Source organism: Xenopus laevis, chromosome 2S (assembly GCF_017654675.1).
Source record: "Xenopus laevis strain J_2021 chromosome 2S, Xenopus_laevis_v10.1, whole genome shotgun sequence".
Taxonomy (NCBI): domain Eukaryota; kingdom Metazoa; phylum Chordata; class Amphibia; order Anura; family Pipidae; genus Xenopus; species Xenopus laevis.
Window position 1 is genome coordinate 97,295,203 of NC_054374.1, and position 72,089 is coordinate 97,367,291.

Consider the following 72,089-nt stretch of genomic DNA (forward strand, 5'->3'; position numbering starts at 1 on the left):
GATGGCTGATTCTGTTAATGCCTTTAAGAATTGCTTGGATGATTTCTTGGATAAGCATAATATCAAATCCTATTGTCATACTAAAATCTACAATTAATATAGATATTTTTATATATAGTTTATGTGAGTGTATAGAGGGGTCAGTGTGAATGTGTATATGTATGGGCGGGCGTTGGGTTTCATTCGAGTGGGTTAAACTTGATGGACTTTGGTCTTTTTTCAACCCAATTTAACTATGTAACTATGTTACTGCAGCCTCTTTAAACCAGACACCGATTTCTTTGCAACAAGGTACCTGCCTTTATTCTTTATTATACATACTGTAATTAACACAGTATGTAATATGATAGATGCTGGTGCTACAAGTACAGGATACTTTTGGATTGCTTGTATAAATACATTTTTGTTTAGACATTATTAGGTCACAGTTATGAAGTACCTCTTGTTCTGTTTTTTGGCTGAAGTGCTTTTTAGAGAGCACATTGAGAATTAAACAAGCAAACCAGAAAATTGTTATACACTGAACACAAATCATGTGCTCCGTGTGTAATGAGAGAAATGATTTCACTAATTAACAACATGACAGAATCATGTGTTTCCTCTAAGAAATCACATGCAGCAGACGGACAAGATAAAAAGGAGGTGAAACAACAGCATATCTTGAGTGCATGCACTGTATACTAGAAAAGCAATATTTCCTATAGCTTTGTGGCACAAAAGCAGCCATTTTAAAAAAATAAATAAACAGAAAACACATAAAAGTTAAATGTTATTTCACACAGTGGTTTAAGGTATGCAGCTATCTTTTTTTGTGGTAAAAAATATCCTCCAAGATCACAACGTGTCACCTATGACCTACACAATATCTCCTAACGAGCAAACAATGCCACCTACTGGAACCAACAATTTCATAAATCAGAAATGCTTATCGAATTTACACTTTGGAAAAGTTGCCATTAACCAGCAAATGTCCCATTTTCTATAAACTGGGGCCAGGCAAACAATTTCCTTGTTAGGGCTCTTAAATACAGACATTTTTTTAATGTGTTTAACATGCATTTGAGATGCAGGTTTGACAGCACCGAAACGCATTCACTAATTGATTCCATTCCATTCTGCCTAGTTGTAGTTATGTGCATTTTACTCCTTTTGTGTTTCATTATGTTGATAGGATACAGCATACTGCATTTTCTAGGGCTTGAGGAACATTCAGACACCAGTAAAATTGAACGGACATAAATGCACTTAGCTGCAAATAAACACAGTATATGCATTTTTTCGTGTACAGTATGTGTTTTAAAAGCAAAAAAAATACTCTCGTGTAAGAGTCCTTATGTTTAATCTAGAAACATACCCCAGTAATGTGACTGGGGTATGTTTCTAGATTAAACATAAGGGCTCTTACTAGGGATGCACCGAATCCAATATTTTGGATTCGGCCGAACCCCCAAATCCTTCATGAAAGATTCGGCCGAATACCGAACCGATTCCTAATTTGCATATGCAAATTAGGGATGGAAAGGGGAAAACATTTTTTACTTCCTTGTTTTCTCTAAAGCTAATTACATCATAATGGATATTATACATAAGTAATGATGCAATACCAACTGGAGTATAAAGAAACATCAAAAGGTTGCCAAAATAAATAAATAAAAATTGGCTGCAGTCAGACAACAGCTCCCAGCATTCGCATACATTTACAGGCTACCTGGTTGAGATCAACTACAAACAAGAGTGTTAAAGGACATGTAAAGCCTTCATTTTCCTACCATGTATATAAGTTGATTACATTTCCCCCACCCAAATGGCATTATTTGTACTGCATACATCCCCTCCATTTGTCAGCATCATTTAATTTCCCTAAAACAAATAGCAGCTTTCACACGGGGGCCATTTTGCCTCTGACACTTCATCAGTGCATTTATATCTGCAAACAGCACACATGTGATGTAAATGTCATGCAATTTAAGAATGCAGTCATAAACTGACAGTGTTAACTATGATGACAAGTCCTGCTTGAAATGAGCACTGTAATGGTTACTCTGAGCTCTGGAGAGAGGGTTAGGATTTAAAAATAGAAGCAGACAGCTAGAGCAGAGTTTCTATGGGAACAAGCAATGCCATCTCTTCATTGGCTGCTAGGCTGGAGGGTGTGTTTATTAATCTGAGTTGAGAAGAACTGAGCATGCTCATGAGCCAACAGCCAAAGGAAAATTCTGAGGGAGGGGGCAGAGTGGGTTAGAGGAGGAGAAGAAATCCTACTTGATTAAGGCAGCAGCCTTACTATTAATCTTAGAACAACCAGAGTGGCAAGTGATTACAGATTTCAAAGAGGCTCTTCAGTCATTACATTTTTGCGTGGGGGGGGGTTACATGTCCTTTAGGATTAGAGCATCCCTAGAATACATAAAACCAATAAAAACATGCTGAAATGATACAGCAGTCCTCCAGATGGACAACCCTACTATAAACTGTAGGACAGCAAGACAAATGTAATAATAGGGATTCAATAGAAGTCCCAGCAGTGTGTTAGGAGTGATAATAAAACATCCAGGCAGGGTACTTAGCTCCTGATGCTGTGAATGTGAGAGGAGCTCATACACATTGCGGTGTAAAGGATAGTAAAATAAATTACATGTCTGTACAGCAAAATGCTATGAGGAATATTCTCTCTGGACTGTAGCTTTACAAACATGTGTACGCATAATAGTCAGCACAACGGAGAGATTGGGTTAGTACAACATAATTTAGGATGCAGCAAGCCTATTTACTATACACAACTCCCGCGAGCCGGTATAAAGTGCACCTAAGTATTACAACTTGTACAGTGTATTTTCAGAGCTTAAGATACATATAACCCCAATGTTTCCTTCATGTTAGAAGCTATAGGCAGCGTAGCCAAAGCTGTCATTTCATCCCCGCCCGCACCACCCGCTCTGTTTACCTGCGACCCAGTCTCTCCAGGTTCTCTGCTAGTTCCTAGTGGCGCTTCGCCCTTCCGTGACGCCACTCGCACGTGACGTATAACGTCATTGTCACATGTCCTATAGGAAGGCTTGAAGCAGAGCGCCTGCTCAGTGACTCAAGTCATATTGTGCAACTCTGTGATCTCTTCAAACTTTGGGCGATAGTTCACCAATAGACGGGACTTCAGAGCGGCTGTATATGTACATGTCTCATCTGTCTAATTGTGTTCCTCACAATATTGTGGAGGTGTTGGGGGTAGTTAGAGCATTAAGAGGGTAGGGTTGCTAAGAGCTGTGTGTACAGTCAGCAGCACAGGTGGAGGAGGATTTCGTTTTTGTTTGTGAAGTCTAATGTTGATTCAACAGTTTATTCACCAGTTAGTTCCCACTGACTGAGAAACACCTGATTCAGTCCCAGATATAAGCACCCGTGGATCACACAGTGGATTTTTGTTTAAAAATGCCATACAATCTTATCTGTCCCATACATGGTCTGATTTAAAGGGGAAGGAAACCTCGTCGGCGCTAACCCCCCTCCCCCCCTCCCGTGTATTGCCCCCCCTCCCTCCTCCCACCTGGCCTACCCCTCCCGCTGGGCAAATGCCCCTAACTTGTTACTTACCCTTCTGCGCAGGTCCAGTCCAGGGAGTTCACAGGCGACATCTTCTTCCACGCGATCTTCTTCCTCCTTTGACCAGCGTTTTGGCGCATGCGCAGTAGGAGCATTTCGCCGGTACGGATCTACTGCGCATGCGCCAAAAGTCACGCACATGCGCAGTAGATCATGCGCAGTAGATCGTACCGGCGAAACGATCCTACTGCGCATGCGCCGGTCAAAGCAGGAAGAAGATCGCGTGGAAGAAGATGTCGCCTGTGAACTCCCTGGACTGGACCTGCGCAGAAGGGTAAGTAACAAGTTAGGGGCATTTGCCCAGCGGGAGGGGTAGGCCAGGGGGGAGGAGGGAGGGGGGGCAATACACGGGAGGGGGGGTGGGGGGTTAGCGCCGAGGAGGTTTCCTTCCCCTTTAAGAGCTACTAACTCAGGGGTGTCCGAACTTTTGGCTTCCCTGGGCCACATTGGAAGAAGAAAAATGTTCTGGGGCCCCACTTGAAATACAAACAAAACACTAACGCTAACTTTTGATTTATTTTATTGTAAAAGAAAAGAGGGTATCATAAACCTAGTGGGATGTTTGACATTGTGTTTGAGAAACGAATGTATCCATATCTGGTTGAATGGAAGTAGTTGCAATTCTCAGTGAATTCTCAAGGTGCTCATCAGATAATTTGGTTCTAATTTTACTCCAGGTGTGTTCATTCTTGCTCACAAATGTAGTTGCTGCATATATCCCTAGCATAGCGGGTGATGCCGCTGAAGAATGCTTCAGTCTGCAATGCAGTAGTTTCAGGGTCCGCCACTGCAGAGGGCTAGGGAGTGATCTAATTTAATAAGCTGCAGTAAGTGCAATAAACAATATTTGGGTTGTACTATGCGGCCCTTGAAAGAACAGATTATAGAACATATAAATCTGATTAGTAATATTAAATATTACAACAAAACCAATGTCACTAGACACTTTATGGAATGTTATAATAGGGACTTGAGATATTTTTCAGTGCAAGTGATCGAACAGGTATTAGAGGAGGATATATTCTAACCATGCTAAATAAACAAGAAATATATTGGATATTTTACTTACAGACACGGTTACCGTTAGGGCTGAATTTCATATTTGATGTGACTTGTTTTGTATAAAGTAATCTGTATCTGATATACATGGTATTCACAGTATTTTTTATATTGTTTTAACCTTACCCCTGAACATGGATGATTAGAATCAGAAAGGTGAAGTGATTTTATATTCGAGTGGGCTGGTCTGCAATACCTTAATGTGGTGTTGTTGCAGTAATGACCAGGCCCAATTACGATTGGTTTTAATTTATGGAGGGTTTATTTGAAAATGTATATATATATATATATATATATATATATATATATATATATATATATATATATATATATATATATATATAGAGACATGTTTTGTCTTTTAAGATTGCCTTTGGCCAAGTGCTGGGTAAGCATGAACCATGTTAGGCTCCATGTGGGATAATTAATACTGTTTATTTTAATATGATACAATAAATATACTTTTTTAACAGCATGAATTTTTGATTCATACAGGGGAATGTAATAAAAGTCGCAAAGAGCAAAATAATTCGCACCAATAAGACTAAAAATCCACAACTCGCAATGTAATATTGTTCCTTAAACTGTTATTGTATTGCGAATTTTAATTGCGCATTGCGAATTTTAATTGCGCATTGCGAATTTTAATTGCGCACTCATAAGAAGTGCTTGAAGGTGTCGTAATCTTCTGGAGCAAACATAACGACTTTTTCAGTAAGAAGTTTTATTACATTGACTGCGCATTGGCGCAAACTATAAAATTCGCAAACGGTCTTTCACTGTCGGAAGTGGTCGCTAAACAGTTTCCGGGCTCGCAAAAGCTATATTAAATTCGCACAAAGCAAAATTTGTTCGCGCAAAGGCATAACTTTTCGCATTGCGAATAGTTTTTCCGTTAGCGATTTTTATTACATTCCCCCGATAATGTGTTACCTCTGTTTGGTCACTAGAGGACTCTGTCATGCTTAATTTTGTATCTTATATTTAATATAGATTCTGTAGCCAACACACTTTTTACGTCTAAGTAAAAGTAAGTAGCCTAACTGATCTGCTAGCTGACACAGAGGAAGGGGGGATACATTAAAGGCAAATATTCTGCAGTTTAAGCTGTGAAACAAATAAAGACAGCACTCCAGTTAGAAGGAATGGCATATTTATTTGGTAGGCAGCTAAGGATACAAGGCCTTTAACCCCTTAAAGGGATACTGTCATGGGGAAAAAAATTTTTTCAAAATGAATCAGTTAATAGTGCTGCTCCAGCATAATTCTGCACTGAAATCCATTTCTCAAAAGAGCAAACAGATTTTTTTATATTCTATTTTGAAATCTGGCATGGGGCTAGACATATTGTCAATTTCCCAGCTGCCCCAAGTCATGTGACTTGTGCTCTGATAAACTTCAATCACTCTTTACTGCTGTACTGCAAGTTGGAGTGATATCACCCCCCTCCCTTTCCCCCCCAGCAGCCAAACAAAAGAACAATGGGAAGGTAACCAGATAGAAGCTCCCTAACACAAGATAACAGCTGCCTGGTAAATCTAAGAACAGCACTTAATAGTAAAAACCACTGAGACACATTCGGTTTGAGAAGGAAAAACAGCAGCCTGCCAGAAAGCATTTCTCTCCTAAAGTGCAGACACAAGTCACATGACTGGGGGCAGCTGGGAAATTGACAAAATGTCTAGCCCCATATCAGATTTCAAAATTGAATATAAAAAAATCTGTTTGCTCTTTTGAGAAATGGATTTCAGTGCAGAATTCTGCTGGAGTAGCACTATTAACTGATGCGTTTTGAAAAAAACATGTTTTCCGATGACAGGATCCCTTTAAGAAAACAGACACAAATATCCAACCACAATTGTTCCATTAAACTATTCAGGTAGGTGTTAGCTAAAACTTTTTTTCACTTTGACCTTTGATAAATCTACCCTAAGGGGCAGATTTATCAAAGGTCAAGGTGAATTTTTGAATTAAAAAAATTATAATTTTGAGCTATTTTCTGTGTACTTTGACTAGGGAATAGTCAAATTTGATCAGAATTTGAAAAAAATTTGAATATTGAATGTACTATCTCTTTAAAAATTAGACTTCGACCATTCGCCATTTGCACCTTTCCTTCTCCTTTAAATATAAAATATACAGCATTATATTTAGGATCTTATTTACAACAATCAATATAATTATTGCCCTTCAACAGTAGATGAAATTAGCAATCTTCTGTTTTTTTGTAACCTGCTAATTTGACACCATAATTCTCACAATCTATTTGTCATTTTTCCCTGAATTTACCTGTATTTAATCTTTTTCATCTTTATTTAAGTATTGATTATTCCCAGACTTGATCCCAAGTTTTTTTTATTTACTTTTTCATTCTAAGGCTAAGGACAGACAGGCAGATTCGGGGAGATTTAGTTGCCTGGCGACTAATCGCCTCTTCTGTGGGGCGACAATCTCCCTGAACTGCCTTCCGCCTGCTTGAATGAGAAAACGAAAGCACAATGCACTCCCGGCGCTTCGGCAACTTCGGGTGATTTCGGAAATTGTAGCGCTGGCGTTTTCTCATTCAAGTAGGCGGAAGGCAGGAAGAAGGCAGTTCAGGGAGATTGTCTCCCTGCAGAAGAGGCAATTAGTCACTATACCCAAATGCTTGTGCCCCTACCCTAGGTTTGTTTACAACTACCTAATCTATTCCAATTCTGATTCAATTTTTTACTAATCCTTTTAGGTCTCTCCACAGTTTCTGATACAGTTACCGTATATACTCGAGTATAAGCTGACCCGAGTATAAGCCGAGGTACCTAATTTTACCTACAAAAACTGGGAAAACTTATTGACTCTAGTATAAGCCTAGACACAACTACAGCCCTGTCTCCCAGCAGCGCACATTCTGCCAAAGCGACCCCCCCAGCGATCAACCGGACTTCTTTGCAAAGTTGATGGTTACAGAGAATTGCCAAACGGATTACTGTGTGCATTGTCCCACTGTCCCACTACCATGTGCAGAGGGCGCTGTGTGATATTGCCATCACTTTTAATCGTTCGTATAACCAACAGAGGGCGCTGTGTGATATTGCCATCACTGTTATTCTTTCATATAACCAACAGAGGGCGCTGTGTGATATTGCCATCACTGTTATTCTTTTTTATATAACCAACAGAGGGCGCTGTGTGATATTGCAGTCACTGTTATTCTTTCATATAACCAACAGAGGGCGCACTGTTATTCTTTCATATAACCAACAGAGGGTGCTGTGTGATATTGCAGTCACTGTTATTCTTTAATATAACCAACAGAGGGCGCTGTGTGATGTTGCAGTCACTGTTAATCTTTCATATAACCAACAGAGGGCGCACTGTTATTCTTTCATACAACCAACAGATGGCGCTGTGTGATTTTGCAGTCACTGTTATTCTTTCATATAACCAACAGAGGGCGCACTGTTATTCTTTCATATAACCAACAGAGGGTGCTGTGTGATATTGCAGTCACTGTTATTCTTTCATATAACCAACAGATGGCGCTGTGTGATATTGCAGTCACTGTTATTCTTTCATATAACCAACAGAGGGCATTGTGGGATATTGCAGTCTCTCCCCAAGTGAACTGTTGGTATAGGAATGATTAAAAGTGACTGCAATCTCAGCTACTCTGGTCGGGTACCGCTGACCCGAGTATAAGCCGAGGTAGACTTTTTCAGCACATTTTGGATGCTGAAAAACTCGGGTTATACTCGGGTATATACGGTAATCACCTATTGCTCCTGCTCTCTTGTCATTCATAATCATTCATTTATAGTAACTTTTTCAGGTTCCACCTCCCCTTCTCTCTTTTGGCATGCAATTAGTGAGAAGGGAGTAGCGCCCAGCAATGTGGGACAGTTAAGGTGTTTCTTATATAGCAGGAAGCTATGAGAGGAAGATAAAGAATAAAGAAAAGTTTGGAGTTCTATGAATCAGAGCGTAAATACTGTAAATAAAGAAAGCTTTTGGTTAATTTGTTGGACCTTTATATATTTGGTTCATTTTTACACACTTATCTCACTATTCTTTGCAAATCCTTGAAGATCAAATTATTCACACATTTATTCTCTATAATACTACAAGTAGCAATATTGTGTTCAAATAACAAATTATAGAATGTTGTGGAATTTTTAGCAATGAAATTGTAAGGGGCCCGAAGGCGCAGTAATAGTGTAGACCAAAGAGGAGACCAAACCAAGTTCGAGGTACAAGAGGGTTTATCAAAAGAATCGTCAAGGTACAGGCAAATAGATCAGACCAGGCAGCAGACAACAGGAATCGTAATAACAGGCAAGAGTCGGTACACAAGAATCAAAAGCAGTATATCACACCCAGGAACAGACGAACAGGAACCTATAGTTGGGCAAGGACTGGAAGGGGAGAGAGGTTTAAGTAGTCTCTGAGTTTGGCGCCAAAGTTGACGCACTGGCGTCAGACGCTGACGCGCTTGCGTCAGACGCAGACGCCAGCGTCCCCACGCTGACGTCCTGACGCCGGCGCCCATTCTGACGCCGGCGTCCATTCCGTCGCCGGCGGCCAATCCGGGAGCAGGAAGACGATGACACCATGGAGCTGCGCCCATCAGGAACCATGCGGTGAGGCAGGGGGTCGCCATCTTGGACGCCATCTTTGGAAGGTGAGTTAGAATCCATTACAGTACCCCCCTCCTTAGGGGGGGCCTCAGGACCACCGAGACTAGGAGAAGAAGGGAAAAGTCTATGGAACTTACGGACCAAGGCTGGCGCATGGACGTCCGAGTTCCTCACCCAGGAGCACTCCTCCGGACCGAACCCTTTCCACTCAATGAGATACTGAAGAGTACCCCTGGAAAAACGGGAGTCCAAAATCCTCTTGACTTCGAATTCCTGGTGACCATCAACCAGGACAGGAGCTGGGGAAGAAGAAGAAGGACAAGACACAGCAGGCTTAAGTAACGAGACATGAAAGACATTTGGAATCCGCATCTCCGGAGGAAGTTGAAGGCGGACCGCCACAGGGTTGATGACTTCGACGACAGGATAAGGGCCGATGAACTTAGGACCAAGTTTGGGAGTGGGAATTTTCAGACGAATATTACGAGTAGAAAGAAAAACTTTGTCACCAGGAGAATATGGAGGGGCAGGAACTCTTCTCTTATCGGCAAACCTCTTCTGAGCCAGGGAACTCTTCTCCAAATTAGTGGCAGTGGCCTCCCAGATAGCCAACATGTGAGCAGCTTGGTCGTTGGCCGCAGGAACGTTGGTAAGAAGAAGATCTTGAGGAAAGGCCAACGGATTCCGACCATAAACACAGAAGAAGGGAGACTTTAGGGAAGAGGAATGCAGCGCATTATTGTGAGCGAACTCAGCCCAAGGAAGAAGATCCGACCAATCGTCCTGGCACAGAGACACATGACAGCGCAGAAACTGCTCCAAAGCCTGGTTGACCCGTTCAGCAGCACCATTGGATTGTGGGTGGTAAGCAGAGGAAAATTGGAGAGAAATATTAAGGGCCTTGCATAGCGACCTCCAGAACTTGGATATAAATTGAGAACCCCGATCAGAAACAATCTCAGCAGGAAAACCATGGAGGCGAAAAATATGTTTAATAAAAAGTTCAGAAAGTTCAGAGGCAGAAGGCAATTTCCGAAGTGGAGTAAAATGGGCCATCATACTAAATCTGTCGATCACCACCCAGATCACAGTGTGGCCGGAGGATAAGGGCAGATCGACAATGAAATCCATTGCCACATGAGTCCAAGGGCGAGAAGGGATGGGCAACGGCAGGAGAAGAATGACTAGCTTTAGAGACAGCACAGGTAGCACAGGAAGAAATAAAATCTTTCACGTCCTTTCTCATCGATGGCCACCACACCAAGCGTGACAGGAGTTCAGTGGTCTTCTCAATCCCCGGGTGACCAGCTTGTTTGGAATTGTGAGTTTGAGATAGGATGGCCTGGCGACACTCAGGTGGAACAAAAGCAACCCCCAAGGGAATGTTATCAGGAGCAGAGGCCTGGGCAGAAAGAAGTTCAGAAGCCAAGGAGGGAAACAAGGCAGCAACAATCTTGGAAGGAGGCACTATAGGTTCGGGATCTTCAGAATAAGAAATCTCGGGAACAAAACTCCTGGACAGCGCATCAGCCTTTCTATTTCTTGAGCCAGGACGAAAGGTGATGATAAAATTAAAACGGGAGAAAAATAAAGACCATCTGGCTTGACGAGGATTTAAACGTTTCAGGGACTGGATAAATTCAAGGTTCTTGTGGTCTGTAAAGATGGTCACAGGAATAGAAGATCCCTCAAGTAGATGCCTCCACTCCTCCAGGGCCAATTTGACCGCGAGCAGTTCACGATTCCCAACGTCATAATTCTGCTCGGGAGAAGAGAATTTTTTGGAGAAGAATGCACATGGATGTAACTTCCCATCCGAAGAAGACCTTTGAGATAAAACGGCTCCAGCTCCCACATCAGAGGCGTCCACTTCAAGGAAAAAGGGCAGAAGGGGTTCGGGGTGTCTCAGAATTGGAGCAGAAGAAAAGGCCTCTTTCAATGTTTCAAAGGCTTCCACAGCTAGAGGGGGCCAGTGCTGAGGTTTGCCCCCTTTGCGGATAAGAGCAAGAATAGGAGAAATCTTGGAGGAAAAGCCTTTAATGAACTGCCTATAATAATTGGCAAAGCCAATAAACCTTTGAATAGCCTTGACGCTGGTGGGTAGAGGCCAATCAAGAATTGCAGTAACCTTGGCTGGATCCATCTTGAACCCCTGTTGTGAGATTATATACCCAAGGAAAGGGATGGAAGGCACCTCGAAAGAACACTTCTCCAACTTGGCGAAGAGATTATTCTTTCTAAGACGAAGAAGAACTTCCTTCACCTGACAACGGTGTTCCTGAAGATCTTTGGAGAAAATGAGGATATCATCCAGGTAAACGACTACACATTGCCCCAACAAATCTCTGAAAACGTCATTTACAAACTCCTGGAAGACCGCAGGGGCATTACATAGACCAAATGGCATTACAAGGTACTCATAATGCCCGTCACGAGTATTGAAAGCGGTCTTCCATTCATCGCCCTCTCGGATCCGAATGAGGTTGTAGGCGCCCCGAAGATCAAGTTTGGTGAAGAGATTAGCGCCTCTCAACTGATCGAAAAGTTCAGAGATTAAGGGGAGAGGGTAACGGTTTTTGATAGTGATTTTATTCAGCCCTCTATAGTCGATGCAGGGCCGCAGACTGCCATCCTTCTTTTCGACAAAGAAAAAACCTGCTCCAGCAGGAGACGATGAGGGACGAATGAACCCTCTCTGAAGGTTCTCCTGAATGTAGGTTTTCATGGCTGCTGTTTCAGAAGGAGACAGAGGATAGGTGCGGCCACGAGGAGGCATGGAACCAGGCAGGAGTTCAACTGGGCAGTCGTAGGGTCGATGGGGAGGAAGAGTCTCAGCGGAGCCCTTATTGAAGACATCCGAAAAGGATTGATATACAACTGGAAGAGAGGGCTTAGAAGACACAGAGGAAACTTTGATAATGGGCACAGCAGGTAAACAGTTCTGTTGGCAATGTGGACTCCAACGGGCAACTTGTGAAGAAGACCAATCAATGACTGGGTTATGGGTGCATAACCATGGAAGACCCAGAACAATAGGAGTAGAAGGGCAATCAATAAGAAGAAAGGACAGTCTCTCCAAATGCAGGGTGCCCACTTTGAGTGAAAGTTCCGAGGTGGACTGTGAAATGATGGCAGAAGACAGAGGACGATCATCAATTGCCAGAGCTCGCAGAGGAATAGCCAGAGGAAGAAGAGGAACAGCATGTCGGCTGGCAAAAGTCTCGTCCATGAAATTCCCGGCAGCACCAGAATCTACGAAGGCTTGAACCGGGATCCTCCGGGAGCCAAACTGGATCTGTGCCGGAAGTAGGAAACGATGACCAGACGGTCGGGGAGAAGGACAAACTCCACCCAGGTAAGTCTCCCCAAACTTACCGAGGTATTGGCGTTTTCCAGGCTTTACAGGACACTCGAGGATGGAGTGAGCTTTGCCCCCGCAGTAGAGACATAATCCCGCCGCCTTTCTCCGGTACTTCTCCTGTTCGGAAAGACGGGCCCGTCCAATCTGCATCGATTCCTCAGCAGATGTAGGAGAGGAAGAAGCAGAAGCCGCAGGAGGTGGAGAGGGCGAGAAGTAAGCAGGATTGTTGAGCAGGGGTCTCTGGAAGCGGGGGGCCAGGATAGGCTGGAAACGAGGGTTCCTCTTAGAATGCTCACGGTCTAGCTCGACCTGGAACTCCCTCTGGCGAGTATCGACCTTCACGGCCAAGGCGACCAACTCTTCCCAACGGGGAGGAATTTCCAGGGATACGAGGTCGTTCTTTATTCTTATAGCCAGGCCGTTGTAGAAGGCAGCATGATAACCATCATTGTTCCACGACGTCTCCGCTACCAGGGTGCAAAACTCAATGGCATACTCCGGAACCGAGCGGGAGCCTTGCTGGAGCTGGAACAACCGAGCCGAAGAAGCTATGGCTCGTCCAGGAGCATCAAACACTGTCCGGAACTCATGGAGAAAGGTACAGGCATTATCGATCAGAGGATCCTTCTTTTCCCAAAAGGGTGATGCCCATTCTAGGGCCTTTCCCTGCAGACGAGAGATAACATAACCCACTTTGGCTCGCTCCGAGCCACTGGTGCCACGGGAGTCAAGGTAGACACTTTCTCCAGGACTGCGCCAATGGCCTGACCAAAGTGAGACTGGAGTACTTCATAAGAGTCAATTCGGGAGGCCAAAGCTCGAATGGTTTCACCAACATCAGGCGAAGCATGAGTCTCCTCCAAAGGGTCCATGGCCCAACTATACTGTAAGGGGCCCGAAGGCGCAGTAATAGTGTAGACCAAAGAGGAGACCAAACCAAGTTCGAGGTACAAGAGGGTTTATCAAAAGAATCGTCAAGGTACAGGCAAATAGATCAGACCAGGCAGCAGACAACAGGAATCGTAATAACAGGCAAGAGTCGGTACACAAGAATCAAAAGCAGTATATCACACCCAGGAACAGACGAACAGGAACCTATAGTTGGGCAAGGACTGGAAGGGGAGAGAGGTTTAAGTAGTCTCTGAGTTTGGCGCCAAAGTTGACGCACTGGCGTCAGACGCTGACGCGCTTGCGTCAGACGCAGACGCCAGCGTCCCCACGCTGACGTCCTGACGCCGGCGCCCATTCTGACGCCGGCGTCCATTCCGTCGCCGGCGGCCAATCCGGGAGCAGGAAGACGATGACACCATGGAGCTGCGCCCATCAGGAACCATGCGGTGAGGCAGGGGGTCGCCATCTTGGACGCCATCTTTGGAAGGTGAGTTAGAATCCATTACAGAAATAAAACATTTTTATCAGCTCATGCTCATGCAATATCACACAGCGCCCTCTGTTGGTTATACGAAAGATTAACAGTGATGGCAATATCACACAGCACCCTCTGCACATGGTAGTGGGACAGTGGGACAATGCACACAGTAATCCGTTTGGCAATTCTCTGTCACCATCAACTTTGCAAAGAAGTCCGGTTGATCACTGGGAGACAGGGCTGTAGTTGTGTCTAGGCTTATACTAGAGTCAATAAGTTTTCCCAGTTTTCGTAGGTAAAATTAGGTACCTCGGCTTATACTGGAGTATATACGGTAATTATTTGGAGTCTATACCATATGGTCTTCTGGATACCAGGTTTCTGGATAACAGATACCATACCTGTATATCCTATAAGTAATTATTGTCATATTTTACATATGGACCAAAATGAACATTTTTCCACTGTAAAAACTTTTCCATAATTAGTAATATATGCAAGTAAAGAATTGTAATGGGTAACATATGAACACCATGGCATATATTTTTGTAAAAGGCATTGCTTTCATTAATCTTTAACCAATGAAAAATATAACTGCACTAAAATGGTTAATGACTTGATGATTCACAACCTATGAAAAGGGTTTAAAGCTTTTAAGGAAACACTTTGTATAAACCACAAATAATACTGGAATGTGCACAAAGAACAATGCTTGGCAAGATGACTTGGAAGAAATATTTTTTATTAAAAAAGCCTATTGCACACTGGCCAGGCCATATAGCACCAAATATCCAGTTAAAATAAATCAAGTATATTTAAATAACTTGTATTGTATTTAGTTAATTAAAAACACGTATTAATTACTACATATGTGTTTGTAAGCAAGACACAATTTAATGGAAGGCATCTGTCAACCAAAATATGATTCACTTCAATTTGGTCATTTACTTATGCCCCTGCCATAAGTGCAGCAACACTAAGAGGGCAAACTCTCACCTTTAACTGCTCATTCTCAAAGCACTTGCAGCAGGGGAATGTATTTTCCTCATGTCAGATTTGGTGCATAGTGAGGATGAGGGTAAGGCACCCCTGTACTTGTCATAGCACTCTATAGACAGAGATAGACATATATATACTGTACACTGTAATAAAGTAAATATAATAAACCAATAACCTTATGGAGGGTTTTGAACTGCTCTGTGAAAAATTCAGATGCTCATGTACAAGCTGTAGCGACATCTTACTCATTAGCTCATGAAAAGATCACTGCTACTGATATAAATTCATTGGAATCTAAGGATATAAATTTATTGGTAGCTGCCAGTTCAAGTTTTTACCTGCACTCATACCCATTCATTTCAACATTCTCTGTGCTCTCTGGAATTATAGAAACTGCACCTCATGAATCTGTATGCAGCAACACAATTCTCCAGGACACTAGACCTTCTTAAATGTATACAAGTATACAACCTTTTAAGAAGCTCCAGTGCCTGGTAATTGTGTTGCTGATTTTAAGAAACCACAAAGAGAAAGACTAAAGGTAGCAGAAGAGGCATAGCTGTGCTCTGTGAGCATCCTTATTTAGATCCAACTAAATATCCTTCACACAGGACGCTTTATGAAAGTTGAGTTCATGAAGCTTCAGATCTACAGACTGTACCACAGCAGTGAGACTCCAATCAGCTGATGAACTATGAGTTCCACTCTCATTCACGGAGATGATGTTGGAGACCACCCTAGTAGTAAAGGTGTTGCATTGATAATAATAAAACGTTTGCAACATCAGATGTATGAGTGGAAAGAAGGACTTAATGGCTCATTAAAAACCACAGTTAAAGTTTCAGGAGAAAAGGCGCAGTCGTTTGTGCAAATTAATGCCAATTCAATTGTGTCCTAAGTTGCTTCTTGAACTTCCATATAGTTGTGTTTTTATGTCACCCAATGTGTGATTATTTTGACAATACATATCATAATGACAATAACAGTAATAGCACAAAGGAAACCAGGAGACATTTCAGTATTTTTGTACATTTTGCTCAGCAACCTTTTTTTTTAAGCTGTTTTACAACCCTGGCAACAATATAAATATTCATGGCTAATCTCAAATGGTATCCAGACATAATATTTTAAGTAATAAAATATTCATACTATTTTCAAAAGGCACATTTCACAAACAGTCTGTGTAAATATGAAAGAAAAGTAAAGCATTTTTTAGTTTTTCTTTGTCAACTGCGATTTTTTATCATATGTAAATTGTAGTATGGCGAGCAGTCAATCATCAGAGCATGGACCAGATGAAAGGAAAACATTGTCAAGGGCCATTATTCCAGCTTCGTCCTTTCCACGCACAGCTTCGAAAGTAATCTGTAAAGTAAAAAGGGGATAATTCATTTTACTTATGGAGTGAATCAACAAACCCCATTTAAGCTTGTAATGGGGGGGGGAAAAGAAGCTGAAAAGGTGGGCAAACAATTTTTTTTTTAAAAGGAAGATAATATAGGTGATAGATGTAGGAACAGGATGGAAAATTGACATAAGAAGATGATAGCACACACAAGTAATAGAAAGGAAAAACAAAAAAGAAAGAAAACAAAGCAAGTTATACTAATATATCATGTGGAATAGACACAAAGGGCCAAGTTCAATTTAAGGAGAAAAATGATTTAATCCCAGATTTTCCCATTGATTTCAATGGAATTTTCATGTGGTAAATCATGAGATACATTTTCCTCATTGAACTGAATCGCAGAGTGAGAAAAATGAAAAGTGAGAGAAATTCATAGAGGACATTAAGATTAAAGAGGATGACAAGCCAAAGCCAAAACAATGCTTAGTTGTAAATACATTCTCAATCTAATAGAAAATTAGGTATTGTGCATGCGTTTGCATTCCATATATTTCAGCCTCACAGTAAGATTTTGAGTCACACGCACATACAGTACTTATATGCAGTTAAAACAGTAGCTTGTACTTGATCCAAACTAAGATATAATTAATTGGAAGCGAAACCAGCCTATTGGGTTTATTTAATGTTTACATGATTTTCTAGTAGACAAGGTATGAAGATCCAAATTACAGAAAGATCTGTTCTCCAGAAAACACCAGTTCCCAAGCATTCTGGATAACAGGTCCCATACCTGATCCACCAAAATATCAACGTTTCAGGGGGCACAACCCTCCCTTCATCAGAATGAGAAAAAAACTACATTGAACAATATATTTCAATTTGCCATATATCATATCCTATGTACAGTATTTCTTTTGAGGTTCCAGTGCCATGACTGCATAATAAAATTGTTAAAGGGGAAAAAAATGTTGTGGTTACTACTTGTAAGTCAAAGTAATTAGGCAATATGTGTTGAGTGAACCAAGAAGATCTAACAATATGTGGTTGTTTTAAATATTTAAATCTGTGAATTTTGAATTTTCCACATTCTAGCTACAAAAATATGGTGGCTCAGACCTCTGTCTTGCTATTTTTTAAAGGAGAAGGAAAAGTTAAAACTAAGTAAGCCTTATCAGAAAGGTCCAACTAAATATACCAGTAAACCCTCAAAGTAGTGATGCTCTGAGTCCGCTGTCAAAAGAAACATTACATTTCTTTCCTTCTATTGTGTACACATGGGCTTCTGTATCACACTTCCTGCCTTCAGCATAAACCTCATTGCCCCAGGCGTGAGCATGCTCAGTTTGCTCCTCTTCCCCCCTCTGCTCTAATCTGAGCCCAGAGCTATAAGTGAGCAGGGACTCAGACAGGAAGTGGTATCACACCAAGCTAATTAGGGATGCACCGAATCCAGGATTCGGTTCGGGATTCGGCCAGGATTCGGCCGAATCCTTCTGACTGGCCGATCCGAATCCTTATTTGCGTATGTAAATTAGGGGTCGGGTAGAAGATTTTTTCCACTTTTTCCTTTCCTGGCCATAATTTGCATATGCAAATTAGGATTAGGATTCAGTTAGGTATTTGGCCGAATCTTTCACCAAGGATTCGAGGATTCGGCCGAATCCCAAATAGTGGATTTGGGGGATCCCTAAAGCTAATACTGTAGCTGCTATCCTAAATAAACAGAGAGCTTCTAGAGCTTTTTACTCAGGTATAGTAAAATATTCTACATAATTCTACATAATATTCTACATAATAAATCTAGCTTGCACTATTGCAGGTAATCTATTGGCAATAAAATGCCTCCATAGCTTTCCTTCTCCTTTAAAATTTGCAAGTTGCTCATGGTTAAAAAGCAAATAGTTTTAGTCATGGAGGGACTGAGGAAGTTCTAAACTTTTGGCAATTTATGCCCCCCTTCAAGCATAATAAAAGACAAAAAGTACACTAAATAAAAGATAAAAAATGTAAGGGACTTCTGACTCACACCAGTTACTAACCTGTCTCTGCATGTAACTGCTCTTCTTTTGTAAAAATCTGGCTGGCAGAGTAGCCTTCCTTTACCTGGAGGCAATGCCATAGTGGCTGATCAGCTAGTTTTTTTATGAAAAACTGCATTACAGAGTCTCATAGGCCACACAGTCGTTTAAGCACTAGAGGCTAATGCTTTTGCATCACAGAGCCAAATTCAGCATATTAGGACACCAACAGATATTCCAAGATGGTTCTACTGTCAGCTAATCAAGCATTAGCCAGCTGGGAAGATATTTACATGAAAGAAATACCACTGGACAGAGAGAGGCTATTAAATTAGATCACCTGGTGTGCCTTACAATATAGTACCCCCTACATGTTTGGCTGTCCTTAACATATAATTGTCATGATATTTCCATAGCTTGTATTCCCTCATATTGTAGCATGTTGGATCCAATTGTAGGTAAACTTACACTGCTACTTTTTCTGGTACTTGACTCTTGTATCTCAATTTTTGCAGTCCTCCATCCTTCATCCCTGTTTTTGGTTTCTTCCCATATAGGATTGATGTTTTCATCAATATAGACCCGTAGTTTCCCCACTCTTTCTCCCACTAGGCGGTAGATAAACATCAAGCAATATTTGTAGTAGATTTTTGTGAGTTTAAGTTTTAGACGACCAATGCCTTTCTTTTGACTGGTAGATGCCGGAACTGACATGTAATATCCATTACCTAATTTTGAAGACAACAAAATATTACTTTTTCCACCAATAAACTAAACAACAAATCCTTATACCTTAGAGGAAATATATATTAAAGTAATGAGGACTCTGCATTCAACTTCTGTTGATTCCTTTGAATTGATATATAAATCTATGGGGAACCAGCTGGTGTCCTTGGATACGAGGATGTAGGCCGGATCCTGATTTGCTTTTTTTTTGTACATGTAATCAGAGCATGTACCCTTGCCTGGCTTGTTCATAATGCTACTGCATTATCAAAGGGCAATATTTGTTCCCCGTGTTAGGAAATTATATTATATTTATGTATAGTATACAGAGAACACATGGAGGAGGAATTGTAACCTATAAGTTGGGACCAGAAGATGAACTACAAAGATGTTTAAGGTTGGTCTGTGTGATCCCATTTATTGCTGTTAAACCTATGTGTGGTGAATGATCAAAGAAATGTGTCAAAAAGTGAATAAGAGATGTAAGCTGCAAAGATTTTACTAAACAGAGGATGGTTTCTTTGTTTAAAAGATTTTGCTGTCTCGTCCTGGATGCTATAGTGTTCCATACCTCCCAACCTTTGGAAAATGTCGAAATTGTGAATTTTCTGACCATGCCCATTTTCTTGCCACACTCCCTAAATATGTCAATTTTACAAAATTTGGTGGTTATGGAAAGTTTGAACTTTGGGTTGTAGAGTCATATTTTATGTGTTATTACAGTTTTGCAAATGAAAGAGAAATTGCCCTTTAAGTTGTGAGTCACAGTTCCCCAAGAGACCTGCTTATTTATTAGTTATAATTGTATCTCAGTTCAGGTGCTGAGTATTCTGGGCAATCTGCCAAAAAGCTGCTTATTTAATTAAGTTTCAGAAACTATTTTTTTTTTTTTACGTCGGTGCAGGAGATCAAAGAAAAATTTTAATAAAAATCCAGGACTGCGGGTTGATCTGTCAGAATCATGACTGCCCCAAGAAAAACAGTATACTTTAGATGTATGGTGTTCTGGAAGGAAATGGGCAAGCCACAATATACACTCCAGTGGTCCAGTTCATGTATTGGAGCTCACTTTCCACAGGAAGGTTTCCACAGAAACTTTGTATATTTTTCTAGAGTCGGTGCAGGAGATCAAAGAGAAATTTGGGACATTTTAATAAAAATCTGGGACTGTGGGCTGAGCTGTCAGAAAAAGAAAAATGGGACAGTTTGGAGGTATGGTGTTTTGGAAGAAAAAGACAAGCCTCAAAATCCATTTCAGTGGTCCAGTTCACATATTGGAGCTCACTTTCCATAGGTGTTTATGTACTGTGGAAAGGTGTTTAATGCTAGTGAGACTGTTAGGAAGGTCTCTCAGAGACGGGCACAGAACAGGAAGGTTACCTGTCTGTATTAGGAACTCCCAGAGGGGCTGGGGTAATGCCTGCCACTGCAAGGAGCAGAGGGAGATGTGACCATGTGACTGAGTCTAACATGACTAAGGAAAGCCAGAAGGTGAGCCAGGCCAAATGCTGGTGAATTAGTGTCAATGGAGAGGAGCATCAGTAGGGCTTCGTGAGAAGTCCAGATTATTCCTGAATGTGGAAGCCACCCTGTATAGTGAGTGCCCCAGAGTAGGGAAACGTCTTGAATGCGTGTTGTTGAAATGCTATTAAACTATGTATGTTGGGAAGAGTTTTTGTCTGAAAACCAGGTGTCCCTGTCTTTATGCTCCTGATTTTAAGCTTATCTGCCATAGTAAATTTCCCATAATTTCCCATATTTCCCATATTTCCCATATTGTCACATTCAATACACAATAATCTATAAAGAGGCAGTTATGTACTTAATATGTTTATTTATAAACTGAAACATAGGATTAATATCTACCAAATTGTGAGTGGTGAATCCCAGACTTTATGTCCTTTGATAATTTGGCATCAGTTTCTGTTGTACTCACATGGTGCCTAGTCTGACACATACTGTATAAACTGAGCCTGGAAAATCTCATATGTTCACTCGAATTGGGAGCCTTATATGTTCATAATCATGCAAATAAACAGCTTTTCTTACATATACAGTACATACAATAGGTCAATTGAGTAATGGCGTTTGGTTTTGATCTGCTGTATCTGTGTGCATGCTTGCAGCATATTATATATATACAGTATGTTTAGCAGTTTCTTTTGTTGGTATTTAATTCAGTTTTCTGTTATACTAGGATTTCATAGCAAGGCAAATTAAGAAAAGAACATCTCATACATACCATTGTGACGTTCTGCATGTTTCCAATCAAAATCATCTTTGCTGTCCTGTTTCCACTCACATGTTCCTTGATCAAATCTGCAATCAACTAACACCTCTGAACACAAGAAATAAAGATGAGACTGCTTAACTGACATGACAACCATAAATCATACTTAACATTCAAACTCCTTTTATTGTATTTGTTAACGTAAAAGAAGATAATTCATAAGGTCTGTAAATGCATAAGTTTGAGGGCTTGCTAAAGCTTTGCAGCCCTGTTCTAGGTATTTGTTGTACTACTCTTACCATAATTTCATCTATACATTGTATAACAACAGGGTATAATTAGTAAAGGGAATGATTATATTTGCCTCAGTTACTAGAGTAGAAACAGTTTATGTACAACTAAAATATTCAAGGGAAGATATGTCATGCAATATCATGTTCTTCCAGCAGATGACCCTTTGTTGCTGTTCTGTATTATGAATATATTAAGGCAGTTTGTGAAATGATCTGGAAAAAAAATCCTTGATGACTTGTGTTTCTTGCACAGTAGTGTTTACATCACTACTGAAATATTAATTTAAGATTGAATAATGAAAGTATTTGAAAAGAAAATGCAAGTTTAATCCCTAAATCAATTTTTTTTTCTATAGAAGGGACACATTCACTGTCCTGTATATTAGGGGCCCTGTTTCTTTGTTTATGATCTGTATTGTCAGACAAATTAAATAACTCGGGTCAGGATATATATTTTTCAGCCACATCTTTCAGCATTTTATCATCAAAATTATTATATGTATCCCACTATGAAAGGCTGGATGCAATATGCCAGTGCGCAGCAGGGAATCTTTTTCTTTGATGGGGGATGCGTACTGACAAAAAAGTGAAACAAATACAAAACAAGTTTTTAGAACATAATATTTCTGCAGCTACTAATAATTGTTGTGAAGGTATTTAGGTATGGAATCTGTTATTCAGAAACCTGATGTACAGAAAGCTCTGAATTATGGGAAGGCCATATTCCGTAGACGTGATTTCAAATCGAATAATTCATGATTTTTAAAATTATTTCCTTTTTATCTTTAATAATAAAACAATACCTTGTACCTGATCCAAACTAAGATATTAATCCTTATTGGAGACAAAACAATTCTGTTTCCTGTTATTCTTAATTATTGTTAATTTTTTTTTAAATAGACTTAAGGTATAAAGATACAAATGAGAATCCTCATCCAGAAAACCAGAGGTCACATAAGAGGATACGAGGTCCTATACCTGCACATTGTACTTGGAATGTACAACCTGAGAACCTCAAACTGTTGCCCATCTATAATTGCCATATCCCCAGAAGACTGCAGGCTGGAAATCCATAATATATAATAAATAAATACTTACCATCTGATTTCAGAACTGGATCTGTATTGCTTATTGGTTGTGAACTCAAAACAGCTGCTCTTTTAACCTGGCGGGCTAAAGAAGACAAAATATTACCATATGTAAAACTGCTTTTTCAGAAATTTTAGTAACTTGGCTTGTGAGTGGCAAACATTTGGCTTGTGTTATTAGCAGATTAGCTTCTGCTATTTGCAATTTTTTATAGAATATTTTGGCTTTAGATGACATGCTCTCATATGCAAAATGGGAAAAGCAAAGACATGGACAGATTTACTCATAGCTGGATGTCCTTTCATGTAGTTGTCACAGCCTTAATGCAGATGTAAGTATTGATTGGCCCAAGATGCCTGATCCTGAGGTACCCACAGCCAGAAAGGTCCCTGTTTGTTGTTTGATTACTTCTTTATTTCTAACAAAAAGGCACATCCACTAGCACCATACAACACATAATAAGAGCAGATGATTTTTATAAAACTAACTTGATTGATGGCTGCAAACCCTTTGTTTTATACCTATACAGTATATATAGATTTATGTTATATTATATAAAAATATGTTATTCTACTTTTTATAAAGAGAAGTTTTCCATTTACCCCTTTCCATTTACTCCACATTTTCTGCAGAGATACTATAATAAATACAATGCATAATTTCCTGTGTTTGCAAATTTTCTATCAAATATCAAATTTGGTGAGGCCCATTTATCAACATTCTAATTTTAGTGGTTTTAGAGGTTTAAATTCTATTTCTTTAAAATCACAAATGCCTAGTAATTTATTAAAAGGTCCAAATATTAAAAGTCTGAACTAACAGAAAGAACCTGCTGGACAATGCGCTCAAAAATATGGAAACCTCGAAAATTTAGTTAGTAGCAAAGAAAAAAAAAACAGCAATGAAAACCCCTAAAAGCCAGAAAGGTTAATAAAAGTCAGTAAAACCAGCACAGCTCCCATTCACTTCCATAGGACCTGGACTGTATTTACTTGCTGAAGTTTTTCTTGGTTTTTTCACTTTATAAATCTCAAGTTTTAGAGAAATAAAAACAACAAATTTTTAGAGAAAAAAATTCAATTAGTGAAAAAAAAAGAAATTTTAATTTTAGTAAATTAAAATTTACTTTTATTAAACTATAAAACCTCAAATCAAATGCAGCAAACAGAGGCATGGACTAATGATATATTCAGTGCACTTTCAAAGTCCATTGTAGAATCTGAATAGGGGGCAAAGCTGACCTTCTGCATTACATGCAGCAATGGTGGAAGGAGTTAAATAGTTAACTGACCTGGTAATCCTACTTAAACAAATGTGTAGTGTAAGAACAGTTAAAAAACTGTGCTCTAGGTTTAATTAACCCTACCAAACTACTTTAAACCACCCTAACTTCTCAAACCTTGGGTTGTCCTCCACTATCAAGAACCACCATGGAGCTCCTTTGGCCCCAGCAGGATCTAATCTACCTGTCTCACTATAACCAGTTTGGCCTTAGTTTACCATATACTATTCACTGGATTGAGGTATTTCTTGTATATGTCTGTTATTTCTATGATCTTTAAATGGAAATGTTGTTAATATATTGGCCCTCCTCTCAATTAATTTTTATTTAATTTAGTTATAGCTATTAAATAAAGTTATACAATTTCCAAGGTGCCGTTGTGTCTTATTACAGTTAAAATTAGCTGCTCACAGGCTTATTAAATTTGGAGTGCTCTATTCTATTATTGATAGAACTTTATAGATCAAAGTAACTAGTCAATAAAATGTAAATATCAAACTGACCAAAGCTCAGAGGGCCTAACCCCAAGGACCTTAAGAAAATAGAAAACGCATATCCAAATCTGCACCTAGTGTTTCAGATTACTTCTGTATATGATATATATGCTTTTTTGTAGTTCAATCACTTGTAAAACTGATGTATGCAATGTTAACAAGCTCTATCCCATTGTACTGTAACTATGTTCTTACCCACTATGCTGTCACCATGCCAACACACACTTTGGTAGAGAAGGTTAAATGTAGTAATACAATACTGTATAATACTGAATTCTGCAGCAAATGTCAGTGTGTACAGAGAATTTGGTAATATACATGTTTATGGAAGTTTATTATTTAACTTTCACAAACATTTAAATAAACATTTGGTTTGCAAAAGTATTATGCCCAGGGTTTTGTGTTCTGAGGCTTGAGAAAGGGCAAGACCAGGCCCGAAACGTTGCCTGTAGGTCACTGATCAATTAAAATAAATTTTCACATTTTGCAAATAAGAGGTGCTGCAGTTTTTTCTCTCTTCTTGTGTCCTGAGGATGGTTTAAATGAACCTTAAATATGATCAGAATTACATTATGTAGACATTTCATAATTCGACACTTTATTAGCCTTCCACACTACTGGCAGCAACACATCTTTCTGGTATATTCAGACAGCCATAGACCTTTGCATGAGGCGTGGCATATTGGGTTTCTAGAATGGAGCCCTGCATTTAAAGAAGGCGGGTGGTGGTTGTATGTTGGCATTCTATGAAATGCCTCCTGCCTTGCATATGATTTAGACTCACAGACTAGAGAATGCCAGAGGCTTTGTCGTGCAGTAAATTCTATACCTACTGCTTGCCTTCACCAGGCTGCTTTGTGTTTAACAGGCTCTGTGCCATGCAGAGGATTTGTGAGAATAATAATATTACAAAATAAAACTAATAGTTTGATACACGCTTACAGAAATTGTGAGTTAGACTTCAAAACTACCAAACCAAAAACTGAATGCTTTGCACTGGTAGTAGTAGAAATACATTGGGACACACAGACGAAAGAACATGAATGCACCTGAATATAAAGTCTGTTAATTACATTGAGATTAAATTCATTCTGATATTTTCTATCAGTCTGCATTGAATTACCTACCCCAGACTCTGTATTCTGTTCCCTTCATGGTCAGATAGCTATGCAGTCATAAACCAACAGTGAGCTAAAGCCAGGATTTGGCTTAAAACTTTTTATTTATTTTACTGTACTAAAACAAAATATGCAAAATCATTTAGAAGTCCTCTGTATCTGCACAACTCATCAGTATAATGTATACTGGTTTAGGGAATCCATGCCAAACTTAATGCTAGGATGGAACGAGAGATTCCAGAGGATTTCACTGAAGGACATGAACTAATCAGATGGTTTGGATGGTCATATATTAAATTCCATGATAGCTTTCTGGAACACATTCCTTACTAAGTTCTATTTTTTTATCTATGGGGTAAGAGAATAGTTCATTCACTGACACAAAATGAAACATTCTTGCACAACTTCAAAATGACTATGCACCTATAAGTAGTGTTCCAGATCAATATTAGGTGCCCTCCAGCAGTCTGTTTCTGAAACATGCTGTATATGTAATAAACATTTTACAACAGAGTTTCTGCATGTCTTTGTGCCTGCTTCAGCATATGCCCTTTCTCATCTATCATTGTTTCGTATTCTAAAGCATTAACAGAGGTTGGTGTTGATTATGTATACTACTCATTAAGGCACATTTTGGGCCTGAAATGGGGGCCCATTTACTTAGCTCAAGTGAAGGAATAGAATAAAAAAACTTTGAATTTCGAATGTTTTTTTTTGGCTAATCCGACCTTCGACTACGACTTCGACCTTTCGACTACGACTTCGACTTCGTATCGAACGATTCAAACTAAAAATCGTTCGACTATTCGACCATTCGATAGTCGAAGTACTGTCTCTTTAAAAAAAACTTCGACCCCCTATGTCAATGTTAGCCTATGGGGAAGGTCCCCATAGGCTTTGCTAGCTTTTTTAGGTTGAAGAAAAATCATTCGATCGATGGATTAAAATCCTTCGATTTGAACGGTTCGAAGGATTTAATCGTAAGATTTTTTGTTCGATCTAACGTATTGCGGTAAATCCTTCGACTCCTTCCTTCCTTCAATTCGGCAGTCGAATATCGAGGGTTAATTAACCCAAGTAAATTTGCCCCTAATTGTCATACATTTTTAACAAGCTGCAATGTTTCTGCTTGGTTTCTGCTTGGACCTTTACATTTAAAAAAATATATTTTCTTTGTTGGAACAATTTGTTCCAAAGCAGGAAAAACATTTTCAAATCCCTTTGTCTTTTGACTGGGCAGCCAAACTATCAAGTTTGATAACTATATCAATTAATAGCAAAAATTCAAGAAAGCAGACGGCACTTCTGAAACTGGGGTTTATTGGAGTACCTGCTGGTAACACCTGACGCGTTTCGGGAGTTATCCCTTAATCATAATCAGGAAAATGTTTTTTTAAATGGGAAGAATATTGAACAGCTGGAAAGCCTTTAGGATTCCACGGTTTGATACTTTATCAATTAGCCTCTTGGTTATTGTTGACTGGTGCCTGCCTGTCACTGCCATACTATAACCATAGGCAGAGGGTTATCCCATTTTTTTGAATGGGAATGATAGGTAGAATGTGTTGCCACTGCTTCCTCTGAGAGCACCATACTGGTCAAAACACCACATGTGCCATAGATCGAATAGGAAGCTCTCCAAATGTGACAGAATCAGTTTCAATAAATATTTGTTAAACAGGATTCCTTGCCTTTGTATTTCTGTTCTCACTCTTTTATCCCCAAGCTTATGTTCATGTTGTTATCTTGCTATATTTGCTATCTGTTTTGTAGTTGACAGATACAGATTCTTACACTTCAATAACTGTCATACAGAGCAGCCAGTGAAGACCTGGAGGCTGTGTTAGCACCATAACTGTCGGAAAAAGTCTTTCCGTCAAGGCCCTAAGTGTGGAAAGAAACTACACAGTGTTGCCCATGTGTGAGAGGTGGGAACACTAGAATGAATGACATTAAAAGGATCTATTCTCACTCACCATATCTTTACAACTGCTTAGGTGGGAAAGTTCCTGAAGCAAATATTTGAAGCAGCTGCAACTTAAGAACAGCAAAAAAGAAAAAAAAAAGACAGACAGGACAGGCTAATTGGAAAATTTATTGTTCAACCATGACCCACAAATTGCAGCGCATGTTAGTCAATACATTCTGAGGTAAGATCAAAGAATACCATCAGGATTAGTCCTGGAGTACTGGCACCTATGTGTCTACTTTCTGGAAAACATGGTCAGCTTAATGGCAGTTTATTACATGTAAGATTTATATATGTATTTATATAGCGCCAACATAAGATTTATATATGTATTTATATAGCGCCAACACTGTGATAGGAACAAATAGTGCTTTCTTGGTGTAGTGGACTGCAAAGGAATTGCCCAGCGGCATTTCCCAACCCAGAAATTAATCTTAACTTAGGTTTGGCCTTTATACTGCAATATTGGATTCTGCAATCAAATGTTATCCACAAGCCCTTGAAAGTCGCCAAATATAAGCAATGTGGATCTGTTAATATCATTAAATACTATATCACCAAGGCACTTTATTATAGCATTTGTATCCCTTTATTATAACCAATTTTGAAACAAATGGAAAATGTTCAAGCAGTATTAGATTTCATGAATATGGCCAGAACACAATACTTTAGTAATTTATGGCTCCCTTTTCAGTATAAAATGTGTCTGTTCACAGCTCCAGACCACTGCAGCCAATTATTGATGGTTAAAAGAATACAAATACTTGGTAACTCTAGTAAAGAGCCTTTTATTTAAGCGAAATGTGAAAGCCAAAAATGTACGATGAACATTTGCAGAACAATAATGACGTATCCATATGGAGCAAAACCATTTATTTATCCCCAAATGAACTGCCATAAAATTATGAAAGAAGCTTACTCAATTGATTTAATTATCATGTTCTGTATCAAATTTTTAATTAATTGATTTAATTAACATGTTCTGTATCAAAGTCATCCAAGAACTGTGGGTTAAAAATGTTCAGGTGCTTTATTCACATCAAAGAAGAAAACTGTATGCTCTTAATCATATTGGTTGCTTTCTGTTATTCGCGTTTTTCACTAAATAGAATGAAGCCTCCAAAAAATCTGAAGTATGCAGAAAGTGCTCCCTCAAGCACTTTGACAATTTACAGGTACTTGAATTTTTTAAAAAAACACCAGCTTTAAATACCTCAGGGCTTTAACAGAAGACCAAGGCGCCTGTGCCCTATTCTGTCAGTAATCTGATATACACAACTCACACTAAGGTAGATTGTAAATTGCACATGTATTATATGGGTATCATGCCCCTATCAGATCACCAACAGCACACTATACTAATGGTGGGGTGGGGGTGGGAATTCTGTTGAAGATCTAATAACCAATGTGCTGAGATGCTTCTATGTCCCTGCACAGTTAATTGATAGTAGACGGATGGAGGACACCCTAACAAGGAGGTTTCGCATTGGAGAAAATGACGCAATACATCTCCAGGAGTTTTAGTATTTTTCCAACAAGTGCTCCCCTTAATCAGTGTGTGTGTGTGTGCAACTGAGAATAGGTTGTTATAAGGGTATGTTCTAGTGTGCAGATTTAGGCCAGGTATCCAGTCCTGGCTACAGTATGTGTGCCCAAGCACAGGTTAAAACTTGTAATAAGCAACTTGGATTCATTTCTATAGTTAAAATCCAAAGTGTAACTTGTTAAAAAATGTGGGATTTGATTTTGAAAGTTTCGCAACAAAATGCCTGTGGAAAGTTGTTGATTCCTAACTGGCCGCTTGATCAATCTGTAAGCAAAAACAAAAACAAAACCCAAATAAATGCATTTTCAAAAATGCTAACGTGCATAGACCCTGCTGGGACATAACGGAGGAGACAAAAAGTGGACAGAGGACCTCTAATTTGATACACCTGAAATTAGACAAATTATAAACATAATCCCCCACTTCTTGCTTTTAAACTTTTATACCAGAACTACCTTGTCATTAACAGATCACACCTCAATTCTCCAGATTACTACCATACATTCCATGCCTAGCAACAGCCATTGTTGCTTAAATGAAATACGTGTTCCCTTTACATACCTGATGCAATCACATCACTCTAGGGAATGGATAGCAAACATTATAGAAACATGAAATTAAAATACTAAGTCATATAAAAGCAACATCTAATTTATATGCTCTGTATTAATGTTCCATATGGATTTCAAGCACTGGGCTTACCATACAATTTATCAACTCGTTTTTTAGAGACTGTCCATTAGTACAGAAACAGGATGTTATCCAGAAAGCTCTGAATTAAGGGAAGGCCATCTCCCATAGACTCCATTGTAATCAAATACAACATTTAAATTTAAAATATATATATTTTTTAATTAATATTAATATTTTTTCTTTGTAGCAATAAAATATCACCTTGTACTTGATCCCAGCTAAGATATAATTTGTACTTATCGGAGACAGAACAATCCTACTATTAGCATTCTGATAACAGGTCTCATACCTGTACATTTAAATATACTTTGAAGGGCCTTCCATTTTGGTGGGGGACATATGATTCTGCTATTTATAGTGCAAGTAAACCCTAAAATAAAAATTTGCCTAATAAAAGATAATATAAATCTAAGCAACTATGCAATATACATTCATTACAAATTGTCTATCTTTTTTAGTTATTTGTATATGTATTGCTATTGAAAGCAGTGTTTGTCTACCCCTTTCTATTCTCTGCCCTGATGTCTAAGACTGTAGATACAATATAAGACAAGCAGCTGATTTACAGACGTGTCTTTGCTGGGGAACTTAGACTTTTGCAACATTGTTTAAAAAATAACAACTAGGTGTTAAGCAAATGCTGCTTTCAATAGCAAATGTTTTTGCAAACAACTTTAAAAGCACTGAACATTTTTAATTAATGTATATTGGAAAGTTGCTTAGAATTATGTTTTCTTTTATTAGGCAAATTTTCATTTTGAGGTTGAATTGCCCTTTAAGTAATTTCGAGTTTAAAACTTTCTCCTTGTTCTTTCAAGTGCAGTTATTAGACAGCATAGTTGAAGGGATGCTATAAGACTGATGATCAGCATTTGAATCTTTCTTTGAATTGGAATCAGAGTAAAAATCGAGTTTTAACCAAATTCTGAATAATGTTTCTATTTATGAAAAGCTTATTTTGAGATTAAAATTCTTTACTTTTATTCTCATAACTTTAATATATATTTATCCTTCAAATTATTTAAGCTTTTTAATTTTTGTCAAAAAATGTTTGGCTGTTTTAAGGAGTTGTATACTGTTACAAATTAGAACTAGCTTTCCAACACTCAGTCAGTAACAAAAATCTGTTTGCTCATTTCACCATTGAGAAACAAGGGTAAAAGACTGAACAGAAAATGATTTTTCTTAATGTTACTAAATTGGTTCTCCATAGTGTCAAGCATTTCCAATTTAAAATATTTAAAGGGTAACTAAACGTATATTGGATACTTTATCTGGAAACCTGTTATCCAGAAAGCTCAAGGATACGAGAAGACCATTTCCCTGAGAGTGCATTTTAAAGGTGTTGTTCACCTTCAAACAACTAGTTGTTTTCATATAGATCACCAGAAATAACTACTTTTTCCAATTACTTACTATTTTCTATGTGTGACTAGTTTTCTAATATTGAAATGTAAAGTGTCATTTTTCACCTTCTGAAGCAGCTCTGGAAGGGGGGTCGCTGACCCTGTAAACTGTTCTAATTGATACATTTAGTTGATACATTTCTTATCTTTGTCCCTGCTGAGAAGAATCTCTGGGTTTCATTACAGGCAGCTGGTAGAATTGATACAATAGTTGCTAATACTCCAGAGATGCTGCTGAGAAATGTATCAACTTGTTGCACAGTTTAGGGGCATATTTATCAAAGGTCGAAGGTCGAAGTTAAAAAAAACGTCCAACTTCGAATTCAAAAAGACCAATCGAATGGAGGTCGAAGTTTTTTTTGGGGTCGAAGTGGGCCGAATTCGGCCTACTTCGAATCATACAATGTACTTCAATCGTACTTTGATTCAAAGTTTTTTTTAACTTCGACGTTCAATCTCCCAAACTCCCCCAATTGCCTTCATACAGGTTGTAGGAGGTCCCCCATAGGCTAAAACAGCACTTCGGCAGCTTTTTGGTGACGAATGGTCGAAGTTTTAAAGAGACAGTACTTAAAAAAAATTCGACCTTCGAATTTCGAAGTTTTTTTTAAATTCGAATCGAAGTATGACTATTCCCTAGTCGAAGTACACAAAAAATAGCTCGAAATTCAAAGTTTTTCACTTTGAAACTTCACCTCGACCGTTGATAAATCTGATCCTTAGGGGCACATTTACTTAGCTACTTCGACCATCGAATTGGCTACTTCGACCTTCGACTACGACTTTGTGGGGAATGGCGGATTCTCAAATAGGGCTCAGACTCAAAGGATAAATAAATATCCGATAGACATTTCAATGAAAAAGAAAATCAATTCCACAAGTAAACCATTTAAAACATTCCTCTATGTAGAAGCACAATCAAATTATCAGAACTTCCTCATTTAGAAGTACAGTCCATTCTGCACCCTTGAGCGCTCGCATCATGATCCATTTTGGCCTCAGTGAATACACATTGGCATCTCACATATATATAGTTAAAGACTTTTTACAAGATATATTCATATATTCAGTCTAAACAATGTTGAAAAATGTTGAAAAAACAAACATGCAATAATAGAAAATCTTTAAAAAGTTTGATCAACACAATAAATCCACTACAAACTGCGTGAAACTTACCAAACACATCACCGCGTAGTAGTTTTTCTTCTTCTATCACATTTTCTTCATCCTCTTCGTCCAGTTCTTCTTCTTCTTCCTCTTCTACCTCTTCTTCATCATTGTCATTGCCACCAATGTAAACTCCATCCTCATAGTCAAAAGGCTGCAAGCGGTTTTTAGGTGGTGGTGTAATAAATGTCTCGGGTATCACATTCTTTATATCGTTATATCTGTTCAGGCTGTTTTTATGTGCAAGGAGCTTCTTGATAGCATCTTTGACACTTCCACCGAATTTAGGACTTTCCTTTACTGGCTTGTTAAAAACAGCTAAACAGAAATATTTAAGCATTAATAAAACAAAGAACTTTGCAGAGTATTTGGGAAGTTTTTATAACAATTTATTATAAGCATGGCAGTAGATAATTGTCTTCTGATTTATCAAAACCAAGGTACTTTTTTCAGCTAAATCCTGTCATTTGAAAAATGTTACTTTACCACCTACCACCAGTTTTTCCCTAGCAAAACTGAAACATACTGTGAGATTAAATAATAGTAATAATAATATAAGGATAATAATTTAATTCACCAACTTGCATCTGTTTTTTTCATTTCTCTTGCTTTTTAATGTGCAAATAAGTAATTAAACGCTAATTTAAACTGTCTGTGTACACTGTCGGTACATAGTTCTGTTTCTCTGCACTATAAATTAAGCTCTATAACATTATGTGGTTCTTCCATCTTGTATAGATGCTGGAAGGGTACATGAGTTGTTGTACATTTCAGTTTCTGCCCTAGTAGCAAAATATTATATAAAATCCATTTGGAAATACTAAATAAGGCCACCGAAGCAATAAATTATAGAATAACTCTATCCAAGTGTGTAAGAATGTTCTGCATAGGATATCCTGACCATCTGCATAACAGTTTTTGTTTTCACATTTTTTCAGTATTATCCAGATTTTTACTCTCCGTCATAAGGATTTGATTACAAGAAGAGCAGCGTTTCTTTTCTTTTGCAATATGATTTGTATGGATTTTGCTCACAAAAGATGTAGTGAAAATAAAAATATGCCGTTTTGAAGTGCGTAGAAAATTATGTTAAACTTTAAAGGGCCAGCAAAGCTTGAACTACCAGTGTCCTTTATTTAATGGTCTCCTTGCAAAAGGCAACTTTGCACTTGCCATGGCCAGCAGCCCAATTCCCCAGCTTTTCAAGCTTCCTTTGTTTACCTTCTGGGTCCCTCCAGGATGACTCACATCTACTCCTAAAATGAAGCACATCACATGTCCCTGAGATGCAAGTTACTATGTTTATAGGCCAAGGGGTAATACAATTAGGGATGCAACAAATCCACTATTTTGGATTCAGCCGAACCCCCGAATCCTTTGTGAAAGTTTCGGCCGAATACCGAACCGAATCCGAACCCTAATGCAAATTAGGAGTGGGAAAAATGTTTTACTTCCTTGTTTTCTGACAAAAAGTCACGTGATTTCTCTCCCGCCCATAATTTGCATATACAAAATAGGGTTCGGATTCGCTTCGGCCTGGCAGAAGGATTCGGCTGAATTCGAATCCTGCTGAAAAAGGCAGAATCCTGGTCGAACCCCGAACCGAATCCTGGATTCGGTGCATCCCTAAATACAATAAATGTGCTACAAACCAGTGAGGGAAGAGGGATTCTGTATTAAGAACCTAATAGGTAAATGGGGATATAAGTTAAGAGTTTGCTGGTTGCACAGAGACTCTATACCATAAAACTTGATTTCTTTACTTGCCCTTTAAGTTCCCCCTTGTAATTGACATTTAGAATAATAAACAAATATTTTGTAGCGGTCAGCAATGATCACAATTTTACAAGCTGAAATTTAGTAAGGCCGTTTGGACAATATCAGTCATACTGTCTGATAGTCTGGACAGTAACATGACCAAAGGGTCCATTTCAGCAGACCATCCTGTGATCCAAAAGCATGGCAGTTACTCTATACAAACTAATGTACTTATGCCCCTCTTTATATATGCATGGATCATCAAAGCAGCAATGAAAGGGTTGTAACTGTTCTCACTCTTTTTCAGAGCCACTTAATTTGGCAGTTGGATCTAATGATATAAACAGATTCTATTTCTATATGAACAAATAACACAATATCCAATTATTTGGCCTGCAGGCTGCCTTCTTAACCACTATGTTAAAATGAAGGACTGGAGACCGTTATGGCTAGTTGATCAATATTAATCAGCAGATACCTCCTGTTAGCCCTCTCCATTGTTTTTATGTTCAAATCCTCTACTCTGCAGTCCTATCCTGAACCTGTGGAATTGTTTGGCCTGTTTCTTTACCGATTGTTCTCAGCAGGTCTTCCCCATTTACTTTCATATTTCCGTCTTCAGGAGTTATTCTTTATTTGGTCCATGTACCAAACAAGTACAAGCTCCTTCTTAATATTACTTGGTTTTTTGTATTGCATGTACTGTGCTATCTTCCTGTACTGTATCTGCTCCTCCTAAATATTTCTGTGTCAGTCACTTCACTTATAGTTTAGTGGGGGCAACTCTAATAGGGCAAAATACGATTGACTAATTGGCAAGTGTCCTCCCTATTTCCCATGTATGAACTTGTCTTTTCTCATTATATTTGTAAATGTTCTATATATTAGAAGGTAGAACAGATGTGCTTCAAAGAGAATCAAATACTGTATATATGGAGAAGTTAAAAAAGGCCTTTGGGAAAGGAGTGTGAATCATGAGAGATGGCTCTTGAAGTTATAATAAATTAAAGAAAATAAATGAGCTTCTGTATAAAGTATTTTTTATATGTTCTTTACTTAACTGAAAAAACATATATGCTAATACAATTGTTAATCATGCTCTAATTATGCACATTGGTACGAATTAATATTTTATATGATACATGTAAGACATAAATATATAATTTGTAATCATTAGAAAATGAGAAAGAAATTTGGTGAAGGAAACATAATATGCTTCCAATAACAGTGAACAAATTTCAGTTCATCTGTGGTTCAGTCTCCTTAGAAGTACTTATTGGAAACATATGTGAGTGTTGAACAGGATTTAATATGCCCTGTTCACAAAGGAAAATGGAGAAGAAAGAGTTGAGAAAGAGATGATTATTGAAATATTTGATTGCGCTTTATAAACTCTAAGCAGTTATTGCTCACTGCATATACTTACACAGGGAAGTAAAATGTTCTCAACAAAGCTATTTAGTAATATGTAAATCTGAAGAGTCACGTTTGTTTCTCTCTAAAGTCTAAATGGCTAATGTAACCTGAAATCGTAGAATTGTGCTTAGTACAGAGGCATACCAATGTTAAAATGTGGTATCTCTCTATACAAAATGTAAATAAACCAATGCAGATGTCCCTACTATTGCAATGGCAACTTATGGTCCCAACTGGGCTGCTAAGCCACATCCCTTTAGTCATGTATGGAATTATCAATACATTTGGAATTCTGTGAGAGTTGTTTAGGGGCTTGTTTCCAACTTGGCTGTTGTATTTTGGCCATTTAAGCTAGTCTTAGTCCTATAGCACACACTCCCATATACGTAGCTAAATAGCAACTGAATAAAAGCACCTTTGCTTCATCTTTATCATATTGATCTACAACTCCTTACCATTGTATCTGTTGGGTGTACCAGAGAGCATTATATGCAGAAATGCAATCTAAATTGCATTATTTTGCTGATTTATTAACACATTTGAATCTAAAAAAAAGGCACATTTTGAAAAAAAAACTGTGGAAAATAAAACCTTGAATGCATCAAGTTTGTGATCTACTTATTCATTTCAATGTCTCTACAAACTATCAAAAACAAAATTGAAAAAAATTAGAAAAATCACTTGCATTTTGCCTAGGACACCTCCCCTTGACTTCTACATGAACTCGCAGGCTTTTAGATGCCATTTCAGTTCTTAACATATTTTGCACTTAATAAATATCAACCATTCAACCATTCCAGAAGCCCTAATTCAAATCCATGAGTTTTATCTTAAAAAATCCAAATTAGGGAAAACATTTAATGCTGACGTTGATAAATGATCAGGCCCATAATAGTAGAATGAATGCAGAGAGCTGTTTGAAACTTACCAGAGCATTCCTGTCCATTGCCCTTGAATCCTTGTTTGCATCTACATTTAAATGATCCTTGAGTATTGAGACAGTCAGCGTTAATACTGCACTTATGAGTATTCAGCAAACATTCATTTATATCTGCAACACAGAAAAAAATACAGTTATGGATTCTAGTTTGTACATAACAGATACATGATTGTGATGAGTTTCACCAGAAAGAACAGTAATACAGTGCAAGAATTGAGCTATAATATATATTATCTCCACCATAGTGTGGTAGACTGTCAGTATTTCAATTGCTATTTAATTTTCCAAAAATATTGTCTGGCTTTACTTGTGTCTAGAGCCTATACCTTATTAATTTAGTAATATATCTGTTCATATACACTAGGATTTTGCCCTTAATTGTACAAGTGTAGGTGCCTATAGCCTATATGCCTATATGTTTGCATTTGTGCAAATTAGCAGCTACATTATGGGGCATATTTATCAACGGTCGAATTTCGAATTGAAAAAACTTCGGAATTCGAATTCAAAAAGACCAACCGAAATTAAGTAGAAGTTTTTGTTGGTCGAATAGGTCCGTTTTCTACTATATAAATCCTTATTCGGCCGAATTAGAATCGTACGAATCGAAGGCATATCGGATTCGATCAAATTCGATTCAAAGTTTTTCCGAAAAAACTTTGATTTTTCCAATTGACTCCAAATAGGTTCTAGGAGGTCTCCTATAGGCTAAAACAGCAATTTGACAGAGTTTAGATGGCAAATGGTCGAAGTTTAATTCTTAAAGAGACAGTACATGATAAATTTCGATATTCGAATTTTTGAATTCTTTTCAAATTCGAATCGAATTTGGACTATTCCCTAGTAGAAGTACACAAAAAATAGCTCGAAATTTGAATTTTTTTCTTTGAAAATTCACCTCGACCTTTGAGAAATCTGTCCCTATGTCTCCACAGTCCATTATTTATAATTAGCGATGAAAGATTTTTTTCGCCAGGCATGGATTTGTGGTGAAGTATGCAATTTTTTTCATGAAACTGCACCAAAAATTTGCTGCCACAAAAAAATTTGCAACAACAAAAAATTCACTAAGACAAAAAAAGATGCCAACCACCCAAAAATGCCCATTCACTTTAATGCATTTGGAGTGAGTAAAAAATGGCCATTGACTTTTATGCATTTTGCCAAAAAAAGTTGACGCAAGAAAAATGTGAGGGCGTGTGGGCCTTCATGCAACTCCTAGTAAAAGTATGAACATGGATGGGGGTATAAATGGTAACTTACCAATACAGTCATATCTGCCATTCACATATTTTAATTCATAACCAATCTGGCACTTGCAGTAGTAACTTCCAAATGTATTTACACATCTGCGATTGATAGGACAGGAAGCTTTGCCAACAGCACATTCATCGATATCTGTGAAATAAATATTGTATTTCGACTGTTTACTTTCTTGAAGGCTTTATTTGTTATTTTTTTTCCCTTCAACTTAAAATGATTTAAAACACATATTTTCCTTTCCAACAGTGAAGGACACACATGGAAGTGAATGAGCAGCTGAACTGCAGGCCCAGGCAGCAAAGCATGCAGTTATATATATATATGTATAATCACTTGGGTGCCTTGCTTCAGGGAGCAGTTCTTCATATTCTGGGAAATCACTGGTGTTGAATGATATCATTTTTACTGAAATGGCACCATAGACACATGATTATAGTGAATGCTAGTAGCCATTCTGTGATTTGTCTGGCAATTGCTCTGATCTTTAGTCTGCTTTGGACTTGTTAAAATCTTGTTCTTATCTTTGGATTGGCCTATGATTCTACCTTGTTTGTATATTTTGACCCATAGACTGCTTCTGAACTGTTTTGTTATCTTAACTTTTTCTACCAACACTACTTCTACTGCTTTCCATTACTCGTTAGCTAATTTATGTAGTTGGTGTTATAGCAGAAGGCCAGGGACTTCAGAAAGGTATCTTTAAATACCAGCAGTAACTTGGCTTACTTTGTGGTTCTGCTACTGACTTGTTTGAGGATGTGCTATTTCACATTAAATTCTTTTGCCAAAGAGCAATCATCTGTTCACGTTTTTATAGGGAATTCTATTGTAATAGATCTTGTTAATAAATTAATTTTGGCATGCGGTGGGAAAAAAAACAAAGAATCATGAAGAACAGACCTATACAAGTTCTTCCATCTGGTCCCAGCTGCAGTCCACCTGAGGGGCACAAGCACCGGATATCCCCTTTGACTTGTTCACAGCCATACTGGCAGTTTGCCATGGCACAAGTTCTTGAGTCTGAAAAACAAAAAGTATAGCATAATGTGGGCATTTTTCTTGTTGTTATAACAAAGTTTCATATTGACATAGTACAATAGGTTAAAAAAATGGCACATGCCCACCAAGTTCAACCTTTTAAACCTTTATATAACTTGCCTGACCGCTAGTTGATCCAGAAGAATCCAATTTGAAGGCTCACCAATTTACCTCAGAAGGGGAAAAAATTCCAAGATGTACAATCATACTAGTCACTGGATCAACTTATACTATGAGCAGGGCCAGATTTGCCCTGAGGGTGCCCGGAGGCCGGCGTTCTCCGTCGCCTCCTCGATCTCAAAGAATAGCGCGCCTGCACATCCTGTTTTCTCTCCGGAGCGCTAGCGCCAAGTGCTAGTGCTCTGGAATCAAACTCATTTTTCTATGCGACTGGGCGGTATGCCCCTCCCTTAATTGATGCCGCCCTAGGCCTGGGCCTTCCCGGCCTCGCTGCAAATCCAGGCCTGACTAAAAACCTTTATTCCCTCCCTTGCTAAAAAGCCATACAACCCCTTTTTAAAGCTATTAAAGCAATCCTGTAGCCAGTTTCCTATCCATGTGCAAACAACTTAATTAAGCCCAACAGACCCATTTGTGGGGCAAGGTCAGTGTCAGACTGGGATGCCAGGGGCCCACCAGAAAACCTTAGACCATGGGCCCACTTTCCAAAGTATTATTCCTCCTCATCTCACTCAACCTCTTTATTCTCCTAGTCTATTATATCTACTTATTATACTCTATTCTTCCATTATTAAGCTTTTTTCCCCCCATAAAGAATTAGGGAATGACCATGAGTTTTCCTGGTATCCCGGTGGGCTAGTCTGACACTGGGCACGGTATCAAACACTTTGGCAAAATCCTAATAGATCTCTTGTCCCCCGCTGTCCAGCATCTTACTTACCTCATCATAAAAAGCAAGCAAATTTGTCTGACATGACCTATCCTTCATAAAGCCATGCTGATTGCTGTTCATAATGCCATTCACTAGGACAAAAATTTGAATGTGATCCATTAACAAGCCTTTAAATAATTTGCCCACCACAGATGTCAAATTTACTGGCCTATAATTGCCAGGCTGAGGTCGTAATCTCTTTATAAATATTGCAATGACACCAGCTTTCCTTCAATCCATAGGCACCATACCAGATGAAAGCAAATCTGAGAAAATCAGAAATAGAGGCTGGTCTAAAAACTGAACTAAGCTCTCTTAGAACCCAGGGGTGTATGCCATCTGGCCCTATTTTATGTAAAGGAACACGAAGGCTCAACACAGAATTGACACAAAAAAATAAAGACAGTATCTTCCCATCTTCTTTTCTGATCGATTTACAGTACATGCACTGAGCAGCAGTCAGTTAGGGTCTAACTCACAATATGAAACATATATAAGAAAATGAAACATAGGAATTTATCCTTATCCTTACCTGCTTTCGGTATTTATATGATATGAATGTCTGCAGCAGCCCCGATACACCCGTCCTCTTCTGCTCCAAGCTTAAAACTTTAGTGATGGAGCAGGTCTGTTACACTCACTGCACTAGCAGAGCCAAATTTCCTGTTTAAAACCCCAGAATTTCTGCACTCAGGGACCACCTGCAACCCCTGTGAGGGATCATGTGGCTGTATGTGGTGTATCTAGAGATGCAAAACCACTTTAAGTAAATCAGGCTGATTACCCCTTACATTCATGAAAATGGAGTCCTAAACATACTGTATGCTACAGAATGCCTTTCCAGTGGGGCCTTAGATGGAAGCACATGCAACACCAGTCTTTTTGAGGAGCAATGAACTTTCCAGTTTGTCTTATTATGGATTAAATATGTTGCATTGGTGACCAACACCTTCAGCCAACAGCTTGATCTGCCAACGTGACTTATTGTCACATTAGGTATCCCAAAACCCAGAACAGATGTCAAAGTTCCAGTCACAGCTCATAAATCCGCCTAAAACAGTCACTTTTCACTTTCGGAGGAGCCCTCCGCTACTCGGATGCCGCCAGGTCTTAAAGTGAGAGAACCATGGGCAGAGTTCTCAGCAGACAAGGAAACTATAACATGTGACAGGAGGGATGTGGGTTAGAGCTAAGCGTAGTTGAAGAACAGGCTGGGGTCAAAACCAATCAGCCAGCATGGTACAGAGTAAGAATCCACAAGAATATTGAGTAACAGGCAAAGGTTGGTTCAGGCAGAGATATAGCGGTGGTCAGGGACAGACAAGGGTCAAAGAACATAAAAACCAGACTAGAAGCGCACCCAAGAACTATGTACAATAGACCTACGATGGGCGATGGGAATTAGGATGTGGTGCCTTTAAATATATGAATTTTGTATCAAGCGCACTGAAATTAAAAGACACACCCGCATAGCTATAACACGAAGAGTGTGCATTTGCACCAAACCTGGAAGCAGCACGCATCAAGAAAAGAAGCTGTGCTCAGGAGAGGAGGCAGTGGGCAGACCTGCAGGAGAGGGTATTGTTACATTTATCTTACTCATGTTTACATCACCTCTGTTCCTGTCCTTCACCTCATATGTACATGTACAAAGCAGAAATATATATAATAATAATAATGTACAGGGCAGAAAAATATAAATGGCAGCTATGAAGACACTGAAAAATATGTGTGATAAATGGGCAGTGGTAAGACCCTAATGGCAAGGAGTAAATGAGAGGAAGCGTGTTACCCGGGTCTACAAAGCTAATAGCCAGAAATGATACTACAGCTGGTGTTGAAATGGTAGTAATAACATCAGTTACACATGGAAGGAATTAGCCCCAATTGCTTAGGTTTGCAGAGAGTTATAAATAGGACAATCACACTGGCTGTCTTTAAAACACTTTATAATTTAAGTACAAAAGTTTCTCTGAAATAAAAGCAAATGGCAAAACAAACCTGTCAAAATGATCATGAATCTTGATCTACGTGTTACAATGAATGTCAACAGCAGAAGAAATTGGCTAAATTAGATTATACCAACTTCTGGAACGATTTATAAAAAATATTTGAAATACATGCCTGCTCGCAACAGTAAAGTTTACAATTTTATTCACAGAAAATTTGTCTATTATAAAATCTTGCAATTTTCACATTACATGGTGTAATGCTTTCAAGTTGACATCTGTAACAATTTTCTCAAAATACCCATAAAATGAACATAATTGGCTATATAAAAGTACACCAGTAGAGAAAAAGGGAACTATTAACCTGCAACACTTTGAAAAATAGCCTTTCAAAAACAGATGTTAAACGCAGATGTTGGAAAATGCAGGTATTTTACAGGAAACAAATATTAGTCGCACAATGACCAAGTCTTTATAAGGTAGGGAAACCTATTAGTATATCTTTCTACATCAGCCTAACTTTATACCTTGTGCCTATTTCAAATAGTCAGTACCTCTGAGCTTTTAATATATTTTGCTACATTATGGGGCCCATTTACTAAGGGTCGAAGTGAATTTTCGAATTCAAAAACTTTGAATTTCGAAGTAATTTTTGGGTCAAATTGAATAGGCCAAAATTTGATTTGAATTGAAAATACTTCACAAATTCAACCATTCGAAAATCGAAGTACTGTCTCTTTAGAAAACTTCGAATTCGACACTTCGCCACCTTAAACCTGCCGAATTGCTGTTTAGCCTATGGGAGACCTCCTATAAACTTTCTGAGTGTTTGGCTAAGTTTTGATTAGTCAAAGTATTTCTTTGTAAAATTGTTTAAATCGAATTCGAATGATTTTTAATTCGATCGAAAAAATACTTTAACTATCGAAGTATCAAATTCGATGGTCGAATTTCGAAGTTTTTTAACTTGGAATTTCGATCCTTAGTAAATGTACCCCTATATTCTGCGTGCTATTGCGGTCTGTCAACAAGATCAAAGAACTAAAGGGTGGTCAGGAAACTTCAAACATTTTAAGTTGATATTTTTTGTGGGCTTATTTGTCAAAAATCAAATTTGTGAGTTTTTTTTCTAATTCAAATAAACTCAGAATTTAAAAAACGTGAATGTTTGCTTATTCTTTTAACATGGTGTATAGTTTGCATATATATATATATATATATATATATATCAAGTCCAAGGTGGTGCACACCACTCCAAATTGCAAATGCCTGGGTGCTGGTAAACAATTATCATATACTACAGTATATCAAAGAAAACCGCACTCACAGGTTTTCTTTGATATAGTATATATATATATATGTATATGTTGTAATTTGCAGGATCCTCAACAGACACTTTCTTCACTTTAACGCAGTTTATTTTCACACAGGGGTACAAAAACAAATCATAAAAATAAATCCTGCCCATTGGGCACTACCTTCACACATGAAGGGGGTTATTTATCTAGGTCTGAGTTTATCACAGTATTTCTAATATCAAACTTTGAGCAACTTGGAATTCCCGAATGGACCTTATTTATGAATACAAAAGCCCAAAAAAATAGGGTCGGGCAAAACTTCAGAGCTTTCCCTGAAAACTCTGAATTGTTCGGAGTTTTCTGCAAAAACTACAATTTTTCTGAGTTTTTTGCAGCGTAGCACTGAAATCATCGGCTATCGATATGGACATCACCGCAGACACTGGGACCTTCCCCATTGACTTATACGGGACCTCGAGAGATTTTAGATCCCAGGGTTTTGCATTCTGAGTTTTTAGACCATCAAACTTTAATTAATAAATCTCGAAAATGTTGTTTTGTTTTTTTTGCTCCAAAAACTACAAATTATTCTGGGTTCGGATATTCGGAACTTGATAAATAACCCCTAAAGAGTTCCCTTACTAAACTGGGCCTCTTGTGGACTACCAGTAACCAAATACATAAGTAGGGGTCACCCCTATACTCACAATCAAAGCAAAAACACATTGTCGTTTAGCCCAGCTCTGATGATGTATGCACTCTTTGCTCATTGTCTGGTACTACACAGACTAAGGGGAACAACCACAAACATGAACATTTGGAGGCAAATTTATCAACGGTCGAATTTCTAATTCATGTGAGTTTTCAAAAACTCCCCTAAACTTCCATAAATTCAACCAATCTAAATGTATTAATAAAATTACATTTTTAAAACTCTGATGAATTGAATCAAACCAAAAGCTTGAATCAAATTCGAATCGAATTCTATTCCAATTTAAAAAACTAGATTCGAGTTTTTTTCAGAGGAATGTCAGGAAGGCCGACAACTCCAAATTGATTCCTGAACTTCTCCCATTGACTTAAACAGCAATTGGCCAGGTTTTAGGCGGCAAATAGTCGAATTTGAGTTCTTAAAGGGCCAATTTTTTTTTAAAAACTCATATCTAATTTGAATAAATCCCTAGTTGAACTTGAGAGTTGTGACCATAAAATGTTTTTGAAAATTCAAATTTGAATTCCAATTTTCAATTTGACCCTTGAAAAATTTGCCCCTAAATATAAGCTTTAGTTTTTTTAAATAAGACACTTTCCAAATATAATCAATTCAAATTTCTGTACTGTTTCTGTAATTATTAAGTTATTCTTCAGTCTCCCTCTCTCAGCAATCTGTCTCTCAATGCAGGGGTTGGATCAGATTTTGATTGACAGTTAGGTCAAATACATTAGAATGTGTTCACTTTGCCTGCAAAGCTACTTATACCTTATAATGTTCATTTGTGTGCAGAAGCATAACTAGAGGGGGGCAGGCCCTGGCACAGGACGCGCAGCCCGGCCCCCGCCCCCCTCCGTACACCCGGAACTGGCCGGGAATATGCGCCGCACATCGGCGCGGACTGCCGGGGGGCCCTGAGGGGGTGCGGGCCCTGGCCCGCTCGCACCCCCTGCTCCCCCGGTAGTTCCGCCACTGTTTGTGTGATTGCTCTCCTTTAATATACACAAGCTGTATATAAACTGTAAGGTGTGCTGCAAAGAAATAGAAATACTTTTGTTTCTGGATAAGTAATTGAAAATACTTACTTGAACACGATCCATCTGGCATGAGCATGTATCCATTGAGGCAGTAGCACTTGTAGCTGCCATGAGTGTTCATACATCTGTGTTCACATGGCCGTGGTTTCAGACCACATTCATTCAGATCTGTAAAAACATTTTGTCAAAAGTGTTACAGAATTTTATGTGGTTACTTTGCCAACAGAGTTCAACTTTAGTTCATAAGGCTTATAAAGGCTAAAGTGTCTATCTATCTATCTATCTATCTATCTATCTATCTATCTATCTATCTATCATCTATCTATCTATCTATCTATCTATCTATCAATCATCTATCTATAGTATATATCTACAGTATCTATTATCTATCTATCTATCTATCTATCTATCTATCTATCTATCTATCTATCTATCTATCTATCTATCTATCTATCCACCCTCTATCTACAGTATCTATCATCTATATATCTATCTATTATCTATCTATGTATCTATCTCTTTATCTATCCATCCATCTATCCATCCATTATCTATCTATCTATCTATCTATCTATCTATCTATCTATCTATCTATCTATCTATCTATCTATCATATTATCAAAAGCAATTCTCTGGTGTCTCGTATAATTCTAAAACCATTTTTAAGTTTTTACTTAATGCATATTGGACAGTTGTTTAGGATTATATTTTCTGAGCTGGAACAAATCCATCAAATGCAGAAAAGAAATTGTTAAATGTGAAAGAATTATAATTGTTTGTACTGAACAGTGACCATCACTACTGTATGGCAAAGAATACCAAAATTCCATGGTATTTTGCATCCCAAATGTCAGTTCAAATGTAATTGTCAGGATAACCTGAATATTATACAGATAATCTAAAAGCTAATGCCCCCAAAAACTCTGTGTACAGGCGGCTGACTTGACACAATATATACAGTCCTGGAAGAAGCACAGAACATTAATGGTCAAGTGCATGGGTGCTAATAAAAAACACAATTGTATTGGACAGGGCTTATCTGTTTTGTGCTATGTAACCTGTGCCTTTTCTCCTTTTTTCCAGCTTGAATGGCTGCCCCCAAGACTACTCAGCAGCTTGTTCATATAAACTATATTAGTCTTTCTGTAACAAATATAGCAGTTTTACCAGTGCAGAACAGTACACTATATTTTAATTACTTTGATACACTTTCCATGTTTGGTGTTACTGTTCCTTTTAAAAAGGCTTTATATATTTTGGAAGTTAGCTTTGGAACAGAAAGTGTATTTTCAATGTTAACACAGTTCCTTGTAATGGATTTATTAGGAGAATTTATTAGGACTGAGCTGGAAGTATATGTACAATGGTAGAGTCAAACTGACACATTTAAGAACAGTATATGCAGATGTATTGTAATAATAATAATAATGTTTTGTGATAGAGCAGTACCCTGCCAGGCTTATTCCAAAATCACCATTACTGAAATTTAGTATCTATTATAACAGGAAAGCGACATGTGAAATGTAGTCCTTTTATGAAAAGTCTCATTCAGGTCAATAATTCCAGCTACTTGATACATTAGACTTAACGTCATAATAAAAATCTTTTTTTACAGAAATATATGAAATATAGTATGGTCAAGTATAATTAACTAAATTATTTACAAATGTTTGTTTGTGCAACCTTATGTTGAGTGACTTAAGGGGTTTATTTATCAAAGTCCGATTTTATCTCAACATTTTCTGCTACAAACTCCGATCAAATCCGCTTGGGTTTTTTACGCTTATTTATTATTAAATTTTCCCGAAAATTTGCTTTGCAGAAAAAAAAAATCGGATTTTCAAGTTTTTTTCAGATTTTTCACCCGAAAACTCTGATTTCTTATGCTTTTTGCCCAAAAATTTAGAAACTTCTGGGTAATGCACGAAACCCAGTGCACATCAAAAACTCATTGGGACTTCTCCCATTGACTTATATGCAACCTCGACAGGTTTGAGATGCCAGATTTTCTGATTGCGGATTTTTCCATCCTTGGGGTTTAATAAATTCTGAATTTTTTAAAAGTCTGATTTTATTTTAAAACATCGCCAATTTTTCGGCATCTTTTCATTCAGAGTTTAGTAAATAACCCCCTAAGTCTTCATGTAAATCACTGATACATATATACTGTATATATACTATATATATACTATATATATATATATATATATATATATATATATATATATATATATATATATATATATATATATATATATATATATATATATATATATATATATATATAGTCACAGCCTCATTGCACCCCCGCCTAATGGTTTTAAAAAATAGTGGTGAGCACAACTTTCCCTTGTTTGTTATATATATATATATATATATATATATATTTATGAACCATGAATCATGTTTTAATTAATAAAGTGGTAGCAGGAAATCAAATTTTTAGGAAAAAAAACATTTGATGTAGCCTGTGTGTGTGAGTTTACTGCACTGTGTTTAAACATGTACTATTTTGCCAAAGCTTTTTTGTGATGGATTATCAGTCATTTAGAAGCCCCAGTTTAACATTCCTTAGCACTACAACAGAAGTGCAAAGATCACACTGACAAGAAATGTTAACTGTTAAACACCTAAAGGCATTTAGGACTCAATATAATGAAACATTAAAAAGGTTAGCAAGTGGCACATTAGCGCATACAGTACATAAATTGCATCTTCTCAACATTTTTTCTTTCTCAAGAATAAAAAAGTTTATCTAATTGTAAGCATGAACAGTGGCACATTTTCAAGAGGCACAAGAACACTTTTTGTGCAATTCCTTCATGTTTCCATTACCTGTCATTATTTCCCCAACATGTCACTACTTACATTTCTTGATATAAGCTACTTCAAATGAAAGTTCTATTATTCAAAGTGGGTGCTGGTTATTTGATATTTTCTTTGGGAGAAGATTCTCAACAATTTATCTATAATGTCCTCTAATATACTTGTAAAGAATAATCATGTCCCCTAGCAAGTGAAAGTTAGATATGCTTGCCATTACCTATGTACCTAAGTCTGAGTACCTTTGTATGCATCCTATGCATCCACTACATGGAACTGTAGTTCTACATTTCTAACCTGCAGTACAAACAAAAGCTTATCGTGCATATTTATTTAATTGTTTTTCTTTTTTATTCCCCAGTGCCTTTTCCAACAAAATCACACAGCACAAACAGAAAACAGATGAACTGATAATTGGGAGACTTTCATAGTATGAAGGGATGAATGGTAAATGTTTTCATTCCAAAAAGGAATTCATTCTGCTAATCATCAATGAATCATAATATCAGGATTAATAGGCCCTCTTAATACTCCTGGCTCTATCCTAAGGGAAAGGTACCCCCCTTCCTTTTAGCTCCCATTGGCACTTCCTAAATCTGCCACCCTAGGCACAGTCTTTTGAAAACACATATGAAAATACAACCTTGGCTCTACAACGTGTGCAGTTTCAGTATACATTTGTGAGGTTTTTTTAATATTCCTGGAGTTCCTATGGGCCCTACAAAAAAGAGTTTGCTTTGGGCCCAATTAACTTGATAACGACTTATCAATCAAGGATTATTTCAATTGTACACTTTAGCCTTTACAGTATGTTATTAAAATAGCCCAAAAGTGGTAATACATTTTAAGGAATGATACTGCATACCTTGATTGCAATTTTTTCCAGTAAATCCAGGAAAGCATTTGCATTTATTAGGTCCCACGCATTCTCCGTGCTTGCAGCCCTGCTCACATACAGCTGAAAAATTAAAAAATACAGATCAGTTCATAAAGACAAATAACACTGAAGCATTTACACTCTGCCAATCGGGTGCACCCTGCTTACTACCAAGATCCAATTTTCTGTGACCCCATCTGATGTTCCACCTCTCTTCTTTTATACAATAAAAATATTAGCACGCACATTCAACACATGAAAGTTTACCCATGTCTTGTCCTGTTATCCCAGTTCCTATGGTTTCTTCTAAGCTCTGCCCACAGGAATTAGATGAAATAGTCTGCAGCATTACATTTTATATTTTTGCACCTAACTGGCTCTGCAGGTCACAACAGTTTACCACTGACCCACAAATGTCAGATAGGAAGAAGCCTCGGGTGAGAACAGCGAACTCTGACATACAATGCATCCACCTTATACTACAATATGTATTTTATTTGTATCCTAAAACACGAGTGCTTTGCATTTAAAAGGGCCATCAATGGAACATCTATGAATTTAATATTTATAGGGTTGCAGCACAATATTTTTTTTAACTTAAAAAGTATAATAAAAGTCATGAATCACCTTCACATTGTCCTTTGCGGTTTCTCTTCCAGCCATAGCAGCATTCAGCTTTGATACCATATCGGCATACTCCAGTTGTACTTGGAGATGTTATGAGCTGCCGATGGCTTCTAGGGACATAACAAAATGTGAACTGTTACATGGTTATTTTTGTATTCCTAATGGAATATTCTTACACCTATATTCTGTTGCTAAACATCAGTTACCGTATATACTCGAGCATAAGCCGAGTTTTTCAGCCCCCAAAATATGCTGAAAAACTCTACCTCGGCTTATACTCGGGTCAAGCGCAAAAACGGTCGCCGGCGCCTAAGAATAGTCACCGGCATCCAAGAATAGTCTCCAAGAATATTCGCCGGCATCCAATGGGAGCAGAAACCCTCAATTTTTTGATTGAAATTTACCAGAAGCTGCTACATTTCTCACCCTCGGCTTATACTCGAGTCAATAAGCTTTCCCAGTTTTTGGAGGTAAAATTAGGTACCTCGGCTTATACTCGGGACGGCTTATACTCGAGTATATACGGTATTGTCTCATAATAATCATATGTGAGAATATTTTGTAAACAGTCATGCACGCTATATTATTTCCTGGCCAGGAGCAGTATTTCTGCAGTCCGCTACAGGGCATTTTGGTCATTTAAACAAGCAGCTGATGTCAAACAAAGCTGAAAGGGCCATGTTGAGAATTGTAGTTATTGATAAAGGGTTGAGAGCTGAGGATGTTTGCTATTCAGAGAACAAGTTCAGATGTGCCGTTAATAGTTTTGTCATGATGAAATCATTATAAATGTGAACAAACTATCCACTTCTGGCTAAACTGTAAATTAATAAGTGCTAGTAATTTTGTGAAACAAACATACCACAAAAAGTATGTCAAGTTTTACAGCCTTTAGTGATATGTGTAGAATAGCTGCAATTCTTGCCCACATCACCCTAGGGGTCTACCAGCTGTTTCTCAGATTTATGTTCCTGAATCCTTAACCAGATGTCCTTGCAATATCTAATGCTGCACATGTGACTAAGTCTATCTACTCAAGCTGGAATTCTAAGCTGGCATATACAATGATGACTTTTGTAACAGACAGTCTTCTGGTGTGTTCTTATGTTTTCCTGGTTCTTATCAAATGTGAAGTAATACTCTGTACATTTGGATGGAATTTGATAGCACAGCATATGCAATTTTGGTTTATTGCAAATAATATAAATATATAACCAATATGTCTTTATTGATGAAATAGGGTTTCCAAAAACTTTGTAGTGAAGCTGTTTGCATATAGTACCTATTTGGGACTCTATAAGAAGAGTAGAGGTGGCAAGACCCAGATGGTTACCTCTTTAAGCAGCTCTTTAAGCAGTAAAACCAAGACTTTGCACAGTCCCCCAACCTGGCGTGAATGCTGCATGCTTAGTGGGGTAGCCGGAAAGATAACACTGTTTTAGTCAAACACATGGACTATGTTTGCAAAGTAGGGTTGCACCAGCCCAAGGATTCAGGATTTGCCCAAATTAATGTACACTTTGCAGGATTTGGATTTGGCTGAATTCTTAGTGTCCAGCTAGACTGAATTCAAACCCTTCAAATAATGTGCTTTTAAAGCTGTGGACAACTGAACAATACAATTTTCTGCTAAAAAATATATATATTCAGTGTGTCCCTGTTGTAAAATGATAATGGCAAATAATGCAAATTAAGTATAACATATAAGAAGGGTTATGACTGTAATATATTGTAGATGAGGCTGAAAACGATTTAACTCCATCAAATGTTTTCAACAATGTATAGAATTATAGAGGAGAGGGAAGATGGAAATTGGCTTCACTTAAAAAGTTTGTAAAATTGATTGATCGCAATAAATATGTCAGATGGACAGTACATTTTGGAGCTCAATCTGAAGATCTGACCAATGGCTTTCTGTAGATGCTGAACAATTTCTGAAGTAGAGCCAAGGAGTTGATGCTAGGCATACAGTATGTGAGAAATGTAGTAAGCTGCAATGTCAAGGCAGAGTTTCACTAACTGAAGTCTCTCATTAGTAGAGCAGATGTGGGAGTGATGGGGAGAAGGAAACAAAAGAGTGCAATCGTGTTAATAATGAGCAAAGCTGAAAATCTCTGCTTTATCCAATGGAGTTAAGCAAAGTTGACAAGTGAAGGCTTTGAAGTCCATAAACCAGCAATACAAGTGGTTGCTTTTGAGGATACTCATTGTAGTTTACAAAGGAAATCAGTTATGGCCCATATCAATGTTGATGATAAGGATGAACAGACAAACTTCTTGTGAGAAGGGGAAAAAGTAGTAGGAGTACACACATGCAAATGTGTAATAATAAAATTACAGAAGAGTACACAAGCTGTATACACTTGATCTGGAGTAACAACAGAATGACAACATCTTGATCTGTTTTGATGTAAAAAATATTAGTATCTCTTAATGTTCTTAGTATTTCTTTGAGTAGACAATGTAGGAAATCGTCTCTTCTATGAAGTTTTTTGTATATGGTTCTATGGTCATGTCTTAATGACTAATACATGTCTGATCATGTACTATAACTTTGTGTAAGGAGATTTTCAAAAATAGGATGGTATATAGCAATACTTTACTGGGGGTTGGCAAAGGAGATATCTACTGTATTCATCTATTAATATTTAATTTGAAAAATGTAAAAATAAAATAAAATTAAAGATGGATGTAATATATAATATGCAATAAAGTTGCAATATTATGTGCCATAGCATAAAGAGCCATACCTGCATTTAAGTGAATTACTATATAAGCACAAAATAAGAGAAAGTGTGCAAATTTTACAACAATGCAACGAAAATAGGAAGTAAAATTATAGTTGGCAACAAGCATCTTGCTTTATTATGACCACTTTATAGTGGTGTCCTTCCAATGTCCTGGTCTTTCACCAATTTCACACAATGGGGCAAATTCACTAAAGGGCGCATTTTTGCCAGCAACCACTTTGCCACACTCCGAGCCACTTCGCAAGCCGCAAATTCGTTACAACTACAATAATTCACTAATATGCAAAGTTGCGCCTCAGCAGCCGAACAATGCCGATTTTCGCTAGGGTTACTTTACTGGATTACAGTTCAGAGTGGTGGTGGTACAATTGTGTTGTGGGTAGTTTTGGGGCTTTTCAGATATTTGATAAAGAAAAGAAGATTACAGTGCTTAGTTCTAGTTATACACTGTCATTATAGCATTATATTATGGATTTCTGGCAATGGGTTTTTTTAATTGCTATAACAGGGAGATACCTTTTATCACTCTTAAAATGTATTAAATCATAAGCTGGAAGATGTCTAGTCTCTCTGATATGATACATTTACAGCATGCAGATGTTTTGTATGCCCAGAAATGACTTCATTTTCACAGGTTGATGATTAAAGCTTCCTAGTACAAACAAATGCCAGGAACTTTATGATTGTCACAGGGGAAGTTTACCTTGAAATTAACTTTTAATACAATATAGTACAGAAACTTTCCAACATTGGCTTGGCCTCTATTTTCCATTCAAATTCTGGTCAGTCTCCTCTCATATTATCACATCAGGCATACCTATAAATGTGGTCTTAACAGTCCTAAAGCTATAGTTTTCAAAAAAATAATGGTAGGGTAGCACAATAATATGGGGTCATCAGATGTATTGATTAGTGGCCCAAGACATCCTTTATAGGCTTTGAACTACCCAGCTTTTTGAATAGAAATTAATATCTTGTTGCTACAGACCTTCATACCCTAACTACAAGTGAACCATTTGATTGATAGGTGACAGTAGATAAAACATTAATAGCAATATAAATCAAGCCTCATCAACAATGTAGTATTGTACATTTCTGTCTGGAGAAAGGCACAACTAAAAGAAAAAGATTCAAATAACCATAAAAAATTAAAAATAATGGCAAACTATCTTTGAAAGTCAAACTAAAATTTTTCGAGATTAATTATGCTTCGAAGCTGCTTAAAATACTTCAGCTAAAACCTGTCAAAGTCATGTAAAAGTCAATGGCAGATAGTCCCTTTAACAAATGGAAGATGTTTTTGCCTCCATGATTTTCAATAGTTTGTTTGATGCTGGTTTTCACCAGCATAACTTGAGACAAACTCATGTTTTCTGAGCGACAATTTGAAAAAGTTGCACGATTTGAGTTGTCACGTGATTTCGCTGAGACTTTTCTTGCATGGACAATTTTCAATCTAAATTGTTAGTAAATTAAGCCAGATCGTGGTTGGCAGTCAATTTTAAAATACTAGTTTTAGTAATTATGCCACTATGGGGCCCATTTACTAAGGGTTGAAGTGAATTTTCGAATTCAAAAACTTCGAATTTCAAAGTAATTTTTGGGTACTTCGACCATGGAATAGGCCAAATTTCAATTCGAATTGAAAATACTTCACAAATTCGACCATTCGAAAATCGAAGTACTGTCTCTTTAAAAAAACTTCGAATTTGACACTTCGCCACCTTAATCCTGCCAAATTGCTGTTTAGCCTATGGGGGACCTCCTATAACCTTTCTGAGTGTTTGGCTTTGGAGTGTTTTTAGTAGTCAAAGAATTTTTTTGTAAAATCGTTCGAAACGATCGATCAAACTATTTTTCCTTTGATTGAAAACGTCCGTTTTCGATCGAAAAAATACTTAGACTATCGAAGTATCAAATTCGATGGTTGAATTTCGAAGTTTTTTAACTTGAACTGACCACAATATTCTACTAGTAATACCTACCCAAAACAACACTTCTTGTAGAAGAAGTACATAATTGTCTTTAATGATGTGTAGCAGAAGTAACACTTCTGCACCAACATATTTCCACCAGCAAAGACATGCCCCATGCCACACCATACCTCCTATCATACATATGAAGCTACTTGCTACCATTAAGGCCCACAATTCCAGCTTGAGTAGGTTGAAGCTCATAATTGCTTGTCAAGAGTATTTTCCATATATATCAAAGAAAGGAGGTAAGGGGTTACAGGTATTTTTTCCACTGGCAGAGAATAATTTCATGTGCCAAAGGCGTAACTACAATAAAGAGCTTTTGATCAGTTTTCCATCCACCAGATCTACCATTATGGTTGCTATTCTAAAGGACACAAGGATTGGAAAAACATGGTAATGGTGGCCTGAGATATTAATTTAGTACATTTTCGTTGACTTTAAAAAACAATTTACAACAGAGGGACACTACTGCCATCAATCACAGCGTTAAATACTAACAACAATTATCTTCATCCAGCACCAAAATAGTTGTACCATGAAATATTGCTCTTGTACATTTCCTAAGCATTGGGCTTGATTAAGTCAAGCAAGAAAACTTTGTTTTCAATTTGTCAATTTACCGTATGAGAACCCCACTGTAGTTTGTTTTAAGTAAAATCTGGAGATTTGTATTTCTCATTGTGTCCATAAATTGATGTTCAGTATCATTATTATGTTCGGTACATCTAGTCATAATTAGTGTGTTACTATTAAACCTATCTAGCACTGTGTGATCTAGAAGCAGAAAGCATAAGATTCAAAAACTCTATTCCGCTTGCTATAGACAAATAATCAAGAACTGTAGCTAGTTGTTCTGTTACATTAACTTTTTTTTCTTGGAGTGGACGTTAGGATAGAGTATGTGCCATTTCTTGACAGATTAAAACAAATGGCACGTGTGAATTCCATATATTCTCATTATTTGTATCCAGAGCCGCCGGATTCCTGAAACATCTTTTGCTCTTGGCTGACCATCTGGAAGAGGACAATAACATCTGGTGGAACAACGATTTCATTTTGTGCTGCTAATGCTATCCCAGTTATGCACCTGCATTTCCCAATAAAAATAATAAAAGTAGGATTTATTCGGAAATGCTAATTGAATTTGGAACTGTGCAGTGTATTTTATTAGCTTTGCTTCCATTATCATTTAGTGGGTAATTGAAATATACATTTTTTGAGTGATCTATTTACAATGAAGGACCTGCTTTTTAACTAGTCCCTGGCAATGTTGGCCACACATTTTCAACTTAATTTCCAGTTAATGGATATAGCAACCAGCTACCTGCTGTTGCCATCTGCTCCTGTATGCAGTGTTTCATTCTGTATTGCAGCAGCCTGCACCTTCATTATTAAGTGAAAAATCAGCATACAAGTACAGGAGTGATTCATCTATAGAACGGCCAATTCTAAGCAACTTTTCAATTGGTTTTGATTATGTATTTTTTTTATAGTTTATAGTTATTTGTCTTTTTCTTCTGACTCTTTGCAGCTTTCAAATGGGCGTCGCTGACTCCCTTCTACAAAAGCAAATGCTCTGTAAGGCTACAAATGTATTATTATTGTTGATCCTTCTATTAAGGCCTCTACTATTAATATTCCAGTCTCTTATTCAAATGAATGCATTGTTGATAGGGTAATTTGGACCCTAGTTTCCAGATTGTTTAAGAAGCAAATTGAAGAGCTGCTGAATCAAAAGCTAAATAACTCAAAAACCTTCAATAATAAAAAATGAAAACAAACTGCAAATTGTCTTAGAATATCACTCTCTACATCATACTAAAAGCTATCTCAAAAGTAAAAAACCCCTTTAAGTGCCCTTCTTTGGCCCAGATATCACAAAAGCGTGCTCTAGGTTCTACTCCTAAAGAAAATATAACTGTATATTGAATTCAGGAGCAATATAACAAACACCTTCTAAAACAGTATACCTCTCCTTGAAGGTCACAGCAGCTTTAGGGTTCCTACAGTAGCCTATGTCAATAGATTCAGTACACTAGCACCAAAAGAATCATGCTGACACATAATTTCGATGTCAAGCTCCAGAAACGATGACATCTGAACACCAAAGATTTTCAGCAAATTGCAATGCTCATGATTTAACGAATCAGACACGATCGCAACAGGTGAAAAAAAACATGGAGGCCTGTGCCGCAAATCGCACTTTGCAATAAGTCCTATCATTTACTGATTTATGATAAATTGATAATCAAACTGTAATGGCTGTTATGTTGGAATTATTTATCTATTTCACATTTGTATTTCTATTTCAGTTCTTCTAATGCCTCCACAACTGCAACCCACTTAGGAATGACTGAGCAAAAACTGTAAACCCGTTATTGCTAGTGTGCTTCAGCACCACAGACAGTGGAGTGGCATGCTGTACCAGTCTTGGAGCCCTGTGTAAAAGGTGAGTACAGGAAACCCAAGACTGATATACTTCCTTCCACTTCTCACTCCATGTCATTCATGAACCTGCAAGAAGGGTGAAGATTTAGAAGTATTTTGGGTCTCCATTGGTCTAATCCTGACTCAGGTAGGACAGATAAAGTATATTAAAGTATTTATATGAGCCGGAGTTACTTTGAGATGTCAAACATGAGTTGAGTGATGTAAATGGTCCAAAATAATGACTCATTTTTAAATAATCCTGAATCTAACCAACTAGAGTTGACCTTTCTTACACAAAAGAATATCTGATTCAGGAGCAAGTTGCAGTGAAGTACATTTCACTGTATACTACAGGTAGCAGAATGCCTGCTGTTGCATTTGTTCATAATGTATCTTTCTGTTTGGAGATATAAGCCATGTCAGACCTAAAACAGTAACAGATTCCAGCTCAACGTGTAATTGTACACCCCAGGAAACATGTTCCTGAATCACTACCCCTTCCACCATATGGAATAAGAAACATGTTAGGCTTTTGAAAGATCTATAGGTGAATACATATATTCAGTTATGCTGGGGAGCAAATGTCTGACAATCCCCATCACTTATGAACACTAATAAAATGCACCTATTAGTTTGGCCTTTTTTATTCTTCCTGTATTTAGGTATTGGGAAGCTGTTAGCCATTCAGCCAATTCCCATTCATTCATGAAGAGATCAGTGGTTGCCAAAGCAGGAGGCAGGCAAGTTACAAACACATCCCGGGTTCTGACAAAAGCCAGATTTTCACAAGCGCAAACAAAACACACATGGAGCCTTTACTCAAAATCTAGTGTCTGGCTTTTCTTCAAAAGCAAAACTCTTAGTTGATGAATGTTATTTCTGCTCTTTGATTTAGCTCATCACTGCCTATATACACATGTGAGACCCGCAGTCCCATGCATCTGAAAACTTTCTTTCTTCTTATTTATCTGTTCTGTGTGTACTAATTCATACATATTGGATAAAATCGTAAGGGTAACACTGATTTTGCATTTTCTCATTTATTAATATGCACATGTGCTCTTAATAATACACATCTGTATACAATAAGGGTTTTTGTAATATGTGCACAAACTTAAAATGAAAAAGGTGGTTTATGATTACAAGACATTGACAGCAAACAATAAATGGAAACAGAGTAAGGCACATAGTTTGAGTTTGTATTCACACTTACCTTGATGAATCCACAAAAGAACAGCAAGCACAAATTACAGTTATCCAAAGCAGCAGCACCATGTCAGAGCTTTGCATTCCCCCAGTGATAGCCATCCTAGACTACAAGTTACTGAGCAAGAGACAGAAATGTTCCCCTATGCACCTCTCTTAACTCAGGATCAGCACAGATCTCTTCACATACACAATAACATTTCCCTGTAGAGTGATTCAATGCATCCTGGCTTGATAGTGTTTAGCAGCGCATGGAGTGTCAGAGCAGAGAGGCAGCACTTTTCTCTGGTTAGTCCTTTGTTGGGTGTTAGCTCAGCCTACAGTATTTCTTGCCTTAGAGCAGCTGCATAAAAACTTTGACTGTTCTGAAATTCCAGCCAGTCTGCCCTCACAGCCTCTGCTGACAGCTCAGTAGGTCGGTGGGCTGTAGCAGCATTTAGGATGGAGGATGGGGGAGTGGGCTTTGACTCTTTTTTTTTTTTCTTCCTTTTACAATACCAGTCAGGATCTGGTACAAGAAATAATACAGAATACTTTTTGTTTAGTACTGTACCCAAGACTAACATATGCTCTTGTGTGCTTACAGTTTCATGTCATGACCAGTTCATTCTTGACTTTTTACCTTTCATCTCTTAAATGTAAATGTACTTGTTTTCAAGCACTGTTCCAGGTGAAATAGTATTTTCTATCAGTCTGACTCTATCAATGCATGTATGTAGATCTTATACAAACACAGCATAACAAACAATATTATAAGTAAAAATAAATAAATAATTTAAAAAGATGAAGAGCCAGGTATTTAGAATCTCCAATCTAAGTGGGTGGTGACTTGCAGGCACAAACAGGAAAAAATACAAATGTAAAGCTACTGTATTTACAATGATTGCAACTTTTTACTCCACTTACAAAGGGACTAGGTGCAATTGGGGGCACTTAGAGCAATATAAATTGTTGCGTCTAGCCATTAATGTGCTACTATTGCACTCTGTGGTGTAAGGTATAGAGCATAGTGTTGTTGGCAAAAGGAGCCCCATGCTACACTCTGTAAAATCTTGACCCACACACACACAGAAGGCTTTGGTTGTAGGATTTATTCAACAGGCTGTAGAACTGCCTAGCAGGCTCCACATGGAAACTGTCCTAACCATAGAATCCTAGGATACTATAGAATACGCTCTGGACTGCTGTAGAGGGTGCCCTCTAGCGTCAGCTGTGCTGCCTAGCAATAAACACAAGCAAGGCATTATAAACATGTCCTGAAGAGGGCTGTTACTAAACACTACCCACTCTACACATTAAAGAAGAACTAAAGCTGAGGGTAGAAATGTTACACAGGAGGGTGCATTCATATACTGAGGCACATTATGCAAAGTGCAATTTTTACCAACCCCACAATGAACTATTTCCCAGCATTGTAGTGACATTGTGGATTCTCTTGACACAATTGCACAGTACCTACTGCAATTGCAGTTGATTCGCCACAATGGACACAGCTTTGCATGCAACTTGCAGTTGTCTGCCTGGCATAATTTCAGATGTTCACAGTGCAAGTGTCATCTTCACTTGATTCTTTATTTACAAGTATACTGCTTCTATTGATGCAGGGCTTGGTGGGAACCCTGGAAATACTGCCTGGTCAGGAGCAGTGGCGTAACTATAGAGGAAGCAGTTCCACATTGAAGGGGGGCCCGGGGAACAGGGGGACCTGGACTGGAGGGGTCTGCTTTCTCTATAGCTAATAAAAAAAAGCCTCCTCCCCAGCTGCTCTCTCTTACTGGCGAGGAAGGAAGAAGCAAGTCAGATGGGATGTGGGTGGAGTCAGGACCATATGTGGGTGGGGCAGATGCAAGATATGGGTGGGGCAGAAGTGGGATGGGAAGTGGGCGGGAGGATGGGGATCAGCGTGTGCTGGGCCCTTCTGAAGATTTTTTTGCAGGGGACTGTGCAGCATCAAGCACAACTATACAGAGGTGCAAGGAACACATTTTGATGCAAGTCCCTTTAATGAAAGTGATTTTAGGTGCTACTCGCTGCAGTGAAGAGAAAAGTGGCCAACTTCACTTGCAGGCTTAAAGCCCAAGGCAACCACAGACCTTGGAAAATCTATAAATACCCAAATAGCTTCTTTTCTTCTGTTTCACTGCACATGCTCTGGGCTGCTGTCAGTTACCTGAGCTTACGGACCAATATACTGTATCTATAGATAAAAAGTCACAATACAAGGCTGCTAAGTAAGTTATTCTGATTTTCATTACGTGGCAGCTCCGAAAGTAGCATACTTGAAATTAAATCAGCATTGTGGCACTAGATTCTATAACATGCAACTCCTAAGCTTATCTCCTAAGCTGTCCAGACCACACTGAACATGTGCAGTGTTACTAAAATGCCAAATGAAATTCAATATGGGGAGCTCATGTGAAGACCTAATTCATTATTGTAATTGATATGCGGAACTTTAGGTTGGTGCATAAAGCCCAGGTTTTTGGTATTTTTAGCCATATTCATTGTTAGAGTTTAGTTAAAGGAGAATTCAACCCCTTATTAAAAAAACCCTTATTAAAAAAAAAACCCTACCCCCTACCCTAAATAGACCCCCTCCCTCCTCCCCCCAGCCTAGCTGCTACCCCATGTAAATGCCCCTAACTTTTTACTTATCCCTCGGTGCAGATTCAGGGCACCGGAGTACACGGCAGCCATCTTCTTCTTCTTTGGTAATCTACGGGTTTTCTTCTGGTGAAGGGGGGGGGTCTATGTAGGGTAGGGGTAGAGTTTTTTTAACAAGGGGCTGAATTCTCCTTTAAGGCCTGTATTAAGCAATACATGATGCAAATCCCCCACCATACCCCAGAGCTCCCCAGCTTATTAATGTACCAAGAGGTGTGATTTCAGTTTAGCATTAAATATGCTGGTCCTAAATGGATGAATTCTGGGATAGAATTCTAGAGCTAAGGAACAGCAAGAGATATATACTTATGGGAATGACAAATAGGTTGATGATTAACAATTTGTCTCTGCAGAATTTTTATATCTATGGGCAAGGAGATACATGCTCAAAATTGCCTCCCATTAACGGTTATTGAAATAGCCTATAATAGCAGGTACACTCAATTGCAAAGCAATTGTCAGTCCAAAAAAAAAGAATTTACAAGCCACAAATTCCTGACAAGTAAGAGCACTGACACCTACAGTCATACTAAACAAATGGAAATTAAATTTGTAGCATTTAATCACAAGTCTAGTGTGAGAGGCAGAAAGCAGTGGATGAAAAGTGAAAATGCAATTGTTTTATGAGGGATGGAGACACATATGGATCACCATACATTTAGTTAGTTATTCACTAAAATCTAAACAAAACATTTTTTTTAGTAAGCAACTTTGACCAAACTCCTATCCACCATTTTACCTTTCAGTACGATAAAAGACTCTATAAACCCTTCATAAAATTGTGAAAAAATTTGTATCTTATGATTTTTTTGGATTTGATGCTTGGAAAGCGCCATTTTTTGGATTCTTGGCTGAAACTCTTGGATGATATTGTAAATGGGACATCTGCCATTGAGGTTTGTGATGCAGTACTTTTTTATTCAGACTTTTAATAGCCTTGGGGTATAATAAATCTCAAGTCTAGTAAATTACCAGTCTACTAAAAATTATTTCAACATTAAATAAGCCCAATAATGTTGTTTTGCCTCCAATACGGATTAATTATATTTTAGTTGGGCTCAAGTACAAGGTACTGTTTTAATTGTACACAGGAAAAAAGAAAATAATAGATGGCCTTCATGAAATTGTATCTTTCTGGATAATGGGTTTCTGTTCAACGGATCCTATGCCTGTATCTACCATCTGGGGTGGCAACAGCTGAGAACTTTTGAGTTAAACTAATGTAAGTAGTGGTATAAATTCCCCAGAGAATTCCCCAGAGTTAGATTCACTAATGTAGGGATTGAGAGTGGATCGACCTAGGTGCAGAGGGCAATCAACTGAATGAGTGCGGAATGTGAGTCAAGTGGCACTAATAATAAACTATTGACATATTCATTTACACAAAAAAAAAAGTAGTGCTGCACCGCTTTTTGTAGCGTTTTTTTGGGGCTCCCCTCCTTCCCCCCTACATTTCCTAACTCATGGCAACTTAACTATACAGTGGGCACATGTGTAGGGCAAAATAAAAATTTTATTTGATGTTTTAAAGGTTTCCCATTCTTGTGTAATGCTGCTACGAATACTTCCATTGAAATTTGAATTTGGCGATATATGCAAATTAACCCTCGCTAGCGTAACTTCGCTTTGCTTGGCGAATTAACGCTAGCGCAACTTCGAAACCTTACGCTACCCCTGAGCGCAACTTCGGATTTTAGTGAATTTGTGGAGCGCTGGCGAAAATACGCCTGGCGAAGTGCGGCGAAGCAACTACGATTTTTACTGAATGTCCCACATAGAGTTTAAATAAGTAGTTCTATTTTTATGAAAAAAATGTTTTTTCTTTTTCTTTGTAACAATAAAACAGTACTTAGTACCAATTTGCACCAATCCAAATTCGTGGCAAAATAATCCTATTGCGGTTTTTTTTTCAGTATTTTTTTTTTTTTTTAAATGTTTTTCAATGGGTTTATTTTTTAACAGATTTAAGGTATGGTGATCCAAATTACAGCACACCATCTACATTGACATACTGTAGGCTATTTTCAACAACAATAACTGGCTCTATATTTATTTATGAAACAACAATGTTAGGATATTTATATACCCACTTCTTGGGATATTAAAGAAGGTTCCACGTTATGCCAGATTAGGCAAAGCAATTAACCTTAATTCACATCCTCCTTTTTTGTGGCTAAAAGAAGTTGGATGAGAGTCTCTTTTTGAAACATACACTATTTTTGCATTTGTTTCAGTTGACAGACTCTTGTTCAGATATTCTATTCAGAGGGCAAATATACTTTATTTAAAGGAGGAGGAAAGTTATAATTACTAGGAGATGTCAAAATGTTAGGCAGATCCCAGTGATTATAATCACTAACCTGTGACCCAGGGCTGGTGCTTTTTTGCACAGGCTCAACAAACTAATATAGGAGTTCCCCCAATATCCTGATTCTGCTCTATGGATCTCCAGACTGCTCCGGATGGGTGAAAAACAACAATCATGCAAAAATAATGTAATTTTACTGGTCTTGTTCCTGTAATTTATTATGTTGCAATGACAAATTACATTTTTCCCTTCCAGGTGAGGCACGAGGGGTTTAGCCTTCTTATTGCTGTTTGGTGTCGGGTGGGTTATATTAAATTGAGGAGGGTAGATGGTACTGGGGAGCCTGAAGCATGAGGCCTCAGTGTAAGGAGGAAGGCCTATAAGTATAAATAGTTAGTGTGAGAGGGCTAGGTATTGTCTTGGGGTGAGGACTTGGTTCTGGGTAGGCATCACCTATCAGAGTGTGGGTTCAATCAGACAGAGCCAAGGACAGAGAGATCCCAAGAAGTGACACCACTATGAAGACCTTGAACGTATACCTGTAACCTATCTCATGTGCTCTGATGCAAACAGTTTTGAGAGAGAGAGAATTTTTTTCCAGCAGCAAACAGTTAGCTTGAGGGGGCTCAGTAACAGAACATACTCTTTTTAAGATTAATTTTTAAGATAACAATGGAAATATATTGTTTGTGAAATAGATTTGCATTCTCTACAGTTCAACTTTTTTGATCATCGCGACAGCTCCCTTTAAGTAACTTTTCTTATCTTAGTTCTAGTAGAACAAACTTGAAGAGCAAACAGTCCAAGCCATAGTATAACATAAATTGGTTGCTTCCTGTCATTTCAGTAAAAGGTTGGCATGTTTAATGTTTGTACATGTAAAGAAAGTATTGTGTTTTCTCTGTCAACAATCTCTTGAAATGTTCCCTTAATAGCTTAGATCTGTCAGGTTGTGCAAAAACGCTTGGTTTCTCCTGTTATTTTAGTGATCATAACTATAAAGTGTTTCCAAATGTTTCTGCTTGATAAACAGGCACCATAATGTACAGCAGGATATAAAGAGCCTTTCCCCTCTCCAATAAATCTAAGGCAATGTTTGCAACTGTTTGCATTGGGCAATAAATATGAAGGGATATTAATACAACCTCGCTGCATTCATTCATTGCAATAACTTTTCTTTGAACTTTCTTAAAAGTTGAAATAGTGGAATAGTGGAACACATACTTCATAACTACATGAATTAATTCTATACAAATCAGCCTAGTTAGTAGCAGATAACAACAAATATTTTATTTGTGTTTTAATTTGCCACTGTCAGTTACTCTCTTTGTGTTTATTATGAGCCTGGAATTAGGTTACTATATACTTACCCTGAACACAACTCTCAAAGGATCATAAATCTGACCCAATATTTTGCTCCTTTTAGTGCATGTTGCATACTGCATTCTTACAAGTACATGACCCCTATGCCTCAAAAAGTAATCATTTTTTTTTTTGAGATTCTCTAGTCTCTAAATATCAGAGCTTCATAGTCACATACTGGTCACATACATCAGGTCTGGTCACTGGTGAGTACCCAGCAGGTAGAAGCCTATGTGCTGATTAACCCAGGAAAAACCCATTAATGACTGGATAATGAGTGGAAGCTTTGGTAAGGTGAAATAATAAATTTGATGATGAGCAGAAATTAGCAAACCAAAACAAAACAATAGAAATGCAGAATAAAAACTAAAGTCCACATACTGGCATGTGCTGAAGCTAATGGCAGACAAGCCAGAAACAGGCTGGAAGGTCAGGGTGAGAAGACTGGTGAAGCCGTAAGGCAGGCTGAGGTCAATGTGTAGAAATAAAGAGCAGGCACTTCCAAAGACCAATCCTCCAGGCAGACTTGTCAAATCATGAGTAATTTTATTTTGGTACACAGGGATACAACCTTACGCGTTTCAAATCGTTCAGATACTAAATCATGATTAAGTATGAATCTAATGTTCATTGTTCAGGCTGAGGTCAATGGCAGACAGCAAGCATGAAAGCTCGAGAAACAGGCCAGAAGTCAGTCCTTTGTATCTTTTCGACATGCACCTCTCGGTGGCATATGCAGCAAATAATACTCCCTACTATGGAGATCAAAAATATGAAAAGACCCCTTTTCCGGAAAAACCCTGGTCCTGGGCATTCCAGATAACAGGTCCCAAACCTGTAATATAAAAAACAATTCATTTCCTGAGCAAAGTAACCAATTCGTTTCTTACATGAGCAACCTAGAGCTGCCTTATAATTATACTAATCATATTTAATATGCATACCGTACCATTGTGTCAGTGACAATTAAATATACTGTACATGTTAATACAGTTTCTGCTACCAGATAAGAGCCTTAGTTTTTCTAAATTTTATCTTTTCCAAACAGATTTTGTTTAACAGCTTCTCAGCTGTTTTTCCCTTCACTAGAATCACAACACAAGTAAGCTATGGATAGACATTGATCTGAAAGGAAGCAAGATATGGATCGTATACAGAATCCCCATATGTGTTTTTAAACCCTGAGCTTAGTCATTACATCTTTCTTGATTCCAAGATGAAGATAAAATGGAAAGAAAACTGTTCCATTCTGGACGGAGTGAACATTAAAGAAATACAAAAATAATGACTTGTTTACATTCGTTGAGTCTAAGAACAACTGACTTAAAAGTTTGCCTCTGATGGATCATTAAGGCCAGATCAACATCTTCTGTTTCACAGGGATTCATTTTTAAATGTGGGAGTTTGCTTTTTCACTTTTTATTACTGTATGAAACAGTCTTTTCAAAGCTTTTAAAAAGTCTGCAAAAAAGCATTACATTGTTGGTTGTTTGAAGTCAGATATTGAAGTCAGAAATACGCTAATAAGAAATTATTGCTCTTCCGTCCTATATGTATCATATGGTCTATCCTTTGAGCTCTGTGTTGAAATTTTGTGCTCATGACCTCCTTCTTTTTGTTTATCTTGTCTTTATGTCCATGTATCTTTAAGTAGTTTCTATACAATTTCGTTTCTCATTTGAAGCAAGAAATTGGTTTTAAACTTTTGACTTGCTTGGCTCAATGAACAAATAGAGACCAACGGTTTTGAAAGGGTAAAAACACATGGATACAGTGTAATCATAGGCTGAACAGCTCGGTATATGGATTCCATTAGAACAATTGTTGTAGCAGGCCTGGAGCTCTCCAGTATCCCGTTATGTGTTCACATTTTCCCTCTACTTTTTTCTCCTTCATTAGATGATGCCAAAGTGTATATACATACTGTCTCTCATTTGTATATTTCTATCCTTATTTTTTTCTCTCTTTCAACCATCCCCTACTGTATTAGTCCACATAAATCTTTTATAAGTAGAGAAGCTCTTGGCAAATTGTGTTCTGCATATAAGCAGATGAGCATGATTAATCAAACCACTAACCCATCTAAGCATTTATTCAAAGGGACCTTTTTATGATATGCATCAAACACTGCAAGGCCAGTTAAAAACGGACTATAGTCTATGGCTTATTTATCAAAAATCAAATGTATGAGGTTTGTATGTTTTTTTCTACTCTGAATAATTTCACAATTTAAAAAAACTCGAACGTTTGCTTATTTATGAACATTTTTCTACTCTCCAAGTCCTACCTCTCAGAAGCCATGTTCCAATATCTTGCACTGATGAGATCTAACAAGATCGAAACAGGCTGTCTGCCAGTTTGGATATATGGCTCTGAACCATTAGGCTGTATCTGTGCTATAAACCAGAGGTTCTGGATGCATAGTTGGCCACAGGGACATAAAGGAGTGATTTGCATGTCTCCGCCCATGATGCTTTATGGGAGAATCAAAGGCATGGTATCCAGGCAGTGCTGTGTGTATGGCATGAGACAAGTAAATACCTTCTGATACCAGAAGGCATCACACTTTTTGACTCCTTTCAGCCCTTCTCACCATAACCAGATTTGGTTCCTTATTTATGAAGAAATCCCAATGTAAAAAAGTTTGAAAACCTTAAATACCTAGAATTTTTTGAGTTTATAGGCTTTACAAACTTGAAAAGTAGAACATCTCGAATTTAAAAAATGGCTTGAATTTTTGCCTAGGACAACTTCCATTGATTTCTACATGAGCTTGCCAGCTTTTAGGTAAATAAATACCAGATATCTGTATGTTTGATACATACACCCCTCGATTGTACGTCGCTGTGGAATATGTTCATGCTTTGCTAATATGTGTTAATAATTACAATAATATCAGTGTTTGGTAGTTTTATGGATATAGGTTAATAAAGCTCGAAACCTGTACAATAAACTGTGAGCTGTACAATAAGATTAGGGCATGCAAATCAATACATACAGACTAGAAACACTAAGGGGCACATTCACCAAGCTCGGGTGAATGAATAGAGGGAAAAAAACTCGAATTTCGAGTAGTTTTTTGTGCTCCTCGACTATCGAATTGGTGTAAATTCGCCTGAGTAGAATGATTCGAATAGATCGAGCGAAAAACGATGCAACTATTCGCCCATTCCATAGTCGGAGTACTATCTCTTTTAAAAATACTTTGACTGCCTACTTCGCCAGATTAAACCTACCGAATTGCTTTAAAAGCCTATGGGAAAGTTTTTGATCGAATAAAAAGGCATTTGATCGATCATGCGATCAAATGAAAATCCTTTGATCGAATATTTGATCGTGCGACTATTCGCTGGCCGAATATTCGCCCATTCGACAATTCGCCAGCGTGTAAATTCGCCCGAATTCCCTATTCGGTTTTATTCCCCAGTCGAATTTCGAGGGATTTAACCCCTCGAAATTCAACCCTTGATACATCTGCCCCTAACTAATCAGTTTTTATGAACAAATAAAATGGCTACCTATGACCATGAAATGTTTCTTCTTCTGGACTATTTGGGTGGAGTAAACTGTAACTAACATTTGACCAAATAGGCAGCCAACAAAGCCCACTGTACATAGCCATTTTTATGACCACAAAATAACTGTAACATCTGCTTTTCTTTTGATCCTCTTTAGTATTTTGCCTTCATATGAGAACTGTAATAATACTGCACTGGTTTTATTGCCTAAAATACCCTAAATAACAAAAGCTTTAAAGAATCACTGCTTTTGAGCCATTTGTTTCAGTGGTTTTTTTTGAAGATATTTTTATTATTAGATTGCAGTCAAGGGTAGACTATACCATAACAACTGCTGGCATACAAAGAATCGGTGGATTAAATAGACTGAAGCAGTTGTGATTACAGGGCTGAGATCTGTACACTAATCTGACAAGATTAGTGTGAGAAGTTCATCTTTGTTTGTGCTTTTTGTCTTTTTTAATCTTCGAATCAGAAATACAACACGGGGCAGATTTATCAAAGGTTGATTTTTTTTCCCTTGTAAATTTCAACTATAAATGGTGCTTTTCTGTGTTTCTTTTTTTTATTTAGATTTTCTTCTGGAACAAATGTCCACATATTGCATATTTATTTCAAACATGCTCACTGATTTTCTCACCAAAATAGTTTTGCCAGGTTAGAGATGGCAAGAAGCATTCTAACTTATGGACAAAACTATTGTAAATGTAAAAAATATGATGTTATTGGATTAGAAGCTGGGGAGAAACCCTACAGTAAACTGTCATGAACTTCGTTGTTACTCTTTGTAAGGATAGCTTCACTTTTCCTGCATTCTCTTAAGGAGAAATAAAGCCTAACTAAAGAGGTAGGTAAGAAATGTTGTACATTATGGGGGTTATTTATTAAAGTCCAATTTATTCTGGTCAGAGTTTTAAATGGAAAAAAACACAATTTTTTCCATATATAAAAATTCGAATTTTTCGAGATTTATTAAATCCCAAGGCTGTTAATAGTTTGAATAAAAAAGTATTCCATCTCAAACCTGCCAAAGTCATGTAGAAGTTAATGGCAGATGTCCTGTTTACAATTTGAAGATATCATGATCTGTGCTGGGTTTTGTACAATAATTTGGCGACAAACCCCAAAAAATTGTACAATTCAGATTTTTTGAACGATTTCATCAATTCTTTTCCCACACCAGATTGTTTTTGGATAAATGTATTGATAAATACGATAAAAATGTTTACGGGAATTTGGTCAAAGTGGTTTTAAGAAAATAGTGAGAAATGTTTGGATCTCAGTAAATAAACTCTATGTTTTGGGCTTTTGTACCAGCCCAAGGTGACCGCAGCCCTAAGCAGTAAAGATCTGTGCCTCCAAAGTAGCTTTGTTTCTGCTGATTCACTGCACATGCTCAGCCTTGTAGCATCATCTTATGTTAAATGTCAACCTCATTTTCTGCTTTTAGCTTAGCTTCTCAACAGCTGCTCAGAGCCCACTGTGTTGCAGACACTTTCTAAGATGGTGACCCCCTGTGACAAGTCTGGAGTCTTGGATCATTGCTGCTATTGAGCTGCTGGTGTAACTTTAGGCTGGTGCAATAAGTTCAGTATATAAAAATTCTAGCCATTCATTTTTAGGGTTTGGTTCTCTTGTGAGGCCCAAGTGGAATTATTTCTCCCCTTATATGGTATCCATATTAATATTCATACATAGTGATGTTCTGTGTCTTTGGTCAATAGACCATTTTTCATATCATGGCTTAGATTTCTTAAAACATCCGTTCTATTATGAATAAATGTTTTTCATTATGCATTTTTGTCTTAAAGGAACAGTTCAGTGTAAAAATAAAAACTGGGTAAATAAATAGGCTGTGCAAAATAAAAAATGGTTCTAATATAGTTAGTTAGCTAAAAATGTAATCTATAAAAGCTGGAGTGACTGGATGTCTAACAGAACAGAACAGAACCCAACTTCCTGCTTTTCAGCTCTCTAACTCTGAGTTAGTCAGTTACTTTAAGGGGGGCCACATGGGACATAACTGTTCAGTGAGTTTGCAATTGATCCTTAGCATTCAGCTCAGATTCAAAAGCAATGGTTATAACAAATGTGGCTCCTCCTCAAGTCACTGATTGATTACTGCCTGGTAACCAGTCAGAGGAAACCAAGAGAGCTGAAAAGCAGGAAGTAGTGTTCTGGCTATTACTGTATGTTATACATCCAGTCACTCCAGCCTTTACAGATTACATTTTTGGCTAACTAACTATATTAGAAAAATGTTTTATTTTGCACAACCTATCTATTTGCCCAGTTTTTCTTTTTACACTGAACAATTACTTTAAGGACAAGGAAAGACTTAATTACCATTTGTTAGGCATCCAGCAATTATAATTGTTAATCCCAGACCCAGGGACTGGTGCTTCTCTTTGCTGAAAACTGGGGGTACTGTTGTAGCCATCTTTTCTCCAGTCCCTGTGATCTTCCCTGCTGCCCTGATCGATGTGCATGTGCAACAGAGCAAGAAAGGGACTATTATTAAAATCAGAGGTTTGCTCTAAAGTGCATGCGCACAAACCAGAGCAGCAGTGAGGATTGCAGAGAAAGAAAGGCAGATAGCAGCACTCCCTAAAATACAGGGGCATCCATGAGGTTAGTCGAGAAACTTTCATCAGGCAGCAGCAGTTCACAAGTTTCCAGGAGTGGCAAAAATACGTTCCTACAATCCATTGTAACTTAACAAGCCACAAATTCTGATTTTTAAAATAGAATTTTGGCTCTGCTAGTGCAGCAAGTTAAATTGTGCTCTCTATGCACTAGCGTTGTGGCTACTCTTTTCCCTGCTCTGGCTCTCTGAAAGGTATACACTGATAAAATAGGTACACCCCTGATAAAATAGGCTAGCGATTATATCACTGGTGGGTGCATGGCAAATTACCATTTTCCCCAAGCAATAAAGCCTTTTCTTTTGCCCTTTTCCTTTCTTTCTTTTTTTGGTTTTTGGTTCACGCTGAGAGTTTAACTTTTCAGGAAAACACCTCCAGGTATTAAAGGAGAAGACTTCTTTGCTTTTCAGGAATGTAACTGCATGAATACGTTTGCCTATAAAAGCTGACAGACTGCAAATGCACACATTAAACAGACTAAGGGGTTTAAACACATTAGGCTCCATTTATGTTTTTACTGTAATTTCCCTTTAAAGTGAACGCACATAATACCCTACCCTTACATCTGTAGAATAAAAAGAAAGAAAATATTTGGCAGCTTAGCCATTCACCTTTGTACCAGCCCCTGCTTCATTGTTCATGAAACATATTTGAGGTGTGGTGGTTTCCTGAAATGTACACTGACTGGAAGGCTTAGCTAACATGTTCCCTTCATCACTCCATTTTCCTGAATAGATGTGTGTACTTTGTTTTTGGTCTGTTTATAACATCATTAATTGAGGCAGGAAACCTATTATAATCTTTTTTCTGTGAAAGTGTTTGATGATTTCTGGAACCCTTCATTGGTCTTGAATTAATGGCTGTATCACATATTATACATGAAGGGAAATCTCAATAAAAGGTACCATGCCACATATTTCCTGCTGGCGTTTATAACGGTAATGTGTGAACTCGCATATATAAAATTAGACTTCCTTTTAAATACAGTATTTCTTTAGCTATTGTTTTTACTTCTATGACTTGTTCTACCAGAGGGAGGCTGCCAGAGTACTTTGGCCCAAACTTGTCTAGTGGAAGATCATATCTCAGGCCAAAGCAATTACCTTGTCTACTTGTGATGTTAAGGGACTCTTCAGCTGGAGAACGTTCATCTAGAGCCAAACCATGTGCATATATACAGGGATGACTCACAATAACCTTGTCTATAGAGAACTACTTAGCAATAAATAAGCGATCATCTGTCTTTTCTTGCAAGCCACCTTAGAAATTGACAAAGCCCAGTTCTGTTTAGTGTAAACGACCTGATTCTTTTTCCTCTGAGCGTTTATTTTCCTGGAAATCTTTGGCTATTCAACACACTGCATCTACTTTTGTCTGCACTGAGCCAAATCAGTTTAACTCACTGCAGGCCACACAGAGATGCAAGTAAATTTAGTTCTGTGCCTCACACATACTTCATTCAGCCTGTCGTTTCAAGGCACTCAAACACTTAAGTGATTATAAAAAAAAAATGATAAATCAATATATACACTTCTATTGTATCTTTTATTTTAAACAGTGAATTATATTAAGTGATCATGGGTATTTTCTTAGTATTAGCTTGCAGCCCTTATACACGTGCTGATGCAGTAAGTATTTTATGAAAGAAAAACTTGAAATTCCCATTTGTGGTGATTGTAAACCACCTAATTATTTTTATAACCTGCAGAACTGAAATCACTGTTACCTCCCCACACACACACCGTTCTTATATAATCTTCTCCTGCTAATATGCAGCCTTGGGAGAAATGAAATACCTTTTTGATGTTGCAGAGCTAACATACACAATTGTGTTAAAGTAATCAACCTATTCACTGCAGATCTACATAGCAAATACAGTATACAGCCTTGGGCAGACTGGAGGACAACACATTGTAAATACAGTCACAGCGAGACAAGTTCCCACAACATGCCATGTATACTAGAAAAGCTCTTTGAAATATGGAAGTGTATAATTGCTGTAAAGATGATAGGTTTCTTTCTTTCTTTCTGGTTTTAAAGGGAAACTATTCCCCAGAACAATGAAGGTCTCTATAAGGTTTCGCCCAGCGACAAATCTCCTCTACTGCGGGTGACTAATCTCCCCATACTGCCTTCCCACCGGCAAGCATACGAATCACCGTCGGGATCGTTTCGGATTTACAAAGTCGCCCGAATTTGCCTTGGTGGGCCACTAGCCTA

The 72,089-nt window shown here is 37.8% G+C and overlaps 2 protein-coding genes across 2 annotated transcripts in view; both read right to left on the reverse strand.

Annotated features, from left to right (window-relative positions):
* Nucleotides 1-2,965, reverse strand: part of rab9a.S (RAB9A, member RAS oncogene family S homeolog) — an 11,049-nt gene extending 8,084 nt beyond the window's left edge. Inside the window, exon 1 of the mRNA NM_001092035.2 lies at nucleotides 2,945-2,965. The gene's annotated coding sequence lies outside the window, so the exon portion shown is untranslated. The remainder of the gene's footprint in view (nucleotides 1-2,944) is intronic.
* Nucleotides 2,966-14,724: 11,759 nt separating this feature from the next.
* Nucleotides 14,725-57,567, reverse strand: egfl6.S (EGF-like-domain, multiple 6 S homeolog). Its single transcript, NM_001086885.1, is given in 12 exon segments — nucleotides 14,725-16,363; nucleotides 18,833-19,092; nucleotides 21,333-21,428; nucleotides 22,712-22,786; nucleotides 32,387-32,695; nucleotides 36,480-36,602; nucleotides 37,755-37,889; nucleotides 38,655-38,774; nucleotides 44,729-44,848; nucleotides 48,369-48,461; nucleotides 49,008-49,117; nucleotides 57,380-57,567. Coding segments are annotated over 12 exon segments (1,629 nt in total). The 5' UTR covers nucleotides 57,475-57,567; the 3' UTR covers nucleotides 14,725-16,270.
* Between the last annotated feature and the right edge of the window lie 14,522 nt (nucleotides 57,568-72,089).